This window comes from Nicotiana sylvestris, chromosome 12 (genome assembly GCF_000393655.2).
Source record: "Nicotiana sylvestris chromosome 12, ASM39365v2, whole genome shotgun sequence".
In the NCBI taxonomy this organism is placed as follows: Eukaryota; Viridiplantae; Streptophyta; class Magnoliopsida; order Solanales; family Solanaceae; genus Nicotiana; species Nicotiana sylvestris.
In genome coordinates this window covers 127776798-127848886 of record NC_091068.1, presented here as the reverse complement: position 1 = coordinate 127848886, position 72089 = coordinate 127776798, and the positions used below count along the sequence as shown (strand labels likewise).

Sequence of the window (72089 nt, the reverse complement as noted above, 5' to 3'; positions counted from 1 at the left end):
GAGGTTGTAGTTAACGAGAACTCTTCTACCAAGGAATTGTAGCATTAGAACTCTAGTTATTTCTTAATCTACTAACTCTATATATTGCAGGATGTTCTCATTTTACAGGTACGCACAAAAGCTGAAGTTAAACGTGAGCTGAGAGCAAAATAGCAAGGCATTTTGCAAGCAATTCTTGTGTGATTCAAGTGTGCGAACCTAAAGCTACATGAACCAGATAGAAGAACCAGTTCCAAGTGTCTGTCTTTTATCCTAGTTCAATTGTAGTAGGTGTTTTCATATTGTACCTTTCAGCTTTATCTAGAGGCAATGTAATATGTACTCAGAGTATTCAAGTTGGAGTTAACTTAAAGTTGTCGCAACAGTTAGAGGCTGTTTGCCACAACGAAATTAGAGTTAATCCTAGGTTTATAAAAGTGTTTTGTAAATGCAGTTTCTGGCTCAGTGATTTAGTGGAGAGTTTGGGAAAATCCTACAGAGAAGTAGGTTGTGGTTTTTTCACCTTTTGAGACAGGTGTTTCCACGTAAAATACTTGTGTTTTTTACTTTCCACATTTACTATTTCAGCAATAGTAGGTTAAGGAACACTTAGAAGAACCAGGTCCTTCCATAATCAGTATAAGCGAAAAATTGGATACCACACTAATAACCTCCCTCTTGTGTGGTATTGAAATATAAAATATCAATTGGTATCAGAGCGGGTTATCCTTGAAGAGGCTAACACCTATGGAGAAGATCAAGATGAGTGCACCACCTGAAAATTGGGAAGGACAATCCACTGCTAGGCCACCACTCTTCAATGGCCAGTACTAACCTTGGTGGAAAAATAGAATGAGAGACCATATCATAGGAGAGGACTATGAGCTATGGGACATTGTCACTGATGGTCTCCTGGCTACCATGAAGAAAAATGCTGAAGGAGTAGATGTGCTAAAAACAAGAACTGACTGCACTGCTGAGGACTTGATGAAATGGGAGAAAATTGCTATGGCCAAGAAATGGCTTGTGTGTGGACTTGGTCCAGACGAGTACAACAGAATTCAAAGTTGTACCACTAGTAAGAAAATTTGGGACACTTTGCAAGTGGCTCATAAGGGAACACCTCAAGTGAAGAGGTCCAGAGGAACACTACTATATTCTCAATATGAGAATTTCACCATGAAGGAAGGGGAAACCATCCAAGAGATGTATACAAGGTTCACCACGCTACAAATGAACTTAAGTCTCTTGGGAGGATTATTCCTAAAGAAGATATACTTTCCTTTTTAGTCTATCACATACTTTCTTATATAGAAATAATTTAACTTTAAACTTCTTATATTACCTTTAATGAGATGATTTAAAGTAACACAAATATCATGAAGATTGACAAAAGAAGCTCTAGCATGAACCAGGTCCATCCCTTGTGGGCATAGATATAGGCAGATTCGAGCAAGTGAGATGCACGTGAAGGAAATAAGCTTAACTTGGTATATTTGATATTTTCTGATTGAAAAGGTTGCGTAATTAATAAGGAGAAGGACTCCTTACTCAAAGAGAACACTATCCAAGATAAGGAAGGAGCTAGAGGTTGAAGTTAACTAGAACTCTTCTACCAAGGAAGAGTAGCATTAGAACTCTAGTTATTTCTTAATCTACTAACTCTATATATTGCAGGATGTTCTCATTTTACAGGTACGCACAAAAGCTGAAGTTAAACGTGAGCTGAGAGCAAAATAGCAAGGCATTTTGCAAGCAATTCTTGTGTGATTCAAGTGTGCGAACCTGAAGCTACATGAACCAGATAGAAGAACCAGTTCCAAGTGCCTGTCTTTTATCCTAGTTCAATTGTAGTAGGTGTTTTCATATTGTACCTTTCAGCTTTATCTAGAGGCAATGTAATAGGTACTCAGAGTATTCAAGTTGGAGTTAACTTGAAGTTGTCACAACAGTTAGAGGCTGTTTGCCACAACGAAATTAGAGTTAATCCTAGGTTTATAAAAGTGTTTTGTAAATACAGTTTCTGGCTCAGTGATTTAGTGGAGAGTTTGGGAAAATCCTACTGAGAAGTAGATTGTGGTTTTTTCACCTTTTGAGCCAGGTGTTTTCCACGTAAAATACTTGTGTTCTTTACTTTCCGCATTTAGTATTTCAGCAATAGTAGGTTAAAGAACACTTAGAAGAACCAGGTCCTTCCATAATCAGTTTAAACGAAAAATTGGACACCACACTAATAACCCCCCTCTTGTGTGATATTGAAATATAAAATATCAATTGGTATCAGAGCGGGTTATCCTTGAAGAGGCTAACACCTTAGGAGAAGATCAAGATGAGTGCACCACCTAAAAATTGGGAAGGACAATCCACTGCTAGGCCACCACTCTTCAATGGCCAGTACTAACCCTGGTGGAAAAACAGAATGAGAGATCATATCATAGGAGAGGACTATGAGCTATGGGACATTGTCACTGATGGTCTCCTGGCTACCATGAAGAAAAATGCTGAAGGAGTAGATGTGCTAAAAACAAAAACTGACTGCGCTGCTGAGGACTTAAGGAAATGGGAGAAGAATGCTATGGCCAAGAAATGGCTTATGTGTGGACTTGGTCCAGACGAGTACAATAGAATTCAAAGCTGTACCACTAGTAAGAAAATTTGGGACACTTTGCAAGTGGATCATAAGGGAACACCTCAAGTGAAGAGGTCCAGAGGAACACTACTATATTCTCAATATGAGAATTTCACCATGAAGAAAGGGGAAACCATCCAAGAGATGTATACAAGGTTCACCACGCTACAAATGAACTTAAGTCTCTTGGGAGGATTATTCCTAAAAAAGACAAAATTGAAAAGATTTTGACAAGGGTTCTGCTAGTCACTTAGGAGAGCAAAATCACTGTCATTTAGGAATCAAAGAACATTGTCACTCTTAAGTTGGATGAGCTAATTGGAAATCTAACTGCTTATGAACTTAGAAGGCAAACCATGAAGATGGATGTATCTAAGAAGGAAATGAGCCTCGCACTTAGAATCACTAAAGGTTCTGAACTTGAAGATGATGAAATGGCTATGATCACAAAGGACTTCAAGAAGTACATAATGAGAGTAAATGGTCTTTCAAGAAGTGGAAACTACATCAAACTAAGAGTTCCTGAAAAGCAAACCAATGAGGGTTTCTACAAGTGTGGGAAGACTGATCACCACATCAAAAACTGCCCTCAATGAGAAATTGAATGGAAGAAAGAAAGAGCTGAATAAAGAAACAAGAAGAAAGAACAGGTTCAATGCAAGAAGAACAAAGGATCAACAAAGGCTATGGTTGCTGCTTGGGGAGAAAGCTCAGATGATGAAGATGGTGATGAACAAACACTTATGACCATTGGAGAATCTGATGAGTAATCTGAGGTAAGTGTAATTCATCTCAAAGACAAGATTAAATTTTTGTCTAAAGAAAGTCTATATGAGTTACTTCTAGATTTCATTGATGAATATGAGGATGTAAACAATAAAAAGGAACATCTGTCTAAGGAATGTGTGATTTTGAAAGCAAAGTGTAAGAACCTGGAACTTAGGGTTAGTGAGACTGTAAATGAAAATATTGCTTTAGAGAACTAGGTTCATGCATCAAATGTCCTAGAACTTAGATCTGAAAACCTAAAACTGAAATTAGGAACAATTAAGAGGACAACTAATTGCACACAACTCACTCTAGAATAAAATGTAGGTAAACTAAAAGATAAGTTGTATAAGAAGGATGAGCAGGTAAGAATTTTGAAGGAGAATCTAAGCAAGGTCAAGCATGAACTAGATAGAACTTGTAAATGGAACAGGTCCTCCGATGCACCTTCATGGCTACAAGAACATCATAGTAGAAATAGAAGAGGACTTGGCTTTGGGAATCTGCCACTTAAATGGGATCCCAAAAGCAAGTACCTTACACTTCCTGTGAACAAGATTTGTAGTCATTGTGGTAATACAGATCACTATAAAAGCGAATGTAATGCAAAAGAAAAGGCAAGCCAAAAGAACAAAGAATTTGTTCAAGGGAAGAATAAGCTACCAAGTTGGGCTAAAAAGAATTTGATTCATCCTTTTACCTATAGAAAGGGACCCAAACTAGTTTGGGTTCCTAAGTCTAACCCCTGATTTGCAGGTTCAAGTGAAGGGGAGCAACCACATATGGTACATGGATAGTGGCTGCTCATAGCATATGATAGAAAGCAAGAACAATTCCTTTCACGTGAGGACCTTAAAGGAGATAATGTCTCCTTTGGAAATGAGAAGAAATGTGAGATCATTGGGGTTAGAAAGGTAGGTAAGACTGATTCTCACTCTATTAAGAATGTCTACTTGATAGATGACCTAAAATACAGTCTAATCAGTGTATCACAACTATGTGATAGAGGTAACCTGGTAGCATTCACCTCTACCAAATGTTTTGTGATAAATCTTACCACTAGCAAGATTGTTTTGCAGAGAAAAAGAGTGAACAATATTTATATTGTAGATCTGTCCAAACTTTCAGAAAATGAACTCACTTGCTTAAGTGTGTTGGACATTGATCCCCTCCTTTGGCACAAGAGACTTGGACATGCAAGTCTGAGTCAACTCAACAAATTAGGACCTGGGGATAGGGTTGCCTAACATCAAGTTCAAGGAAGACAAAGTTTGTGAGGCTTGTTCAAGGGGGAAGCAGGTAAGATCCTCTTTTAAATGCAAGAAAGTGGTAAGCACCACTAGGACGATGGAACTAGTCTATATGGATCTTTGTGGTCCAATTTTTAACATTAAGTAGAGGTGGTAAAAGATATGTAATGATGCTTGTTCATGATTACTCTAGGTTTACTTGGACATTGTTTTTAACATCTAAAGATGAAGCATTTGACATATTCACCTCTTTTGTTAGAAAAACTCAGAAACAACTAGAAAATCCACTTGCATAAATTAGATCTGATCATGACACTGAATTTGAAAATGCTAAGTTTGCTGAATTTGTGAAGAGCATGGCATAGATCATAATTTTTCTGCTCCTAGGACTCCACAAGAAAATAGAGTAGTTGAAAGAAAGAATAGGATACTTGAAGATATGGCTAGGACTATGCTTCTTTCAAGTAAACTGTCCCATAACTTCTGGGCAGCAGTTGTAAATACTGCATGCTATATCATAAATAGGTGCATAACTAGACCTCTTACAGAGAAGACTCTCTATGAGTTACTTAAAGGGAGAAAACCAAACATATCCCATCTTAGGGCATTTGGATGCAAGTGCTTTATGCACAATAATAGTAAAGATTCCCTAGGTAAGTTTGATCCCATAAGTGATGAGGGAGTATTCTTGGGCATAATAAAGCTTATAAGGTCTATAACAAAAGAACTATGTGTGTAGAAGAAAGTGTTCATATGATTTTTGATGAAACTAACATTCTTTATGAGAGATAGGAACATGATGATGAAGGAATTGGACCGGTAAGAGACTTAAATGAAACCACTGTCACACCTCCTTTTTTACTACACCCCCGAGAAGGGGCATAAGGGAATTTTTTTCAATTTAAGTGAAAATCAAAACATGATTAATTATTAGAATCCGAGTCTCCACTTGGGATAATTTATGCTATCCCAAGTCACCGGTTAAAATCCCGAATCGAGGAAAAGATTAACTCTGTATTACAGTCCGCGAACACAGAAATTCGGGTAAGGAATTCTGTTAACCCGGGAGAAGGTGTTAGGCATTCCCGAGTTCCGTAATTCTAGCACGGTCGCTCAACTGTTATATTTGGCCTATTGTCTGATTTTAATACATGTTTTAGCCTATGATACAATTTTAACTAATTAACCACTTTTAATCATTTTTAAGTAAGATTGAAATGTCATTTAAAATACGTCTTGAACCACGTCACATAAATGCACCCGCGGTCCATGACACATTTTATTTAACGTTGTTGGGATTTGGATTTTGGGTCACATAAATGCACACCCGAGTTGGGGATTACGTATCACAACTACGTCACGGGAACCGTACCCAATAGCTAAGATAAAATAATAAGGAATTTAATAAGGAGTTTATATACTTAAGGAATTTAATAAACAAACTAAAATAATAATAGCTAAGATAAGATTAATTGATGAGTCAAGAAATTAAAACAACAGATCCAAACAACAAAACATCAGCAAAAGAAAATCTTCCAAACAACAATATATTTTATCCCAAACTTTAATGCTTAATCAAATAAATTTCAATAAGTCATAAAGACGAAATATAAAAATAGAATACCTCTAGCGAATCAACTTTATTCCCAGGACCGTGGTGACCTCGACGACTTACACGGTAATAGAAACTCGGACTAGGAACGAAAATGAATTGGTGAACAGCGTCGGCGCTCAAATCCTACACCCCATCTTCTGCCATCCTTTTAGGAAAACTACTAAAAATGTAAACTTTTCACCAACATAAGAAAACCAAGAACTTGGGAATACAGTTATGGTAGGGCTGTTACAAGATTTTGACACCATTATATAACAACAAACGGAGTGAATATTGGGATCAAGTTCAGCGAGTAAAGAGAGCAGACGAGCGAAGTTGGAATGGAAAAGCTCTTCCGATTATTCGAGGAAATTGAGAAACTGAGTTACGTCTGATGCATCGCTCGATAGCCCTTGGAGGAATTGCGGCTGTTTTTGGTCCTTTTCGTGAGAGGAAGTCAGGAAAATGAGAGGGCTGCCTTTTCGTTCTATCTCTGTCTCTTTGATTTTTTGAGAACCAAAGAAGACAGAAAAATGGTGGTCCAAGACTTTTCCAACAATTCCTCCGCCATTTTCAGTTTTTTTTAGTCTAGGTCTCCTCCTTTTCAATTTAGGGATTATGTACTATTATATAGGGTAGGGATTAGGTTAGGGGTATGGGCCTAGGAATTATGGGCTTGAGAATTATGGGCTAGGTCCAAAATTAGGCCTAAAAATGGGTTGTTCGAGCCCAAGTTTTATTCTTTCCCCGCAAACGATACTCAAAATGCTACCCTATTTATTATTTAATTTTACTTAAATAAAATAACTATTGAAATAAGGCTGACCGTTAAAACAAACTATTTTTCGTATTTTTCAAGATTAAAAATGACTACAAAATATTAATGAAACTATTTTTTGTAATTTTCGTTTTCTTGTAATAAAAATAAAGTAAAAGCGTAAAAATTAATTGAAATAGCTATAATAAGCCTAAATTAAATATTTACGTACTAAAATATGAAAAATCTTGGGAAGGGTCAAAAATCACATGTCTACAGCTGCCCCTCTTTGACTGGAAAGACGAAGTATTTTCAGACAAAGAACGACTAGACATGATTTTTGACCCGACCCTTATTTAAGGAGACCAAAACTAAGAGAAAAGGGAAATGTGACCGAGCCCTAGTATCTGAGTTGCCTACATATCCTTGGCTATAAAGAAATCAGGCCACGTGTAGTTCAGAGGTGAGTGAGGTGATGGAGTATACCGAGGTGGAGAACCGATTGAGGTGCCATCGAGGTTCCGGTCCACGATCCCATTAATACATCAAAATCAAAAATGAAAAAGACTAACTAAGCCTATCAGCTACAAGTTACAAGATTCCTATCTACGAGTCTTCTGAAGCTTGATCTTGAGTCTTGGTTGGTTCTTCATGCAGACTCTGATCTGAATCTTGATGCTTGTTAGCTGCAGGTGTTGGTTCAATCTTCTTCAGCTTTTTCAAATCAAGACGGGACATGTAGAACTTGTGACCTCAGCCATGTCTTGAGCAACTCACATCTTTCATTAACTTCTGCATTTGGATTCACTTCTTGTCTTTCTTTTTGTTTTTTTTTTCTTTTTATTCTGGATTGTGACTAACTTATGTTGATCATCTTGGACTGCTGACTCGCATTCTTGATGCGAGCTTCTTTTGTTGCTGACCTGAATTGCATTCTGGATTGAATTCCCATTTTTTTCCAGGTGGGCGCCTGATTGCTGAACTTGAACCATCTTCTCTTGTTACTTGACACTATTTTCCCTTGCACCTTGAACCATTTTCCCTTGAAACTTGAACTGTCTTCCTTCGAAACTGTTTTCCCTTGAAACTTGAGTTGTCTTCCCTTGTTCTCTAGGTGGGCGCCTGATTACAACAAAACAGACAAAATAAAAGAAATTTTTTCTGCCCCAGTTTGCACTAGGAAGATTTGTGAGTTGTTAGCAAAATTGTAAACCACATGTACTATTGATGCAATGATGAGAGTAAACTAAAGAATAGACTAGGAAAACTATAAACTAAGCTTGACTAAAGTAAAGACTGACCCTATTCCCCGGCCGGGCCCCCCTGATTTCAGGAAAATTAAACATTGATAATCTTAAGAAAACTAAAAATTGACCCCTTTTTTTCAAATCCAGACTTCCTTTTTTTCAAATTATCCTAGGAGAAAATTTGTCAGACTAGGTTTTTTATCTTAGGAGAAAGATTCATCAAACTGAGACGTTTATCCTCGGAGAAAATTCATCATACTAGGTCCTTTTTTTTTGTTTTTTGTTTTGGTATCTTAGGAGAAAGATTCATTAGACTAAGAATTTGATCCTAGGAGAAAATTCATCAGACTAGGTATTTTTATCTTAGGAGAAAAATCACCAGACTAAGATTTTGATCCTAGGAGAAGATTCATCAGACTAGGTCTATTTTTGTTATCTTAGGAGAAAGATTCATCAAATTAAGATTTCTATCCTAGGAGAAAATTCATCAGACTAGGTTTTCTATCTTAGGAGAAAAATTCATCAGACTAAGATTTTGATCCTAGGGGAAAGTTCATCAGACTAGGTATTTTTATCTTAGGAGAAAAATTCATCAGACTAAGATTTTGATCCTAGGAGAACATTCATCAGACTAGGTCTATTTTTGTTATCTTAGGAGAAAGATTCATCAGACTAAGATATTGGGAGAAAAATCCATCAGACTATGACTTTTATCCTAGGAGAAAAAATGCGAAGATCAATGGCAAGATTTTATGCATAATTAGCAAGACAAATAAAGACAAAGAGTTGAGAAACTTCCCTTTGTCGGCTCTTCTCGTCTTTTCTTTTTCTTCTCTCTCTTTTTTTTGTTGTTTTTTTTTTATTTTTTTTCTCTTTTTGAATCACTTTCCTTGTACCGCTTTGTTCCTGTTTCATACAAAGAAAAATTTGTCAGATTTGAAAATGGTGGTCGGTTTGTGGCCTTGAGTCTTGGGCAGCTTGGCTTCTGCTCAATCAGCTTAAGTCGGTCTCAAAAGACCTTTGTTCTGCACCAACTCTGATTGTTTAACACCAGTACCATTTGTATTTGCAGCTCAAATAGCCTTATCCCAATTGGAGATCTTTGCTTAGGTGACCTTTTCCGATATCTTGAATGACTTCCTGCTTTTGAGCAATTTGTCTTTCGGAGAGAATCACCAGTTATCTTTAAGGGGAGCCTTTGCATGAATCCTCAAGGCATGTTGACAATAATAACTGAGTGCTGGCCAAATTTGCTTTATACAATTGAAAAGCTGGTAGCAGATTTTGAAATCTTTTCTTGCTTGTTTTGATAAGGACTGACTCAGAGGGAAGGCACAAATGATGCAAAGAAATAATATTAATAAGAAATGTCCATGTCGGGAAGGATAGAAGGAAGGGTTTTTTTTCTTTCTTTTTTTCAATAACTAGCCTTAATGATCATGACATGCATTTTGGACTCAATGGCCTAATCTATCAAACTAATCCAATCTTCCCTTTTGCCATTCTTATGAGCTTTGAAGTAGGGTTTGTTCGTGCCAATTCTTTGCATCAGCTTCGCGACTCACTTTCGACTAGTAGTGCCCCGAGGGGTTTTCACCAACAAGTCTCTCTCATTTATTCATCTCTGCTTACCGTCGTCTTACTGTGCCCGTGAGGGTTTTCACTAATAAGACTCTCTCATTTTTCTTTTCTTTTTCTTTCCCTTTTTGTGAGAAACTCGACGATGTTCTACGTCATGTGACAACCATTGCTCATTGCATGCTTCTCTTGGCATTCTTGAAGGCATATCGGGAGGTCTTTATTTGGAAGGATTTTGGATAGGGTTGGAAAGAAAGGATGTCATGAAGGCTCAAAATAAACTCAAAGTAAAGAGGGTTGTGGACTTACAACTCTTGGAATCGACTCTTTCAAAAGTGAAATAAAATCTCTGCCCCAGTTTCAGCTATTGGGGATTTTTTGAGATTTTTCTCTTTTTTTTTCTCTTTTATTTCTGAATTCTTATTTGGTTGGACCGAACCGTGAGGCTACCTACGTATCCTTATTTTTTAAGGAATCAAATCGAACATAGTTCAAACATCTGACCTAACTATTTTTCATCTTTTTTTCTATTTCTCTTTTTTTTCTTTTTTTTTTCCCTTTTTTTTTCCTTTTTTGGTTTTCCCCAGCTTCTATTTTTTGAGGGCATGGACCTTTGACAATTCTTTTCTTCTTCATTTGTTTTCATTTGAACTCTCTAAGAATTGCCCCAGTTTGTACTCTTGGGACATGGACCTTTTTTTTCCTTTTTTGTATTTTTTTTCGACTCTAAACTTGATTCCAAAAGAGGGTGGTCAAAGAAAATAACACAGGCTCAAAGGGGTGACAAAGGGTATAAAGTTTTTGGGTAGCAGGAAAAGGGCCTCCCAGCCTCGAGAATGCCAATCAGGTTATCTTTTCGCGATCACAATATTGACGAACATATCTGTCTTCTTGGTGTGTCGTGGTCACAAGACACTTTCCATCCCCTAATGTCAAACTTTCCAACAGACTTCAATTGATTAAACATCCTCAAGCTCGATCTTTACAATGATTTGAAGGTGAATTTTACTCGACCTTAATTCCAAAGTACTTCAACTCTTTATTCATCCTCGAAAGTATTTTGTTTTTTCTTTTTTCTTTTTCCAGTTATCCTATTCCAGATTAAATCAGTTTCTAAGATTTGGCCAAAATTTTCGCATGCATGTCATGTCATTAGAACTAGCGAGAAAAGAACTAGAAATAGAATGACACAAAATGACAAACTGTATTTTATTGAACAAGGATGGAAGGGTTTGACAACTAAACAAACAACCTAAAATCCGAGTTACAGCCCTAAAATAACTCGGATAATGAAAATAACAACAAAAATAGACAAACATGACTCATACAAACAAAATAGAATGGGTTTGACTCAATAAAACAAGTAAAATCTGGATCACAACCCTGAAATAGCCTAGATAATGGAAAAAACATCAAAACAAGCTACCAAGATTCCTTCCTAGTGAGGAGGGAATGATTTTCCAATTGCTAGGCTTGGCATTTAGCCACAAATTTGCTCATCAGAATCAGCAGAGCCTTCTCCAATTTCAACATCATTAACTTCAGTTAGCAAGTTCCCGAGAGGATTCTCATACTCCATGTCACCAGGCATCATCCCCACAAAGTGTGCATCATGATGTGCATGTAAAGGATTCTGCGAGATATTCTGGATGTCACTGCCTTGGATCACAATCAGGTTTTCCTGGATCATCCTTTCTATTTCTCTTTTCAAATCCCGACAGCTTTCAACATTGTGCCCCTAGGCATTGGAATGGTATTCACACCTTTTAGAAAGGTCAAAGCTTCTTGCACGGGGATCCACATGATTTGGAGGAATAGGTGCAGTCATGTCATACTGCTTTAATTTCTCAAACAAGCTTGCATAGGACTCTCCTATTGGTGTAAAATTATCTTTCAGCCTTTGTTCCCTTCTATACCCCTGGCTTGGATGTGGGTTATAGGGCATTTGAAAATTTTATGGAGGCTGGTGGAGATTTTGCGGTGCTGGTGCTCGCCTTCTGCGGTGTCTTGGTGACCGGGCAACATACTGAGGTGCAACAACAGAGTATTGAGGGTTCTGAAGTAGATAATAGTATTCAGGGGAATCATGGGAAACCTGATGAGGTTGCTCATACCTTCGCGATGCTCTCCTAGGACCTCTTCTCAACCCTGATGTCATCATGATTTCTTTGTACTTCTCATTCGTGTCACTAAAATTATCAGATTCAATCGGGACAACCTGAGTTGCGACTTTGAGAATTGCTTGACTTATAATTTTGTCTGTCTTAAAACCATTCTCTAGCATTTCTCCCATTTTGATTGCTTCCGGGAAGGATTTGCCAACTGCGGACATCATGTTTTGAAAGTAATCTGGCTCTTGCGCTTGAAGGAAGACAGTGATTAGCTCGTGGTCATCCATGGGTGGCTTAACTCGAGCTGCTTGCTCTCTCCATTTAATGGCATATTCCCTTGAAACTTTCACTTGGTTCCTTCTTCAGGTTTGAAAGGGAATTGCGGTCTGGGGCAATGTCAATGTTGTATTGGAACTGTTTGACAAAGGCTTGTGCTATGTCATCCCAGACATACCGGCGAGATGTGTGTTGATCCAAAAACCATTCGGATGCTACTCCCGTAAGGCCTTCCCCAAAATAAGCCATCAGCAATTCTTCGTTTCTTCCCGCACCTCTCAGTTGATTGCAATATCTTTTCAGGTGGGCTATGGGATCTCCATGTCCATCATACTTTTCAAATTTGGGAGTCTTGAAACCAGGCGGCAAGTGGACATCGGGGAACATACATAGATCTTTGAAGGCAACACTCTTTTGACCTGCCAACCCTTGCATGTTTTTCAACTGTTGTTCTAAGCTTTTCACTCTTTGGGTCATTTCTTCCTGTACCATCTTTCGGGAAGGCTTCTCAATGTTTGCAGGAAGATCAAACGAGTACGAGTGGTACTCAGGAGAGTGGTATTGCTCTTGTTGTGTAGCAAATTGTGACTCATGACGAGGCTGTCCTTGACCACTGGCCCATGCTTGACACATTTTGGTCATTTGCTGTTTCAGTATTCTATTTTTCTCAAACACCGTAGACTCTTGTTGAACCCTCTGACCCTGAGTCTCTTGAGCACTTGTAACAGCTTCGATGTCAGTTATCATTTTTCCTTGGATCTTGTGTTTCCAGCTTACCACAAACCGATCACCTCAACTTTCTTCACAATTCAAAACAAAACATGTTAGAATGGACTCAGTCGGTCCTTATTATTATCAATATTTTTTTATTTTTTCATTTCTTCATTTCTTTTTAATGGTGATCGAACCTTATGTGGGTTGACTACATATCATGTGGGAACATGAATCAGATCTTGCGTAGTTCGGAAAGATCATGAATAAAGTAAATAAACTAACTTTTTTTTAGAATTTTTTATTTTATCGAAAGAAAGACTTATAAAGAAGAAAGGGAATATTTTTGAATTTTAATTTTTCTTCGGTATTTTTGCAAAGAAAGACTTCTAAAGAAAAAAAGATTTTTTTTTTGAATTTGTTTTTTCTGGAATTTCGAAAGAAAAAATTTCTAAAGAAGAAAGAAAATATTTTTGGAATTTTATTTTGAATTTATGAAAGAAATGCTTCTAAAAAAAAGAAAATATTTTTGAATCTTGAATTTTCGAAATAAGAATGAATATGTTTTTGGATTTTGAGAAAATTAAAAGAAAATATTTTTGTATTATTTTTTTAAAAAAAACAATTAGGGTCTAAAAGAAAGGCTTTCTAAAGAAGCAAGTAATGGAAAATATTTTTGGACTTTTGAAAATTGGGGTCTCAAAAAAAAACTTTTCTAGAGAGGAAATAAAGAAAAATATTTTTGGATTTTTTGAAAATTATGGGCCGGAACCGATAAGGTTTGCCTACGTATCTCACATCCGGTGAGAATTAGACTCGCGTAGTTCGCCCGTTTTGACGGAACAAGGGAAACATGACACTTGAAAATTTTGGCTCATTTTGAACTGACTTTTCTTTTTCTTTTTTCTTTTCTTTTTTTTAATTCCGGCAAAGTTTCAGAATATTCTAAATATCTACCTCACTTTTTTTTGATTTTTTTTCAAGAAGCCAGTCAACATGCAAGCCGAATCAAATAATTGTACAAGTAGCACGTAAGATACATCAGGATGGTCTTTTAAATTTGGGTATACCTGTCCTAGACGGACCCAACCCCTGTGTTGAGTCCCCAAAGTCAAATGCACATGATGTAAACAAACGTTCCTACTAGGGATCTGGCATGAGGCCGAGTTATTCTAGGTTTAAAACTTGGGTATATTGTTCAAGACTTGTGCATCCGAGCGGACAACTCGAGCCGAGGGGGGCTACGTACCGAGAACCAAAAGGCCATCCGGATTTGTAACTTGTCCGAGCCTCTTTCTTATTTCAAGGTATGCACTAACAGAAATAGGAGTCACGCCAGCGTGCACATCCCCGAAGATGAGAAGAGAAGGGTTTCATAACAGTTTATATACAATTCAAATAATATCAAAGCGGTAAAAAGCGGCATTTATCACATCAGGCTTAAATATGTAAAAATCAGATAATGAATAAAGCCAAAATATAACAGTTATTCTAAGCTCGAATTCTTAAACCCTGAAAAAAAGTTCTGGGTTATGATCCCCAGCAGAGTCGCCAGAGCTGTCACACCTCCGTTTTTACTACACCTCCGAGAAGGGGCATAAGGGAGTTTTTTCCAATTTAAGTGACAATTGAAACAGAATTAATTATTAGAATCAGAGTCGCCACTTGGGATAATTTATGGTGTCCCAAGTCACCGGTTAAAATCCCGAATCGAGGAAAAGATTGACTCTGTATTACAGTCCGCGAACACAGAAATCCGGGTAAGGAATTCTGTTAACCCGGGAGAAGGTGTTAGGCATTCCCGAGTTCTGTGGTTCTAGCACGGTCTCTCAACTGTTATATTTGGCCTATTGTCCGATTTTAATACATGTTTTAGCCTATGATACAATTTTAACAAATTAACCGCTTTTAATCATTTTTAAGGAAGATTGCAACGTCATTTAAAATACGTCTTGAACCACGTCACATAAATGCACCCGCGGTCCACGACACATTTTATTTAACGTTGTTGGGATTTGGATTTGGGTTACATAAATGCACACCTAAGTTGGGGATTATGTATCACAATTACGTCACAGGAACCATACTCGTAGCTATGGTAATTTTAATTAATGCGCCTAAAGCAAACTACGAAAGTTCAAGATATTTTCTACACTAGTTAAGATATCGATGTGAGGGCCATAGTCTAGGTGACTGGATGACACACCTCGATTTTATTAAAGGAAAAACATTTAACTACGGATGTTCATATTTAAAACTAATTTGAAATTAAGTGTCACAACCACGCCATGGGAGCCATACCCGCAGTTGTGATGATTATTATTATCGCGCCTGAAGCAACTAGCGCAGTTATGAACCATGGCCACGATGAACTACTGTTTATATACTTAAGGAATTTAATAAACAAACTAAAATAATTATAGCTAAGAAAAGATTAATTCATGAGTCAAGAAATTAAAACAACAGATCCAAACAACAAAACATCAGCTAAAGAAAATCTTCCAAACAACAATATATATTATCCCAAACTTTAATGCTTAATCAAATAAATTTCAATAAGTCATAAAGACGAAATATAAAAATAGAATACCTCTAGCGAATCAACTTTATTCCCAGGACCGTGGTGACCTCGACGACTTACACGGTAACAGAAACTCGAAATAGGAACGGAAATGAATTGGTGAACAGCGTCGGCACTCAAATCCTACACCCCATCTTCTGCCATCCTTTTAGGAAAACTACTAAAAATGTAAACTTTTCACCAACATAAGAAGACCAAGAACTTGGGAATACAGTTATGGTAGGGCTGTTAAGATTTTGACACCATTATATAACAACAAATGGAGTGAGTATTGGGATCAAGTTCAGCGAGTAAAGAGAGCAGACGAGCGAAGTTGGAATGGAAAAGCTCTTCCGATTATTTGAGGAAATTGAGAAACCGAGTTACCTCTGATGCATCGCTCGATAGACCTTGGAGGAATTGCGGCTGCTTTTGGTCCTTTTCGTGAGAGGAAGTCAGGAAAATGAGAGGGCTGCCTTTTCGTTCTATCTCTGTGTCTTTGATTTTTTGAGAACCAAAGAAGACAGAAAAATGGTGGTTCAAGACTTTTCCAACAATTCCTCCGCCGTTTTCAGTTTTTTTAGTCTAGGTCTCCTCCTTTTTAATTTAAGGATTAGGTACTATTATATAGGGTAGGGGTTAGGTTAGGAGTATGAGCCTAGGAATTACGGGCTAGATCCAAAATTAGGCCTAAAAATGGGTTGCTCGAGCCCAAGTTTTATTCTTTCCCCGCAAACGAGACTCAAAATGCTACCCTATTTATTAATTAATTTTACTTAAATAAAATAACTATTGAAATAAGGCTGACCGTTAAAACAAACTATTTTTCGTATTTTTCAAGATTAAAAATGACTACAAAATATTAGTGAAACTATTTTTTGTAATTTTCGTTTTCTTGTAATAAAAATAAAGTAAAAGCGTAAAAATTAGTTGAAATAGCTATATTAAGCCTAAATTAAATATTTACGTGCTAAAATATGAAAAATCTTGGGGAGGGTCAAAAATCACATGTCTACAACCACAGCCCAAACTGAAGTTGCATAAGAGGAAGGAACAGGTGATGAAAAAGGTTCTTCTACCCAGGGCAACTTGACAGGGGGAACTGAACAAAGAGGAACTGATTCTCAAACCTCAAGAGAACTTGTCCATGATCCTATTCCACAGCAACAAAATATTGAAGGAACATCAAGAGGAAACCAGTTAGTTGTGAAATCTTACAAGTATCAAAGTTCTTATCCCATTGAGAACATAATCACTGATCCAACCTCTGGAATCAAAACAGACCTTCATTAAATTTTTTTTGCTTTTGATGCTTTTTTATCTCTTATTGAACCTAAAAATGTTGCTGAGGCTTTGCAGGATGTAGACTGGGTAAATGCAATGCAAGATGAACTCAACCAATTTGAAAGGAGTCAAGTTTGGCATCTGGTACCAAGACCTAAGGACAAATTAGTAATTGGTACAAAATGGATCTTGAAATAAATTTGATGAATATGGAACAATTACATGGAACCAGGCAAGATTGGTGGTTCAAGGATATAGTCAAGAGGATGGCATAGACTATGATGAGACTTTTTCTCCAGTTGCAAAGTTGGAAGCAATAAGACTCCTCATAACCTTTGCTACTTACATGGAATTCACTCTCCATCAGATGGATGTCAAGAGTACCTTCCTCAATGACTATCTCAAGGAAAAAGTATTTGTCAAGCAAACCCCAGGGTTTGAAAGCAAGGAATATCCTGGGGGTTGAAATAGCTATATTAAGCCTAAATTAAATATTTACGTGCTAAAATATGAAAAATCTTGGGGAGGGTCAAAAATCACATGTCTACAACCACAGCCCAGACTGAAGTTGCATAAGAGGAAGGAACAGGTGATGAAAAAGGTTCTTCTACCCAGGGCAACTTGACAGGGGGAACTGAATAAAGAGGAACTGATTCTCAAACCTCAAGAGAACCTGTCCATGAACCTATTCCACAGCAACAAAACACTGAAGGAACATCAAGAGGAAACCAGTTAGTTGTGAAATCTTACAAGTATCAAAGTTCTTATCCCATTGAGAACATAATCCCTAATCCAACCTCTGGAATCAAAACCAGACCTTTATTAAAAAAATTGTGCTTTTGATGCTTTTTATCTCTTATTGAACCTAAAAATGTTGCTGAGGCTTTGCAGGATGTAGACTGGGTAAATGCAATGCAAGATGAACTCAACCAATTTGAAAGGAGTCAAGTTTGACATTTGGTACCAAGACTCAAGGATAGATCAGTAATTGAGACTTTTTCTCCAGTTGCAAAGTTGGAAACAATAAGACTCCTCATAACCTTTGCTACTTACATGGAATTCATTCTCCATCAGATGGATGTCAAGAGTACCTTCCTCAATGGCTATCTCAAGGAAAAAGTGTTTGTCAAGCAACCCCCAGGGTTTGAAAGCAAGGAATATCCTGATCATGTGTACAAACTTGACAAGGCACTTTATGGGCTCAAGCAAGCTCCAAGAGCATGGTATGAAATATTATCAAAATTATTGCTTTAACATGACTACAAGAGAGGTAAAATTGACAATACTTTGTTCTTGAAATAAAAAGATAAAGATCTCTTAGTAGTTCAGATATATATTGATGATATAATCTTTAAAGCAACCACTGATAAGTTAAGTAAAGTATTTGCTAAATTAATGGGGAGTGAATTTGAAATGAGCATGATGATGAGCTTAATTTCTTTTAAGGCATACAGATTAAACAAAATTCAAATGGGACTATGATCCATCAGTAAAAGTATGTAAAAGAGTTGCTTAAAAGGTCTAAAATGGAAGATTCCAAAGAAATTGACACTCATATTGCAACATCTACAAAGTTGTATATAGATGAACCTGATTCATCTGTTGATCAAAAGTTGTATAGGGGATTGATTGTCTCATTGTTGTATCTCACTGCTAGTGGATCTGACATTGTTTTCAATGTAGACCTTTGTGCAAGATTTCAGGCTAATCCAAAGGAGTCTCACTTGACTACTGTCAAGAGGATTTTGAGATACCTAAACGGCACCACTGACCTTTGTCTTTGGTATCCAAAAGGTAGTAATTTTAATCTAGTAGGTTATGCTGATGCTGATTATGCATGTTTCCATGTGGATAGAAAGAGCACTTCAGGTATGGCACACTTTCTTAGCTCATGTCTTGTGTCTTGTGCTACCAAAAAGCAAAATTATGTGGCCTCATCTACTGCTGAAGCTGAGTATGTTGCTACTGCTTCATGTTGTGCTCAATTGTTGTGGATCAAACAACAATTAATGGACTTTGGAATTGATGTTGGTTGTATCCCCATATTTTGTGATAGCACTAATGCTATTAGTATGACCAAGAACCCGGTTCATCATAAGAGAACTAAGCACATAGATGTTAGACATCATTTTTTGAGGGACAACTTTGAAAAGGGTTTGATCACTGTGAAATTTTGTGCTACTAACATCTTCACAAAAGCTTTAAGTAGAGATCACTTTTAACGGAATAGGTTGGAATTAGGGATGATTAAGATCACTTAAAAGGACAAGTTCAAAATTTCACAATTGAAAAAAGGGGATGAAAAAAAATATGAATAAAAACAAGTTTGGTTAGAAAATCTCTAAATTTTGTACATAAGTAGATTAGATCTTGCTCAATCTCTTACTTTCAATAGTATACTCTTGTGCCATGTGTTAAAATGACTCATTAATCTCTAATAATATTTTTCATTCTTGGAAAATTTAGACTTACACAAGAGAAACTTCAGTGCAGAACCTAGTTCATCAAGATCAATAGGTATATTTCTACACTCTGCATAATTTGAAATAATTATATTTGGATCATGAACAGAGTCCTACCTAATTCCAAATCCCTTTTGGACTTATCCGCTACAAGTGAACTAGTTCTGTTCAAACAAGTCCCAACCGAATTGAAGTATCTAGATTTTAGGGATACACTCCAACATCTATTCAAAACTAAATTTCAGTTTGATTAGACTTCTAAAAGTCTAAAAAGCTGTCGTTACCTCATTAATTGCTCCTCTTTAAATTGATCAGCTTTAGTGAATTCCTTACTCCATCTCCCTCAAGCCGTCAAAAACTCTTAAATCTTCTTTCATCTTCCAAACACAATCTAATTCTCTTCTCTTCCGTATCCAAGCACAAAAATGGCTAACACTCATGAAAACCCTTCATCACCACCACAAGAAATCATTTCCACACCCACTATCTCTCTTCCAATACCCCAACCTCTAAGAAAAGAGTAAAAATGATGGCTCACAAGATTGTTGCTGGTGGAGAGCATATTCAGAAAATTAATGAACAACTGAAAGCGAGTAGGGAGGAAGAATCTCAGAAATCTGATGAATCCTTCAAATCTACTACTGAGGGGGAAGAAATTATTTCTTCCAACACTGAATAGGTATCTTTTGGTCCTAAAGTTACTCCTGAGACAATTCTGAAGTTGCTGCAAATTTGGAGAATAGATTTGTACTGGTAGGGTCTATAGCAGGTGTTGAAACTATAAACTCTGGAGAAGTGGTGGTAAAAATGAAAAAGGAAAAAAAGAGCAAGGGTGTTAGAAGCGATGGGAGGAGAAAAGGTAAAAGAGTGGTTGATTTTTCATCCATTCCTATGAGATTACACAGGTGAAATGGTTATTGTCGCGCCCCCTTTTCCCCCTCTTATGCATCGGGAGATCGGGTTTATGACATTTTATGACAACTCATTCCTTTTGGGAACTAGGTTTTGCATTTGGAGAGTCGCCACCTAATAATTTAAGGTGCATTAGGACACCTATAAGGGTTCACTTCTAAGTTCGTTTGATAACCAGAGATAGAGTAAGGTCTTGAAATTATCCTAAGGAGAAGGTGTTATGCACCCCTCAAGATCCACTAGTGTGGTTCCCGGCTAGACAGTTTCTTGTGAATTTTTGCAATTTAGAAACTAGACAAGTATAGGCTCAAATAACAGGGGATTTAAATTTAAATACACAAGAGTTTGAAAGAACAATTAAAAGATGAATTTTGAAAAGGAGTTACAGTTCTACATATACTTGAGGATATATAAAAGAAGGGGGTTCTAGGTTTAAATATAATATGAATCACATCAATGTGATACCCGGTATGGCACTCCTCAAAAGAGGGGATACACGTGGTATTAACGCACCGGTCATCATATCCATAACTACCCTCCCCACCCCATTAAGGTATTAAAGCGCGAATTCTTCTCGACCACTATTGCATGCTATTACCCGTCCCGTTCCTATCAGTCCCGGAGGAACTTAGGACTACTATTCCTAAAAGGGAGGGATATTAGGCTGACATTTTGGGTTTCAAAAGGTGAAAAAGCTAAGACGACATACAAAAGCACATAGGACTACATATTAGGGAAAATATGTAAACAACCAAAAAGTATGCCTCCTCAAACAAAGCACATAAATAACATGACTTAAACACAGTTAAAGTCTAAATTTAAAATACTAAGGCAAGGTGAATTTTAATCGATGAGGCAGACCAGTTTATTGCATAACTCAGATAAGAAGTCCGAATCAGGCCTGTCTGCTGGTTGTAGCAGTAACTGTCTAACAAAACCGGGTTCTGATTTTATTTGTTATCACCTAAGGCTTGCCTAAGTGTTTGGGTGAGATCCTATAAACATGGTATCTACTACTGATCCAGAACGTGGCAAAGCAATAACAGTTTTAAACGAACGATTTGGATCCTTAGGCATGCTTTCTAACCGCGTTAAAGTAAAGAGTAAGGTTGTTTAAAACTTATTCAAGGTCAAACTGATTTTAAAATTGGTTTCAGGTCCTATAGGTAGGATATCTAATATTGCTCATTTTAATTCCTATAGACATGATATCTAGCTTGATCGAAAGAATGAAACAGGTAGGATTTACTTCCTATAGGCATAATTTCTACAAAAGGGGACTGATTCTTAACCTTATGGACATAATATCTGATTTTAGCCGTTTATATCCTAAGAACATGGTGTCTAAGCGTGGCCATGACATGCAGAATTTTGAAACAAGTCCTATGGGCATATTATCTAAATGCTGAATTAGACGTGCAGAATTTAATAAATCCTATAGAGAGGTTCTCTAAATGCAGAGTTAAACATGCAGAAGACAAGTCTTATAGGCATGGCATATAAGAGGAGTAATAAACATGCAAAAATTTAAACAAGTTCTATAGGCATGTCATCTACCCTGCTACAGCTAAACATGCATAATTACCTATCCCTTTTCACTAGCCAAACCCAATGTTTATTACAACTTATTACAGACCAAATAATGGATTACGTCAGAAAAAGTGTAAAGAAGAAGTTACAACCAGAGGAAGCCTGATTCTTGACTTCATCTCTAAGTTATGGAATAAACCACCTCAAATGCCATTGTTTCAAAGCCTTTCTCAGACTTAAGTGTGTCAAAGCTCTCAAAGGGTCTCAAGGGGACACCAAGAAGTGCTCACACCCAAGTTTGCATAACGAGATAGAGATGAGTGCAGTGTGGAAGGGCCAGCCCTTATATGTCCAAGTTCAGAGGGAGCTCATGGGTCCCGAGGCAAGGCTCACATAAGAGGGGCAGAACCTAAGTCTAAGAGTATAGTGGAAGTGCAGAAGTAGAGATTTGTTTAAAACTGGGTTGAGAATAGCAAGTGGTAAGGGTAGTTTGAAAAACAGTAGTAGTATAGCTAAAATTGTACATCATCAGTAATTGCTCAAAAGGGGCAGGGGTTTGGGAATACAATGCAGGTACCATATGACCCTAGGAGGGGTCAAATCTGGACATGCACAGCAATAAGTGATGCTGGCATGCCTATAAACCAGCTAGAGGACACAACACATAGAGAGGATACAAAGCATATGATCCAGGGAGGGTCAGGTTTAGGTCATGCATAGCAATGTCTAATGCTGACATGCCCTCAGACCAACCAAGGAATACAAACACATAGGGGATATGGGGGTTTGGGATTCACAAGTCATCATAGATAACTGATAGAGTTCAAACATTAGAAAAACATTAATTCAGAAGAGGAAGGGGTATATCACATCATGCTTAATAATAGAACTCGATTAAACACAAGCAGGAAACATGCAAGAGTGCAAGAAATAGTAAAGAAACTTGTTGTTGTTGATGCTGAAGATTAATTAGAACATACCAGTAAAGAAGCAAATGTAGAAAGAAAGTAAGCAAATTTGCCACAGCCTAGCCTTGGCTTTCAGTCGGCTAGGTAAGGCAGCAACGCAAGTGGTAACAGAGAAAAAAGTGAGAGTTTTGAGTGAAGTGTGTGTTCTGAACTCAAGTGTTCGTTTTTTTTCTTGAAAGAAGATGGGTGCAAGGTATTTATAGTTTTCGAAAACGAGTGAAGGAAAAGTAATAAGATACAAACATGGAAATAATCATTGGTCAGAACCAATTACACAAGTGATTCCCTTTAATTAAGGAACCACTGTTTAACGGTAGTGACAGATTCAAAATAAGGAAAGAAAATCAATTTGTAAGCAGACTGATTGTTGCCATAAAAGGAGTAGTAAAACCATTAAGTAAGCAATCAAGTCTCAGTACAGAGATATGCTTATTTTGGGAAAGAAATCATCAAGGTAAATATTATAGTAAAGGAAAAGAATCAATCAGCTTCGAACAGGCGAGTGAAATTAGGGTTCATAAAAGAAAAGTTTTAGAAATCAATCATAAGATGAAGATCAATCAAGGAAGAAACTCCAGCATATAAATAGAGTGAACAAGACATCAGACATGCGAGGCCAAACCTATTGGCAAAAGAAACAGCATACAATAGCAGCAGGAATAAGCATACGGTTCAGTATATAGTCAGGGCTCACACATATAGCCAAAGCAAATAAGAGAGTCAAAAGCGAGTAAAGGTCTCACAGTAACAAGTGAGGAAATCTCTTGAAAAAGTTAGGGTTTCAACAACAATTGAGTTTAAAGGATAGTAAAACTCAGAATCAAATAACCTCATAAAGAAAAGAGCCAAAAACAATGAACTTTAATCGCATCACGTGCATGCTCAAACAACCAGTTCCAGGCCAAGAAGACCTAGGGCTTTCAGCAATAATCAAGTTAAAAAGATGGTAAACAGACAAGTCAAGCAAGAGTTTAAACAAACAAGCACACATCTAACAAACATCTTCAGGACTCGATTGAGACCCAAAAGAAATTAGGGTTTTCAACATGCTAACTCAGATAGAAGAACAACACGAGCAAAACATAGCAGAATCACAAATATGTTAAATTAGAGAAGAAATTTTGAAAAACTTAAAAGAAAAACCCTAACTAGAAAAGATGAAGAGTCGTTTTGAAAGCAAAGTTAAAGAAACTTCGAGAAAATGTTTAAAAGTTCAAGGTAATCACAGATCTAAAGCAGATCGAAAAGAAAGTTAAAAGATTTTAAAGATTAGGGTTTTGAAAAACCCAGAAAAGGTGAGAAAGGCCCTGAAAGTTATCGATCTAACCAGGAGAGTCAAGGTTCTGACTCGAACGACCATGGTTAGCCGGAGAAAAGGTCAAGGATGACCGGAGAAGAGCCATAAACTGAAATCGAACAAGGACTGGACTAGGCTCCATCAAGGTCTGGCCTTGAAACCACAAGAACAAACACATAGAAGCCCTGGAAGGCTGGTACAGGTCTCAAATGACCATGGAAGGCCATGGATTAGGCAGATATCAGGGTGGGGTGAGAGAGTGGCGGCTAGGGTTCATGAGAGTTTCAGAGAGAGTTGAGAGAGAAAGGGATTCAAGGGCGGCGGTAGGTGAGAAATGAATTAGGTTTAGGGGTTGGTTTGGGTTTAAAATGGTAATGGGGTAATGGGAGCCGTTGATTTAAACGATCAACAACTGGGTTTAGATCAACGGCTGGGATTAAAGTGGTTAGGTGGGAAACCCGGGTTGGATCATTTAAACGGGTAAAGGGTCGGTTTAATTTGAAATTGGGTCACGGTAAATTGAGGTTCAAATTAGGCTGAAATTGAAATGAAATCTGGCTAGATTTTAAATAACCATTTTCCCCATTTATTTTAACAAAAATAGCAAATTAAATTCTGGAATTAAATTGAAAGTACTAGAATTTTTTGTAACATATAATTATCAATTTAAAAATACCAGACTTAATTTTTATAAATGTAAACGCAATTAAATCTTAAAAGAGGCTAATATTGTAATTATATGCAATTTGGCTTTAAAAATACTAAATAAATTTATAAATATATGAAAAAATTAACTTAGCTATATTTTGGTATAAATATAAGAATTCAATAAATGAATCATCAAAATGCTAATTTTGGGAATTATTATTGGATTTTTTATGAATAAATATAGGGAAATAAATTGGTAAAAAAATCTTTAAAAATTAAAGAAAAATAATAAAGCATTTGGACATACTTATATAAGCACACATATGATATTTTAAAAGTTTTTCACATATCTAAAAATATATAAGAAATAATTGGGTATCAACAGTTGCCCTTCTTTACGTGGGAAGAATGAAAGAGTTGTCGGGTAAAGATATGATGGCCAATTTTGATCGAGCGAAACGGTTTGAAAAGGCTTAGGCCGTGCCCTAGATTTTGAGCTGCCTATATATCCCTGGTCTTACAGGAATCAGGCCATATGTAGTTCCAGATCCGTCGGTGGCGTATGCCGATAGAGACTCTTCAGGAACGGACGCAATATCCCGGACGGGGTGAGTGGACGACTTGTGGGAACGGTTAAGGTTTGGTATGGCTGTGGGAACTGGCGATCTTTTAGCCCATGAGATGCAGTATGTGGCAATCTTTCAGCCATGCAATGCAGTAGGAGGCGATCTTTCAGCCCATGAGATGTGGTATGTGGTGATTTTTCAGCCATGCAGATCCAGTATGTAGCGATCTTTCAGCCATGCAATATAGTAGGAGGCGATCTTTCAGCCCATAAGATGTAGATGAGGCGATCTTTCAACCTATGAGATGCAGTATGTGACAATCTTTTAGCCATGCAGATGTAGTTGGAGGTAGAGCTTAACCTCGGAAGGCAGAATGGTAGCTTTATGCAATGCATAAATACAAATGGAGACAACGTTTAGTCTCGGAAGGCAGAATGGTAGCCTTATGCAGTGCAGAAATGCAGATGGAGACATCGTTTAGTCTCAGAAGGCAGAATGGTAGCCTTATGCAGTGCAGAAATGCAGATGGAGACATCGTTTAGTCTCGGAAGGTAGAATGGTAGCCTTATGCAAGAAATAAAATGGCAAATGGTAATAGAGCTCTCTTAGCTAATAGCAGATTGCGATATTGTGACTGATGGGGACCTTGTGACATACAGAATGTCATTGGTGTGTGTGGATAGCAGATGTGGGTAAGTTCAACGGTTCTGAGAGTTGTATTCCTGAACAATGTTTGTCTCGTGAGTGTATAGTATGTTTGATGATTTCGCAATTCAAATGCCTGCATCCAAAGAAAAATCGTGAGTTTTGTAAAGGGGGAAGGTTAGTTTGTATCCTCGCTGGCCCTATTTGACTTGCTCGGCTTTGATATGGTGATACTGTATGTATCATTGGGGTAGCGTTGCTAAACAAAGCAATTTCAGTAATATGCATGATTTTGTAAAAATATGACATAATAATAACAATTTTTTTAGATGAATCGATGACTGTAACGCGGTTCGGGACATTGCAACCTCTCTTGCTACAGAATTTTGAGGGTCCTCCTCAAAATTCTGCCCCAGTTTCCAATTGCGGGGGGAAATGAGAATTTTATTGAATTGTGACCGGACCTATAAGGCTGCCTACGTATCCTCTCTTAAACGGGAATCAGGTCAGGCGTAGTTCAAATTACATCATATAAGGGAAGCATAAGGATTACACATAGCAACGCTTGACTGCATCTGAGTTGATTGGTTTTGGCCAGACTTCTCCGTCCATTTCTGCAAGTATGAGGGCTCCTCCTGTCAAAACTCGGTGAACCATGTATGGACCCTGCCAGTTGGGAGAGAACTTCCCCTTGGCTTCATCTTGATGCGGAAAATTTTTCTGTAACACCATCTATCCCAGTGTAAACTGTCTCGGCTTGACTCTTTTGTTGAAGGCTCTGGACATTCTGTTCTGATAGAGTTGACCATGGCAAACTGCGTTCATTCTCTTTCCGTCTATAAAGGCTAGTTGCTCACAACGACTTTTTACCCATTCTACGTCGTCGAACTCAGCTTCTTGTATGATCCTTAGGGAAGGAATTTCTACCTCACCGGGAATGAATGCCTCTGTACCATAAACCAGCATATAGGGGGTTGCCCCGGTTGATGTACGAACTGTGGTACGATACCCCAATAGAGCAAACGACAACTTCTCGTGCCACTGTTTATGCTTCTCTACCATTTTCCTCAATATCTTCTTGACATTCTTGTTGGCGGCCTCTACAACTCCATTCATTTGCGGCCTATAGGCTGTGGAATTCTTGTGTTTGATCCTGAAGGTTTCACACATAGCTTTCATCAAGTCACTGTTGAGTTTGGAGCCATTATCAATAATGATCGACTCTGGATCTCTGAATCGACGAACAATGTGGTCGCGAACAAAGTCTGCCAGGACTTTCTTAGTTACTGCTCTATAAGAGGACGCTTTGACCCATTTGGTGAAATAGTCGATTGCTAATAGGATAAACCTGTGCCCATTGGATGCAACTGGCTCAATTGGTCCAATAACATCCATTCCCCAAGCGGCGAACGACCATGGTGAGCTCGTTGCATTAAGCTCATTTGGAGGCACCTTTATCATGTCTGCATGTATTTGACAACGGTGGTATTTCCGGACATACTGGATGCAGTCTGATTCCATAGTCATCCAAAAGTAGCCATCCCGGAGTATCTTTTTAGCTAAGACAAAATCGTTCATATATGGACCGCAGGTCCTAGCGTGAACTCCATCTAGTAGCCTGGATGCTTCCTTTGTGTCGACACACCTTAATAATCCTAGATCAGGAGTCCTCCTATATAGGATTCCTCCACTGTGAAAGAAATTATTGGACAACCTCCGAAGTGTGCGTTTCTGAGTGGGGTTTGCAAACTCTGGGTGCTCTCCTTTTTCCAAATATTCCTTAATGTCATGAAATCAAGGCTTTCCGTTTGCTTCTTCTTCAACGTGGGTAAAATAAGCTGGCAGATCATGGATTTTTACTGGAATTGGATCAATGAAATTCTTGTCTGGATGTTGTATCATAGACGACAGGGTAGCCAATGTGTCGGCAAACTCATTCTGGATTCTGGGAACATGCTAGAATTCTGTCTTTGTGAACCTCTTTCTCAATTCCTGTACATGATGCAGATACGAGAGTATCTTGGAGTTCTTGGTTGCCCATTCTTCTCGTACCTGATATATAAGTAAGTCCGAATATCCAATCACTAGAAACTCTTGAATGTTCATGTCAATGGTCATTTTAAGCCCTAAGATGCAAGCTTCATATTCAGCCATGTTGTTGGTGCACGGGAACCTGAGTTTGGCAGACACCGGATAATGCTGACCAATTTCTGATACTAGGACTGCTCCTATTCCAACTCCTTTGAAGTGTGCTGCTCCATCGAAAAACATTCTCCAACCGTCATAGGATTCTGCAATGTCTTCTCCTATGAAGGATACCTTTTCGTCAGGAAAATACATTTTCAGGGGTTCGTATTCTCCATCCACGGGATTCTAGGCAAGGTGGTCTGCTAGTGCCTGTCCCTTGATTGCATTCTGAGTCACGTAGACAATGTCAAATTCACTCAACAGGATTTGCCACTTGGCTAGCTTACCAGTAGGCATGGGCTTCTAGAAGATGTACTTCAAAGGATCCATCCTTGATGTGAGATATGTGGTATAGGAGCAGAAGTTAATGTCTCAGCTTCTAGGCTACCCAAGTCAAAGCATGACAGGTGTGCTCTAACAGAGAATACCGGGCCTCGTACGGGGTAAACTTCTTTCTGAGGTAATAAATGGCCTGTTCCTTCTTCCCTGTTTCATCATGCTGCCCCAGAACGCAACCGAAAGCTCCATCAAATACTGCTAGGTAGAGTAATAAGGGTCTCTGGCTCGGGCGGACCAAGACTGGTGGTGTTGACAGGTACTCCTTGATTTTGTCGAAGGTCTTTTGGCAGTCATTGGTCCATTTGGTAGCAGCATCCTTCTTCAATATTTTAAAGATTGGCTCACAGATAACTGTAGACTATGCTATAAACCGGCTGATGTAGTTCAGTCTTCCCAAGAAACTCATCATATCCTTCTTGTTCTTTGGCGGTGGTAATTCTTGAATAGCTTTGACTTTTGATGGATCCAGTTCTATTCCTCGGCGACTCACAATAAACCCAAGTAATTTTCCAGCGGGAACCCCAAATGCGCACTTCGCGGGAATCAGTTTCAGGTTGTACCTTCGCAATCTAATGAAGAACTTCCTCATATCTTCCATGTGATCAGTGGCCTTCTTGGACTTAATGATGACATCATCTACATATACCTCAATCTCCTTTTGTATCATATCATGGAAAATGGTGGTCATGGACCTCATGTAGGCGGCCCCTACATTCTTCAGGCCGAACAACATCATCTTGTAACAGTACATTCTCCACGGCGTAATGAAAGCAGTTTTCTCAGCATCTTCTTCATCCATCCAGATCTGATGATAACCAGCGAAACAGTCTACAAATGACTGTAGCTCATGCTTTGCGCAATTATCAATCAGGATATGTATGTTCGGCAAATGGAAGTCATCTTTTGGACTGGCCCGGTTGAGATCTCGGTAGTTGACACAGACTCGGACCTTCCCGTCTTTCTTTGGTACCGATACGATGTTGGCTAACCATGCCGGGTATTCTACTACCCTGAGAACCTTAGCTTTGACCTACTTAGTGACTTCTTCCTTGATTTTCAAACTCATATCAGGCTTGAACTTTCTGAGCTTTTGCTTTACCGGCGTACATGTCGGATCGGTTGGCAGTTTGTGATCCACAATAGACATACTTAGACTAGTCATGTCATCATACGACCAGGCGAATATGTCCTCATACTACTTCAGAAATTCTCTGTATACTTTCTTTTCTGATGGTGACAGGTGAACGCTGATTTGTGTTTCCTTGACGTTCTCTGCATCTCCCAGGTTGACAATTTCGGTCTCGTCCAGGTTGGACTTAGCTCTGTTCTCAAAGTTCTCAACTTCTTTGACAATCTCCTCTGGTATGTCATCTTCTTCTGAATCAATGTCTATTTGTTGCGTTGTCTCATTACATGTCACAGTCATTGGTTCATCAAGATAAGTAATAGTAATGCTGTATAAGTAAAGTAATGAGAGAAAAATAATAATGAGTGTTGATTCATAAGAAAAGTCAAAATGCTTTGATAAATTGCATAATCATTTTGATCATTGAGATCTTATTGCGGGAATTAAAATGCGAAAGGAAAATCATTTAGTAAATAAAAACAGTGCATGATTCTTGTTTTAGCCTTGCTACCCCAAGGCTCGTCGGGCTATGGTTGTCTTGATGGTCCAGTTATTGAGGTGCGTCCCTCTACTTACGGCCTGTATGGAAGGGCCTTCCTCCCCCTCCTCCTCGAGAACAACACAGCAGTCCATATCATTATCTTCTAAGAACAAGTTCTTCATAGATTCCAGTGCTTCTTCTTCGTCTGACCCATAAATAATATCGGCCAGTTGGAAGGCCTGCTCCAGATGTGGTATTGGCTACTCCAGTGGATAGTAAGGACCGCGCCATGGTGGTGACCTGTTGTTGAATTCTTCCCAGGTGTACACATATCCCAGACCGAAAGTAGTGCCATATTTCTTGAGCTTTATGGCCTTAGCGATTCCTTAGAGGTTCTTTCCGAGCCTCTTGCCAGGTTTGTACCCATCCAATTCAGTATAATCTCGATCTTGTTATCCCACCATTTGTCTTTGTCAACAACATTTACCCGTTCAATGTGATGGTAAGTCTCTCCACCTAGCTTCCTTCTTCCTTCGATTGCCGGAATGGTCTGGGGACTATATATAGGGTTGCTATCGTCGCCATGAATGAACACTTCCTAGTGATTCCATTCGAACTTTACTGCCTGATGCAGCGTTAATGCTATGGCCCCAACAACATGAATCCATGGCCGTCCCAGCATCAAGTTGTAAGATGCTGGCACATCTATCACCTGGAAATCAACATCGAACCAGGTTGGCCCCATTTATAAGCATAGACTAATCTCCCCAATGGTGGACCTTTGGGAACCATCGAAAGCTTTCACATTGATAGCTTCATCTTTTATCTCGTGCAGTCCTTTACCCAACTTCTTGAGTGTTACCAGTGGACAAATGTTGAGGCTAGGACCCCCGTCGATCAGGATCCTGGTGATGAAATAGTCCTCATATTGCACAGTGATGTGTAGTGCCTTGTTGTGCCCTAGCCCCTCGGGCGACAACTCATCCTCATGAAAAATGATCTTATGGCTCTCCAACACATGTCCTACTATGTTAGCCATTTCTTTGCCAGTGATGTTGCTTGGTACATATACTTTACTTAGCACCCTTAATAGAGCGTTCTTGTGTGCCTCAGAATTTTGTAGCAAAGCAAGAATGGAGATTTGCGCCGGTGATTTGTTCAATTGGTCGATGACCGAGTATTCCTTGGCCTGTATCTTTCTCCAAAGATCGTCTGGACCTATCTCAATGATGGGTGACCGATTGGAGGCCTGCTTGCTTGACTCAACTAGATGTTACGAGGTATAGACTCTACCAGTTCTTGTCATACCCTATGCTACAATAGTCTTTTTGAACCTAACCTTGCCTTTCCTTCTTGCCTCGGCTGTATAGTCCCAGGGTATAGTCTTTGTATAGAATGGTGCCATGGTCGACATCTCCACTGGGATCGCAGCACGTGCCTTGGGTGGTAAAACTGCAACTTCAAACAGTGCGAGTGCATTTGTCGGAGACATGAATTCGACCTCAATTTTCGCTGGTGTCTTTGCAGATGACGTTGCTTCAAACTCAAGTGGCACAGACATATTTACCTCGGCATCCCTAGATGGCTGGATCTGAAATATGATTGGATTAAGAGTAACTATTGGCTTCTTTGGGTCATCGCCTTCAGCGATCAACCCGATTGATCCCTCGGGATCCCAGTCATCTTCTATTTCAATCATGTGGATGACTCCACCCTTATGATCAGGTAGAGGATTATTGCGGACATTTGGAGCGGGTTCCTTTGCCACAATAATCTTGTTATCAATTAAAGTCTGGATCTTGTCTTTCAAGGAACGACATTCATCGATGGTGTGCCCTTTCATGCCGGAGTGGTATGCATAGGATTTGTTTGGGTTAACCCACTGAGAAGGGTTCTCAGGAGTTGCAGCAGGGATGGGTGTCACATAACCAGCAGCTTTGAGTCTCTCATACAACTGGTCAATAGGCTCAGTGATGACTGTATATTGTTTTGGAGGTCTGCGATCAAAGTTTGGTCGAGGTCTAGGGAAGTTTTGATGGGCGGGAGGTGACTGATAGTGGGATGGTTGAGCATTGTAAGTTTGGTAGACATGTGCGGGTTGGGAATATCTGGGCGAAGTAGGCTGATATGTGAGAGGTGGAGGTGATTGACAAGTGGGTGGTGGAGCTTGATAGGAGGGTGATGGCTCTTGGTAGTTCGGAGTTGGTTGATATGTGAGTGGAGGTGTTGGGTAAGTTTGGTATTTGATGGGAGATTCGGTTCTCTGTGCAACCATTACGGCCCTCACGCCCCTTTTCTTGGACATACCACCAGATTGTAAGGCCTTATTTGTAGCTTGCAAGGCCTCGAAGTTTGTAACCATATCGCTTTTGATGCCCTCTTCAATCCTTTCACCCAGCTTGATAATGTCGGAAAATTTGTGGCTCTCAATCATCATCAGTCGTTCATAATACTGCGGGTCCTGAGCTTGGACAAAGAATTTGTTCATATGTTCCTCTTCTAAGGCAGGTCTGACCTTAGCAGCTTCGGACCTCCAGCGAGTAGCATACTCGTGAATATTTCTGTGGGCTTCTTCTTTAGATTCTGAATATAGAACACGTCCGACGCATTCTTTGTGTTAAACCTGAACCTGTCCATAAAGTCAGACGCCATGCTTACCTAGTTTGACCACTTCTTTGGATCTTGGCTAATGTACCAAGATAAAGCATCTCCCTTCAAACTCCTCATGAACAGCTTCATGCGGATTCTCTCGTCTTTACCTACTCCAACCAGCTTGTTACAATACATTCTCAAATGGACCCTTGGATCCCCTATACCATCAAACATCTCGAACTTAGGAGGTTTGTACCCCTCGGGCAGTTCGACATCGGGCTATATGCAAAGATATTCATAGTTCAGCCCTTCAATTCCCTTGCTTCCTTCAATGCCTTGAATCCAGTTAGTCAATTTCTTAAGTTCCTCAACCATGTTCCTAATTAGTAAGTCTTTATCATTAGACTCGGGTGTGCTTGAGATAGGTTGGGTGGAGTGTGCCATGGTCTCCACGTAGATGGGGGTGTTATGGTGGGTGTGAAAGTGGTCATTTGTGAAGTTTTGGGGTTCTGGGATGAGTAGTGGAGTGTTGTTTGGGAGATGGCAGGTGTTGCAGTGATGGTGAGGAGCGGCATGGTTCTGCGATTTTGGGATATTCTATGGAGGTGTGGGGTTCTGAGCGCTTGGAAAATTGATATCTGGAGTGGTGAGGGAAAATGACAGATTTGCCAAGTTCCAAACCTGATCAAGCTCTTCTTGGAATTTTAGCAGTTTTTGTTCAAGTTGAGATGCATTTTCCTTAGGAACCTGAGTACCATGACCATTCGTGACGTCTACCCGTTCAGTTGAATTCTCCTTTCTGACGTTGTTCAAATATTCCATCTTCCCTTTGTTCAGGACTAAGATGAGGAGTGCGTGGAGGCCCCCTGAATCTCGTGGAATAGGATGATGTTGCCAGAGTGCACGAACTAACCTTTGGGGAGGGGAATAATAAAACAAAAAGTAAAAACAAAAAGGTAACAAATTGGTAAGGATTATAATAAGTGTTGCAATATTTAAACACATAACGCGGAATGTAAAATGTGTCCTAATGTGGGAACCTCTTTGTGCCCGAGGTAGGCCTAGCGACAAATTAATTTGGAGAACTTAGAATGCTAAATGCCTAATTTTATTGATAGAAAATAAGACGAATCCAAGTCGACACTAAATAAATAGGAAATGAAAAAAAATCACTAACGGCCATTGGCCTTATTACATTTAAAACAAAAAGACAAACTCCTATCTAGTTGGTCCCAGAAGGACCTTCCCCAGATTCGACATCTTTGGCTCCGTCAAACAGCTTCCCCAAATTGCGAAGTCCCAGCAATAGGTAAGCTTTTGCTAGATGTCCGCCTTCATTTCCTTCAGCATTTTGGTAGTCTTCGACCCTCTTGAGAAACTTTCTTTCCAATTCCACTATGCCTCGCTCCAAATATCCCAATCGCTTGTTGGCACTGACAACCATGTCCTTCCATTCCTCAATTAGCTTCTAGTTGGACTCTTATATCTCGCGGTGCTGGCTTTCGTACTCCCGGATTCTTTTGCGCAGTTGGTTGTATTTGACTTTGTGCCTCGGCCCTTTCATCTATAATCCTGTGACCTCAAGCAAACCCTGGCTAGCCCAGACCATCATGATTGTCTTCCAACTAACTTGAGTAGAAAGGAGCGCAACCAGCATGATACCTGTTTGGTTCGATGGTATCTCTCCCCATTATGATCTTGCAGTGCCACATATGCTGAGCTTGGCACTTGTAAGGACTATCATCATTCTGAAAATCAGTCCGGAAATGACTCATCTTATCGACCCTGGGTATAACCTGCTTCCTACCAGCTTGTCTCATAACTCAGAGAGGGATGTAAGGGTATGTTCCTCTCAGCCCAATCAATATCAAGAAAGGTGCATCTCGGGATCGGGCGATGAACTCCTCGGTTGGGAACCACTCGAACATCCATTGGACCTATTCTTCAGCCAGATTATCAAACAGCTCAACCTATCCTTTGGCATCCTCCGGTTGAGCGAACATATCGGGGACGTAATTCATTTGCTTCGGATGATGGAAAGCGATGTGATCATCCCTGTCCCTTCGCTGAATCTCTTGTCGGTATTCGCCTCTATGGAGATGTTCCATGAACGAGAGTTGAAGTAATAAATTGCAGCCTTCGAAGTGTTTTGCTCATCGTTGACACTTCTCCAAGACTCGATATATGTCGGCAATGATCATGGGCACGATGTTGAATGACTGCCCACTAATCCCTTCCATTAAGGTCATAGTTACCATAGCCATCCTGGTGTGGATTGTTGCTTTCTTTATCGGAAACACGATCAGCCCCATAAAACAAAACATGAATACGAAGACCCTTTGGTGGATGTGCCCTAATGATGTGATGGAAAACTCGTCAGGGCAGGTACGGTAAGATTTTCTGTGACTGTACCTTTCATATAAATAGTCAAAAAGGATGTAGGACTCCTTCATATATGTCAATTCCGGATTCTTCTTTAAACCCATCATTTTGAGAAAGCCCCTGCCCTTGCGGTCCTTAGGCATCAGCAGACCCAGAGTTTCCCATATTAGATCGGCTAATCCTCCTATCTCCTCTAGCAAGGGTGTCATTTCAATGTCCCCAAAGCGGAACACAACCCTTTCACAATCCCAAAATAGTGTGGCAGCTTCTATGATCTTGTTATTGGGTTGGATTTCCAGGAGGGAAGGCAGATTTCTCAAATATTTTCGGACAAGAGTTTGATCATTAGAGTGAAGATCTTTCCACCAGCTTAGTAGTCTTGGGTGGATGTTGGTGACCATGTCGAATCTAGGGACTTCGTGCCTCATATTTCTGCAAGACAAATAAGGTTAGGCCCTTACCCCCAGCAACAATTAGCATGAAGCATTTCGTTCTGCAAATAAATGCACAGAATGTGGTGATGACAGTTTGGGTTCAGGGAAACCCAGCGGACTTTGGACAAGGCTATCTTAAAGGATCATTATGCCACAACATAACTGACCCAGCTAGGTTTGACCATGATGCATGCACAATTTGAACAGAGTAAGGTTTCAATGGGGTTTTAGACTGGTACCCTTAAGCGGACAACTCGGGGGGAAGACACGGAACCGTCGACTGCACCGCTGATCGACTGGTTTTACCATAAATATGTCTTTCCGAATTTAGGGGGTGATAATATAGGAAGAGCGCAACCACTCATTATAAGCATTGCTATGGTATTTGTTTGGCACAAGTAGAGTATGATATTGAGCATGGTTATGCAATAATTAAAAGCATGTTGGCATGTATTTGCACGTTAAGAAAGTAGTTCCATAATTTAAAGCAGTAATAAAAGAAAGGAACAAAGGAGACAAGTCAGTTTTGCAGTTGAGAAAGAAATCGAATGCTTAAAGGAATTAAACAAGTAATTGCACATAAGGAGGTACAAATTCACAATAACAGTCTGAAATGGTAAAAGCCTAAATATCCCCAGCAGAGTCGCCATGCTGTTGCGCCCCCTTTTCCCCCTCTTATGCATCTGTAGATCGGGTTTATGACATTTTAGGACAACTCATTCCTTTTGGGAACTGGATTTTGCATTTGGAGAGTTGCCACCTAATGATTTAAGGTGCATTAGGACACCTATAAGGGTTCACTTCTATGTTCGTTTGATAACCAGAGATAGGGCAAGGACTTGAAATTATCCTAAGGGGAAGGTGTTAGGCACCCCTCGGGATCCACTAGTGTGGTTCCCGGTCAGACAGTTTCTTGTGAATTTGTGCAATTTAGCAAATAGACAAGTATAGGCTCAAATAATAAGGGATTTAAATTTAAATACACAAGAGTTTGAAATAACAATTAAAAGATGAATTTTGAAAAGGAGTTACAATTCTACATATACTTGAGGATATATAAAAGAAGGGGGTCCTAGGTTTAAATATAATATCACATTAATGCGATACCCGATATGACACTCCTCAAAAGAGGGGATACACATGGTTTTAGCGCACCGGTCATCATATCCATATATACTCTCCCCACCCTATTAAGGTATTAAAGCACGGATTGGTCTCGACCACTATTGCATGCTATTTCCCGTCCCATTCCTATCAGTCCCGGAGGAACTTAGGACTACTATTCTTAAAGGGGAAGGATATTAGGCTGACATTTTGGGTTTCAAAAGGTGAAAAAGCTAAGGCGGCATACAAAAACACATAGGACTACATATTAGGGAAAATATGTAAACAACCAAAAGGCTCATGTATGCCTCCTCAAACAAAGCACATAAATAACATGACTTAAACACAGTTAAGGTCTAAATTTAAAATACTAAGGCAAGGAGAATTTTAATCGATGAGGCAGACTAGTTTATTGCATAACTCAGATAAAAAGTCCGAATCAGGTCTGCCTGCTGGTTGTAGCAGTAACTGTCTAACAAAAGCGGGTTCTGATTTTATTTGTTATCACTTAAGGCTTGCCTAAGTGTTTGGGTGATATCCTATGAACATGGTATCTACTACTGATCCAGAACGTGACAAAGCAATAACAGTTTTAAACGAACGATTTGGATCCTTAGGCATGCTTTCTAACCGCGTTAAAGTAAAGAGTAAGGTTGTTTAAAACTGATTCAAAGTCAAACTGATTTTAAAATTGGTTTCAGGTCCTATAGGTAGGATATCTAATATTGCTCATTTTAATTCCTATAGACATGATATCTAGCTTGATCGAAAGAATGAAACAGGCAGGATTTACTTCCTATAGGCATGATTTCTACAAAAGGGGACTAATTTTTAACCTTACGGACATAATATCTGATTTTAGCTGTTTAGATCCTAAGAACATCGTGTCTAAGCGTGGCCATAACATGCAGAATTTTGAAATAAGTCCTATGGGCATATTATCTAAATGCTGAATTAGATGTGCAGAATTTAACAAATCCTATAGACAGGTTCTCTAAATGCATAGTTAAACATGCAGAAGACAAGTCCTATAGGCATGGCATATAAGAGTAGTAATAAACATGCAAAAATTTAAACAAGTCCTATAGGCATGTCTTCTACCCTTCTACAACTAAACATGCATAATTACCCATCCATTTTCACTAGCCAAACCCAATGTTTATTATAACTTATTACAGACCAAATAATGGATTGCGTCAGAAAAAATGTAAAGAAGAAGTTACAACCAGAGGAAGCCTAATTCTTGACTTCCTCTCTGAGTTATGGAATAAACCACCTCAAATGCCATTGTTTCAAAGACTTTCTCAAACTTGAGTGTGTCAAAGCTCCCTAAGGGTCTCAAGGGGACACCAGGAAGTGCTCACACCCAAGTTTGCATAACGAGATAGAGATGAGTGCAGTGTGGAAGGGCCAACCCTTATATGTCCAAGTTCAGAGGGAGCTCATGGGTCCCGAGGCAAGGCTTACATAAGAGGGGCAGAACCTAAGTCTAAGAGTATAATGGAAGTGCAGAAGTAGAGATTTGTTTAAAACTGGGTTGAGAATAGCAAGGGGGTAAGGGTAGTTTGGAAAACAGTAGTAATATAGCTAAAATTATACATCATCAGTAATTGCTCAAAGGGGGCAAGGGTTTGGGAATACATTGTAGGTAGCATATCACCCTAGGAGAGGTCAAATCTAGACATGCACAACAATAAGTGATGCTGGCATGCCCATAAACCAGCCAGAGGACACAACATATAGAGAGGATACGAAGCATATGATCCAGGGAGGGTCAGGTTTGGGTCATGCACAATAATTTATAATGCTGACATGCCCTCAAACCAACCAAGGAATACAAACACATAGGGGATATGAGGGTTTGGGATTCATAAGTCATCATGGGTGACTGATAGAGTTCAAACATTAGAAAAACATTAATTCAGAAGAGGAAGAGGTAGATCACATCATGCTTAATAATGGAACTCGATTAAACACAAGCACGAAACATGCAAGAGTGCAAGAAATAGTAAAGAAACATGTTGTTGTTGATGCTGAAGATTAATTAGAACATACCAGTTAAGAAGCAAATGCAAAAAGAAAGTAAGAAAATTTCCCACAACCTAGCCTTGACTTTCAGCCGGCTAGGTAAGGCAGCAACACAAGTAGTAACAGAGAAAAGAGAGAGAGAGAGAGAGAGAGAGAGAGAGAGAGAGAGAGAGAGTTTTGAGTGAAGTGTGTGTTCTGAACTCAAGTGTTCCTTTTTTTTTCTTGAAAGAAGAGGGGTGCAGAGTATTTATAGTTTTCGAAAACGAGTGAAGGAAAAGTAATAAGATACAAACATGAAGACAATCATTGGTCAGAATCAATTACATAAGTGTTTCCCTTTAATTAAGGAACCACTGTTTAATGGTAGTGACAGATTCAAAATAAGGAAAGAAAATCAATTTGTAAGCAGACTGATTGTTGTCATAAAAGGAGTAGTAAAACCATTAAGTAAGCAATCAAGTCTCAGTATAGAGATATGCTAATTTTGGGAAAGAAATCAGCAAGGTAAATATTACAGTAAAGGAAAAGAATTAATCAGCTTTGAACAGGCGAGTGAAATTAGGGTTCATAAAGGAAAAGCTTTAGAAATCAATCATAAGATGAAGATCAATCAATGAAGAAACTCCAGCATATAAATAGAGTGAACAAGACATCAGGCATGCGAGGACAAACCTATTGGCAAAAGAAACAGCATACAATAGCATCATGAATAAGCATACAGTTCAGTAGATAGTCAGGGCTCACACATATAGCCAAAGCAAAGAAGAGAGTCAAAAACGAGTAAAGGTCTCACAGTAACAAGTGAGGAAACCTCTTGAAAATGTTAGAGTTTCAACAACAATTAAGTTTAAAGGATAGTAAAACTCAGAATCAAATAACCACATAAAGAAAAGAGCCAGAAACAAAGAACTTTAATCGCATCACGTGCATGCTCAAACAAACAGTTCCAGGGCAAGAAGACCTAGGGTTTTCAGCAATAATCGAGTTTAAAAGATAGTAAACAGACAAGTCAAGCAAGAGTTTAAACAAACAAGCACACATCTAACAAACATCTTCAGGACTCGATTGAGACCCAAAAGAAATTAGGGTTTTCAACATGCTAACTCAGATAGAAGAACAACACGAGCAAAACATAGCAGAATCACAAATATGTTAAAATCAGAGAAGAAATTTTGAAATAACTTAAAAGAAAAACACTAATCGAAAAATTTGAGAGTCGTTTTGAAAGCAAAGATAAAGAAACTTCGAGAAAATGTTTAAAAGTTCAAGGTAATCACAGATCTAAAGTAGATTGGAAAGAAAGTTAAAAGATCTTAAAGATTAGGGTTTCGAAAAATACAGAAAAAGTGGGAAAGGCCCTGAAAGTTATCGATATATCCAGGAGAGTCAAGGTTCTGACTCGAACGGCCATGGTTGGCCGGAGAAAAGGTCAAGGATGACCGGAGAAGAGCCATGAACTGAAATCGAACAAGGACTGGACCAGGATCCTTCAAGGTCTGGCCGTGAAACCACAAGAACAAATACATAGAAGCCATAGAAGGCTGGTACAGGTCTCAAATGACCATGGAAGGCCATGGATTAGGCAGATATCAGGGTGGGGTGAGAGGGCTGCGGCTAGGGTTCATGAGAGTTTTAGAGATAGTTGAGAGAGAAGGGGATTCAAGGGCGGCGGTAGGTGAGAAATGAATTAGGTTTAGGGGTTGGTTTAGGTTAAAAATGGTAAAGGGTAATGAGAACCGTTGATCTAAACGATCAATGGCTGGGTTTAGATCATCAGCTGGGATTAAAATGGTTAGGTAGGAAACCTAGGTTGGGTCATTTAAACGGGTAAAGGGTCGATTTAATTTGAAATTGGGTCGGGGTAAATTGGGTTCAAATTAGGCTGAAATTGAAATAAAATTTGGCTAGATTTTAAATAATCATTTTCCCCATTTATTTTATAAAAATAGCGAATTAAATTCTGGAATTAAATTGAAAGTACTTGAATATTTTATAACATATAATTATCAATTTAAAAATACTGGACTTAATTTTTATAAATGTAAACACAATTAAATCTTAAAAGAGGCTAATATTATAATTATATGCAATTTGACTTTAAAAATACTAAATAAATTTGTAAAAATATGCAAACATTATATTAGCTATATTTTGGCATAAATATGATAATCCAATAAATGAATCATCAAAATGCTAATTTTGAGAAATATTATTGGATTTTTTATGAATAAAAATAGGGAAATAAATTGGTTTAAAAATCTTTAAAAATTAAGAAAAAATAATAAAGCATTTGGACATACTTATATATGCACACATATGATATTTTGAAAGTATTTTGCATATTTAAAAATATATAGGGAAAAATTGGGTATCCACAGCTGTTTTGGGAGAGAAATCTGGTGGAGTAGAGGAGAGTGTAAAGAAAACAAGGGGAAGTGGGTCTGGCGAAGCCGCTGAAGGGCTTGTTCAACTTGGGAAAAATGTAGATGAACCTGTTTCATCTGTAGAGTAAACCCTCGCAGACTTACTGAAGAGAGTGACTGAAAGTTATAATCCAAAGAAGAAAGGGAGTTCAAAGGCTAAAACCTCTGGCATTGCTAGAGCAAACAAGAAAAGGAAGGTTGCTCCTTCTGTTACTGTTGAAATTCCTTCCACAAGAGAAAGAGCCACAAGAAGTCAGCTAAAGCAGAATGAGGTAGAACGGCAGAAAGCCTTAGAAGAAAGTAGAAGAAAAACATTTGCTAAGGGAAATAAGACGATGGATGAGCCTATTGAGGTTGTTGACAGAGATGAGATGGACCTGGTCCTTTGAGATGAAGATGAGACTAAAGAAGTCGAGGTTCTGACTCCCAAACCCTAGAAAGCCAATACTTCCACTAAAAAGTCTGTTTCAGAGTCAAAGTCTGCTGAACCATCCACCTTGGCAAAAAGAACAAGGTCCGCTGTGAAGTCAAAACAAGTGAAAATGGTTGAGGAAGAAGAATGGAGTGGAGAGGAAGAAGATGATTCTGAGAAAACAAGATGGCCAAGTTTGGCAAGAGGACTATTTTGAAAGGAAGACTCCTTAAAGACTTGGAGGAGCAAGGAATGGTGTTGCTATTGGAGAAGTTGGAGTTGCAAGGCTGGAAGGACATGGTCCACTAGATGGATGGCAGGTTGGCCAGGAATGAAATTGTTGAGTTTATAGCAAATGATGAGGTGAAAAATGGAAGGGTTACCAGTATGGTAAAAGTAGTGCAAATCTCTTTCGATGTGAAGAAGTTGGGAGAAATTTTGGGTTTACCTGCTGAGGGGTACAATGACTATAAAAAGCTCAAGTGGCCAAGCCTAGAAAATCTTCCTACTGCCCTGGCCATTACCAGAAAATTCAGTGACAATGAGGAGGAAATTGAGCCCAAGGCTGTGTAAAAGAGTGAGATGAAGCCACCCCACAAGGTACTGTTCGAATTTGTCAACAAATGTGTTCTGCCAAGGCAGGAAAGGAGGCACATTGCAAACTTCATGGACTTGGTTCTGATGGAGTGTTTGGATAGTGGGAGGCAGATTAATTAGCCTGGATTTATTATCCAGCTTCTTGATAGGGTTATAAATGGCACCAAGACTCATGCCATTTCCTATGGCTTCATTCTCACAGCTGTGCTTGCACATTTTAAGGTACCTATGAAGAAATGAGAGGTTAGTACAAGCAAGGAACATTTTGGGACAAATACTCTGCTTGCTTGTGACTATGAAGTCCATGCCACTCATAAATAACCTGGTTCATCCAAGAAGGTATCAGTGAATAGCAAGGTTCGAGCCTTGGTGCAAGAAAGTGGGGCTAAAGATGCTGAGATTGAGAGGCTGAAAAAGAGGTTGGCTGAGGTGGAGACTAAGAGAGATGCTCTCAGAACTGAGTTGGCAAGAGAAAAGGAGACGAATGATAGCATTCTTCAGGTGCTGAAACTCCTCCAAGCCAAAAACCAAGCACCCGGTCCTTCCCATCCCTAAGCCTCCTAGCCTAGTGTAGATCAACCAGTGACCCAATTCGGGATTTTTTTGTTTCTTTTGCTCATGCTTCTAGTGTGTTTATTTCTTTTTATGCTTTGTGGTAGGATCTTATCAATCATCAATGAAATTCATTGTCTTTTGCTCTAACTGTTTGTTTATATTTCTTTGATGGTTAATATCCTTAGCATGATATATGATGATTAATCCATGTTTGCATTTGAAGTACCCCAGTGGCCATGAGTAAGTCTTAAAATCTGATTATCTTACATATTTATGCAATTTATCGATGATGCCAAAAGGAGAAAAAAGGTTATGCTTTTGAACAGTGATGTTTATAACCTAATGAACCTGGTCCTTGATGATAAGTGAAAAAAGGTAAAATGTTCTTACATTGTGTTGATGTTGAACTGAGTTGAAACATGGCCTAAGCTTATGTGTTGATGTTGAGCTGAGTTGAAACAGAGCCTAAGCTTATGAAAGCACAGAGTTTGTCATCATCAAAAGGGGGGAATTTGTTGGCCCAAGTGAAGGTTATTTTGAAGATCGACAAAAGAAGCTCTAGCATGAACCGGGTCCATCCCTTATGGGCATAAAGATGGGCAGATTCAAGCAAGTGGGATGCACTTGAAGGAGATAAGCTTAACTTGGTATATTTGATATATTCTGATCGAAAAGGTTGCATAATTGATAAGGAGAATGACTCCCTACTCAAAGAGAACACTATCCAAGATAAGGAAGGAGTTAGAGGTTGAAGTTAACTAGAACTCTTCCATCAAGGAAGAGTAGCATTAGAACTCTAGTTATTTCTTAATCTACTAACTCTATATATTGCAGGATGTTCTCATTTTACAGGTTCGCACAAAAGCTGAAATTAAACATGAGTTGAGAGCAAAATAGCGAGGCATTTTGCAAGCAATTCTTGTGTGATTCAAGTGTGTGAACCTGAAGCTACATGAACCAGATAGAAGAACCAGTTCCAAGTGTCTGTCTTTTATCCTAGCTCAATTGTAGTAAGTGTTTTCATATTGTACCTTTCAGCTTAATCTAGAGGCAATTGTAATAAGTACTCAGAGTATTCAAGTTAGAGTTAACTTGAAGTTGTCGCAACAGTTAGAGGCTATTTGCCATAACGAAATTAGAGTTAATCCTAGGTTTACAAAAGTGTTTTTTAAATGTAGTTTTTGGCTCAGTGATTTAGTGAAGAGTTTGGGAAAATCCTACTGAGAAGTAGGCCGTGATTTTTTCACTTTTTGAGCCAGGTGTTTTCTACATAAAATACTTGTATTCTTTATTTTCCGCATTTACTATTTCAGCAATAGTAGGTTAAGGAACACTTAGAAAAACCAGGTCCTTCCATAATCAGTTTAAACGAAAAATTGAACACCACACAAATCATTCCTCTTGTATGTATTGAACTATAAAACATGAATCATGATTGCATGTACTTGCGCAAATGTTTTGACTTCTATGTGGAACTATGAAGGAAGAGCTGCTGAGCTGGAAAGAAACTGTAGTTATTAACAGTAAAATAGCTACCTTGGCCCAAAGAATTGATTGCATTTCTGAAGAAACACTCTTAAGATAGTCAAATTGTTCAACTGAGCTAAAGCTCATATTAGACCACGTAGTGAATGGAAGAGAATAAATGGGAACATTCCAAAAATGGAGTGGAATTGAGGAACAGAAGAGGCTGTGGGATAAGGGGACAGCTATGAATACAGCAAATATGTTCCTATCATAGCAACTTAGCAATGAATATAATATCTCTCCCAATTCTCAAGTGCATTGTACCAAGCTAATTTTTTATATATCTGCACTTGTAAATGCCCCGTTTCTAGTGTGCTTACCATTCAAATTCTTTACTAGCCAATAAGGGAACATCTTTGGTGAACAGTACTTCAACAGTCATTTTCTCCTTCATAACTTTCTGTGGTTGTTACCTTAGCCACGGTTTGCATACACATTGTATGGTAGTATACAATAAAATTCAAGAAATACAGCTCCCAACACAAGTATCTAATTAAGCAGAGAGATATCTGTATTTCCATTTGTTTTATGTGGGGAGAGGGGAAATGGATAAGGTAGGTAAAAAATTAGCGGCATTCGGTGCTTACACCAGATCAATAAATTCAAGACATATATTGTCATACACATGTTGAAATTCACCATGGTTTATGAGATATATAATCTCACTTTAACTTTTAAGTGCTAAAATTAAATTGTTTGATTTGAAACATCGAGAACAAGTAAGTATTCATCAAGTAAGGATTAGTAAATGAGGGTATTGGTTCAATAGTAAAAGCAGAATGCACCAATGTGTGGAGTTGGGTGCACATCACGAGTTCGAATCGTGCATTAGACAAGGCTTAGCATTTAAGTAGAGAAGTGTAAACGAGCAACCCCATTATCCTTTGAAATTCGACATCACGCGCCAACTTGCTTTTGAGAATCAGTTATAAAGAAAAAACAAACCAAAAAGAGAAAGAAAAAGACAAAGGAATTTATGAGACAATTCAATTTTCAATCGATAATCACTGCACAAAAATGGTGTCAAAATGAAAATATAAAGTGGACAAAGTAGGAATGTTTACTGGCAAGTGGCAATCCATGTTACCTAAAACCCTTTCAACAGTGACATCTCTGGTGTGTCCCTTTGTGGGGAGGACAAAGTGGATAACCCTAAAATGGCTTGTCAAATGAGAAAATAAAAAAGGCTGCCACAGCAGTCAGACACTATATATATGAGATTCCAATTCAGCTGAAAATGTCACCTAAAGCTTTCTCAATAGAGAAACAAGGACTTGAACTTTTCAGCACATTAGAAGAATAAGAATGAGCAAGAAAAGCCAAAAAACAAAAGCGATATGTTGGGGCTATTATTTTGCCAGGGTTAAGCAGATCATAAAGCTTGTTGACAATATGTTTCTCCACAACATCAGCAACTGGAAGAAAAGGAAAGCTCAAGTTACAACTACCATAAAGAAAGGGCACTTCTCGGTGCTCGCTCTGGGGGTGAACACAGAGCCAAGGAAATTTTCGCTCGCTCTAGATTTTCTTTCTCATCCTGCTTTTATCAAGTTACTAGAAGAAGCAGAAAGAGAATTTGGATATTACCAGCAAGGTGTGATAGTCATACCGTGTGAAGCTAGTGAGATCCAAAGACTTCTTTTACGCTGAGATCAACATATAATGCTGCAGTACATAAAGAGTTAAAAACAAAGTGTGCAACTAAATGAAAAATAGTTTTTAAAAAAAGTTACACAATAGTTGTTGGTTTCAGGCACCCAAAATGTAAAAATGTAAATATGATGACTACAGTGCACGTTGCATGTCTGTGAATTTATGCTGCATAATTGTTTCAAATAAACGAAATGCAAACACTGGCAAATACTTAGATGAAGCCAAATCATCAAGTCATGATTTGCAAATTTAATCCTCGGCCATATTAGCTATAAATCGAAATAAGGCTGCCACACCCTGTTTTTTCAGTAAGATGTGGTGGAAGCAAAATATTCATAGGAAAACGATATAGCTAACAGTAGATTACAGGAAATGAACACAGCTCTCTACCCTTCTGGCTTTACAAGAAAGAAACTTGGTATTTCATGTGTTGTGACCGCACAGCTGAATTTAGCCAATCCAACGGCGATGGCAGATTAGTTGCCTTGAGTTTTACAAATCAGCCAAGCAGCCAACTAAAGACAATCACTATAATTCTATATAATTAGCACAGTGAAATTAAGCAGTGTATTCTGAATGGAGATAAGACTACAAAGTGTCTCAGCAACGAAATCAACAAAAGTAATCAGTCAGCCAAGAATGACGGTGCATCATGCTTTGTGAACAACATAAGAAAAGACCCTCATACGAAGCATTTACGAGGAAGCAAGTGGTGGCAGACAAGGCTGGAACAAGATTTTACACAGGAAGAAAGTCTCTCATCTATAAAGAAAATAGTATATAATACAAGTGTAGAACTACAATTTTAGGGCCTGAAAACAGCAGCGAAAAATTAACATGATTGACATTGTCTATTTCTGCCGTAGCATATATCAGATGGAGTTCATAGCTTCATCTATTCTTATTCCTTTAATTATTACACTCCCAGTTTTGCTTCAAATTTGCATGGAGAAAAAGAATCCAGACGTCCACCTTCAAGAATACAAGATCCCATTGGAAATCCTTAATAGTTTCCATTTAAAATCATACTTCCTCCTGTTTCATTTGTTTGTTAGGGTAAGGGAACAAATCGGTCAATGGAGGTTAAACAACTAATGTCCAAAAATGCTTTGCCTACATCAGACTTCTTCATAGACGTGGGCCATTCACAGGAAAACTACATTTCGACCGACTTTTTACCTAGCCTAATCAATTGCTGACCTTTTCTAACAGAATATATGGAACAAACAATCAAGCTAGCCATTCTATGAACTAATTTACAACTGGGTCAACTCCTGCTGGTTTTCAATAGATTGTCTAAGTATCAACTCTGCTCTCCTCTTCTTGTCATTTTTCTCTTCGTCCCACCTGAACCCAGATGCTGTTCTCCCAGAACCATCTGGTCAGGAGGATTTTCTTCCACACCATTTCCTGTTTCAGAAGGATCATCCTTCAATGGCCTTTGCAGGAGAATAAATATCCGGCAAAGAAACATGGTTTTTGTCCGTTTCATTGGAAAGTTTAGCTGCGAGGGAAACTGCAGCCATGTCTTTTTCTCCAGCTTCTGAAGACACTGCAACAAATGCGTTTCCACTTGCATTAACACTTGATTCAATCCTAACATCATCTGGTTCATTGGAAGCTGATACCTCTGTTGAACCGTTGCACACCAATCGTTGCTGCAAATTCAACAAAGACCTTTCCGCCTTCCTTCGCTGCCTTGCTAACTTAACTTTATCAGTTCGGGGATCACAAGCTCTCTCGTTCCATGTAGAGGTGCCTACATAAGTATGCCGATCAGGAAATGCAGGCAGCAATAAAGGTATGTGCTTAAACGATGTAGTTTCATTCATTTGTATAAAACTGGGTATATTCCTTTTATCTTCAATCACTGGAAAACATGGAAGAGGTTGCGAAAATGGAATCTCTTGAGCTGATTTCACAAACTCAACAATCCCCTTAATAGTTCGAGAATCCAATCCACAATGTTTCACCTTTGATGCACCTGTGGACACACCCAAATCCCCTAATCCTTCTATTACATCAAAGACATTGACCTCTGTCCTCCCAACTAAAATAGTAAAGTTGCAGTCTTGCCTAAATCACAAAGGTACTTAACCGTAATATCAGCAAATGATTCAAGAGCTGATTCATTAAAGCCCTCAAATCCAATATTTTCGCATATCTGTGCAGCTGCAGTTCTCGATATTGCTCGACCAAAATCATCAGTACTAGCTCTTTCTTTCCTATCATCATAAACTGTATTCTCTTTTTCTTTTTCACTTTCCGCTTTACCTCCATTGTTCATATTCAAATTCTAAAATCATTTAGAACTTTTTTCCTCAAAAACCTTACCCTTCACCTCATCTCTGGCTTACTTATAAAACCACATCATAAAAAAAGGGGCAGCCCGGTGCACTAAGCTCCCCTATGTGCGGGGTCCGTGGAAGGGCCGGACCATAAGGGTCTATTGTACGCAGGCTTACGCTGCATTTCTGCAAGAGGCTGTTTTCACGGCTTCAACCCGTGATCTCTCACATGACAGACCACTGACAAAATCCCTAAAACTCAAAATGGACAAATCACAAACGCGCAATTCATGAACCCCTAAACACCAAGCTGCATAAGCGAGCAAAGGCAAAACTCTAGTGCATGTAAAAAAGTACACATATACACAGAGGTTACTCGAGGTTAGGTTTCTATGTGAATTTGTAATTGTGTACTTACAGCTAATTTTTAGCGACTTGGATTTGAGAATTCGCGCGCTTGACTAGTAAATTGAATTCCAAAAATGCAACAATTTTCGAAGAAAGAGATATAATTGCTGCAAATGGAAAGAGGGTTTATGCAGTAATTGTGATAAACCCTAACGAGGAAGAAGATGAAAAGGAACTTTTGAATGGAAATTGCAGTTTTGGTCATTTTAGTTATTGATGCATTTTGATTTTGGTCCTTGTGAAATTTTACTAACCAAATTTAATCATGCATTAACTAAAAAATTTGTTTCTATTCTTATACATAAAAAGTATGATAATTTAAATTATTTTTAGAATATATTACTCTCAATTTGAAGTAATCTATCATATTATATTATATTATATTATAAGTATGAAGATCAATAAATTGAATGTAAAAGACTAATGACCCTGTAATATTATTAGACTTTTATGCCCTTAAAAGTTATATTTATAATACCTTCAATATTAATAAACAAATGTGTAAGCTATAAAAATTAGTTTTGTAAAATTAAATTTGACTTAGGATTATCAAAGAATTTATTAAGGTGCGTGTATTGAAATTCGGCACTTTACAAAGTTAAGCTCTTTAACTTCCTATGCGCATAATAATTTTTTTGAGCTAACATATATAGTTTTTACCATATTTTATCTTCTCCTTCTATTTTTCTTAACTTAAAATTTTAGATTGTTATGATTTCTAAGTGCATATTAAAAATATGTACTAACCAAATATCACAAATCAGAAACAAAATTTTTCACATGACATTTCCCTTAAATAGTCTTTCTTTACCTTTTTAAATTCATAGCAAGTATTTTATTTTATTTTAATTGTTTACATATAAAGAGAGAGTAAATCAGATGAAGTTGTTTATACCACTTCACCTTCTTTTTCCACCAATAGTATCACTTTACTCATACGAGGAAAAATTAAAAAGGGGATGTGAAATTTTAACGCTTATCTGACAATCGAAATTTAAAATTTTTATGGATTCCACAAAAAAAGTAAAAATTTCCTTAAAATTTCCTAAAAAAAAAAGAAAGAAAGAGAGGGGTTATACTAGTAGTAGTAAAATATTTCTATTCGTCATCAAACAATAAGCCAAGTTTTTCGTCACAAGAAAAAAGAAAAGTTAAAAAGAATAGGAATAAATTAGTACTAATATTCTAGACAGAGGATACGTGCCCCTTTCAATAGACACAAGAACACTAAAAATGACCTCTCTTTTCCATCTTCCTTCATCTCTCACGTTTCGCAACATTTGTTACTCTCCTTCTATCCATCCCATCAAAGCATCACATTCCCATTTCCGAATTTCAGTCCGAAATGAAAACTCAGCGCCTCAACTATCCAAAATTTCAGAATTTTCATCCAAGACTTTGAATTTCTTGCTCTCTGGTTCTTTAGCTCTTGCTCTCTCCTTCACAGGTTATTTACCTTTCCCTTAAATTTTATTGTTTGATAATTGCTTTAGACATTGTCTTTTGGTGTTTCTATAATTTGTTGCAAATGGGTTCTTACTAGTAATCTTAAAAATTCGACTTAATTTTGTAGTTTAGCATCCTAATGATAGAACTGTAAATTTACTGCTCTGAGTTTCTTTTGTAATGTTGCTGTTTTTTGCTGTGCCATTTGTATTAAAACCTTAGATGGGTTGGAAGGATTTGCAAAAGCAAGTTCTGAGGAATTCAGAGTAAGCAGATAGCTCAATATGGCTACTGAATTATCTGATAGCTATAGTTACCTAGTAGATACTTTGACATATTGTAAAACAAAATTCTAATTGTGATTGTCCCCGTTTTGTATGAAGTATAGTTCTTCACCGAATTAATCGTGACTAACCAAATTATTATTTTGAGACTAGTATGAAGACTGTTGTTTTTTTAATGATTTGATGGTGTCCGAACCAGCTTGCATGCACCTAAGTTATCCCATCCAGTACCTGCTACTTTACACGAGTATAAGTATTGGGTAACGTTGAACTCATGGTTCTCCTCCTACTTGATTGATCACTAGGCCATATCTTTGGGTGCTCCATTTCGTAAATATTCGTATGTGAGTTTCCTAAAGTATAGCCGATGCAAAGTTTGAGGATAAAGGAGGTGGTTGCCTTAGGTTCGTGGTCAGCATAGAATTAATGTACCTATGATGAATACTCATAGGATTCATATAGTCAACTCCTTCTAGGCATAGTTGATTGATCAATAAATCCTCGGTCATGAAAGTTTTGTTTTATTTCTTCCTTTCTTGCAGGGGTTGGGTTGGTATGAGCTTGTTTTGGCTTTTCCAAGTTTTATTGTCCTAGCATCCATCTGCGTCTAACATTTGATGTGATTTCTGATCTTTCATAGCTTGCTTTTCTTCTGCTAGTTGCAATATCCTATCAATTTTCAATTGTAGCAAAGGGAACACAGAATACTGGCTTCAACAGCCTATATCCAAAACTCTTAAGTAGAGACCTGAAATTATCCTATTAAGCTCATCTTTCCACACTTAGTTACCCCTATAAATAAGCCATATTTCAGGCAATGCCAGATTTTCGTGGGATGGGCCGATGGGGTAGAGGATACTTGGACAAACACATGCCTCTGATGGAATTTCCTAAGTAGTCCTCTAGGTTAGTAACAAAACAGAACCTCTTGTAGGCTTTCTGGAATGACACTGAATTATGTTAGTGAACTTGATTTACAGTGTTGAAATGGCACAAGCGCTTGAACTTATTCTGGAAATCATCTTACTTCATAACTTTCAAAAGATTAAGTGCTACCTTACATCCTTAAGCTTCTACAAACTAACCATTAACAATTGGAATGTTGATATCTTCTATCTCGTCAAAAGATGTTAACCTAGTTAAATTATTCATATTTTTCTATTGTTTTTTTTTTTAATTATCTGCATCACATCGATTTGCCTCTCATTCTTATGTTCCGTAGTTCCCCACCTATATATCAATTTTTTTTTATCTAGAGAAAATGTTACTCTCTTGAGCTTCTCAGATACTCTTTTCATTTATGAAGGGGAAATGAATAATTTTCTGATTCAGTAGGGAATGTACTTCAGGATATGGCTGGACGTATTTTCCTGGATATGTTCTAACTTTTAGGAAATGTGTGCCTTGATACCTCTACAATTATTTTTCTTGGATTAGAATGTTGAGTGAAAAATAAACCTATGTTTGTAGGAGTTGGTATTGCTGAAGCAAAGGTCGGAGTTAACAAGCCGGAATTGCTTCCTAAGGAGTTTACTCCAGTTATTGATGTTGCTGGCTTCCTCTCAGATGGTCAGGTGCGATATGTGGTCCCTTTATTTAAGAGGAATTTCATGTAGCTTTCCACATTATACTTCCTTGCCTTGCCTTTTCTCTAGTTTGTTTTCTCTGCTAAAAGACATTGGATATCCGAAATTTGCGCTTCTAATGTCTGAATTTTAGATCCACAAGCAAGTAGAAGTTTGCTTTCTTGTTACATTCTCTTTGATTCTGGATCTCACTTATGGAAAATACAGTTTAGTTGTTCTTTTACGTTTTATTTTTATTTTGTGTTTCGGGGTATGCTAGTTTCATGATGAAATAGATAAGGCTGACTGCCAAGTAGTTTCTTCACATTGGTCCATTACTCTGTTTACGAGCTTTTAATTCATATAGGGAGCGCACTATCTTATTCTATCGTACTAATTTTTGCTTGAACTACAAGAGCTTCTTTTTCATACGAAAGAAAAAGAATTTCTCATGATTTATTACTAGTGTACAGGAGAAAAGACTTGCACAAGAGATCACGGATATAGAAAAGGATACTGGTTTTAAGCTGAGAGTTTTAGCTCAGAACTATCCTGATACGCCTGGTACATATTCTACTATTAGTGTCCAATTTATCTCCACAACTTAATTAATTTTTTCTAGATGTGTAACATAATGTTTAAATGCTATATTCACAGGATTAGCTATCAAAGATTTTTGGCAAGTGGACGACAGGACCATAGTTTTTGTTGCTGATCCTACCTTTGGTAATACGCCAGAAATTCTTCTTTTTTCAGACTACATTTGTTCTGTTGGCTTATCTTTTGGTACTTTCTGTATTTGTCCAGGAAACATACTAAATTTCAATGTTGGAGCTACTGTGGATCTTGACATTCCACGTAGCTTCTGGAGCCGTTTGGCAGGGCAATACGGAAACATGTTTTATTGGAAAGAAAAGGTAAAACTGTAAAATTTCCTTCTTCCCTTGATTTATATTGAGATTTTGAAGTTGTCTTGTATGAATCTGATGTATGAAACAGGGTGAAGACGCGTCTATTGAAGCTGCTGTTATGGCAATATCAACCTGCTTGAGAGAACCAGTTGGTCCGAATAATTGCTCGGAGGTAAAGTAATATCGGCGTGACACTGCACCGCTTGTTCCATATTTGCTTTCAATCTCTGTACATTGTATTTCTCCATAAGATGTATATCAAAAGATGAATGAACAATGCATTGGAGTGAAACAGTAACATTTTCTTAAATTGAGAAGGAAATAAAAGTATAGCTATTTCAGCTTAAAATGCAAACAGTAGTTTGACCTTTGAATCACCATAAACGCCATGCTTCTTCAACTTTGTGAATGTTTGAAACATTCTGATACATGAGATGAGCAGAATTCTATTCCTTATATAGCCTCTACTTTTCTGTGGGAATTTTGAAATATTCATTGTGTGTTGGAATGAGAAATTTTGTTGCTGTTGACTTAAAGCCTGTTTGGCCAAGCTTTTTTTGAGGCAAAAACACTTTTTTTTGGGTTAAAAATACTTTTTTTCTAAAGTTAAAGTGTTTGGCCAAGCTTTTGAAAAGAAAAAAAAATGCTTTTTAGGAGAAGCAGAAGCAATTTTGAAGAAGCAGAAAAAAGTAGCTTCTCTTCAAAAGCACTTTTCTGAAAAGCACTTTTGAGAAAAATACACTTAGAAGTAGTTTTTTAAAGCTTGGCCAAACACTAATTGCTGTTCAGAAGTGCTTTTCAAATTAATTAGTCAAACACAAATTGCTTCTCACCAAAAATACTTTTGAGAAAAAACACTTCTCAAAATAAGCTGATTTTTGCAGCTTGGCCGAACGTGCTATTATAGGCTATAGCAATGTTTTGATACCTTGGGAATTGGTTAAAGCACGAGACCAAGTATAATTGAAACATATGAAGGAAACAATGGAAAGGATTAAAAGCTGAACCCATTAAATTAAATCCCGAATCTGCCTCTGGACGAAACTATATAAATGCATAATTGGTTTCGAGTGTTAGTAATTGTATTATATGTATTTTTATCAGTTTATGCAGTTACTCAAATAAAATACAAAAATATATAACAAGATCATTAATAGGATGAAGACCTCAATCAGGAGTTTCCCGTATTAATCAAACACAACATAACAGCAAATATTTGACCTCTCCTAAGTCTTATTATTCGATGGATTATTTATCAGAAGAAGATTTTTCTGGAAATTTCTCATTCGTCGTATTCGAATTGCTTTGCCACTTGCTGGCATATTCGTCCATAAACGTCCATGCAAAATAGTTAACACAAAAAGGGAAAATCTCTCTTTTGGTATTTGATTATTTTCCAAGGTATAATTGACATAGAATAATGCCATATCATAAATGAGTTATAACACTACATGATGGAATTGAACTAATTATAAAACTTAAAACGTTTAACATGTGGCACGAAAGTGTTGATAATTAAGAAACTATTGTGTGAAAGAGGAGTTGGGAGCTCTCACCAAAAATGCCTATTCAAGGAAATATGTTGAGGAATTGACCTAAACAAGTTTATAATACGTAAGGTTAGGTTTGTAAAGAATAACTAGATAATATTCTCAATAGAATTTAAGTTACTAACAGTGTAAAATTTACACAACTAGATAACTGTCACGACCCAATTTAGAATCGTCACCGGCGCTTAGGAGCAAGTGCCCCCAAGTAAGCCTCATCGGTATTTAACAGAAAATCGGCCAGACTTTCCCCGGTTTTTGGACCATCCCAAAAAAAAATCTGTCTCAAATTCAGAAACCAAACATCCTAATAGCAATTCAAATGACAATAACTTTATCAATTAACCAAAATAAGTATCTACCTTTAATAGTCCACCCACTAACAACTGGAAATACCACTTTATCTCCAAATTTGATAAGAATGAGCGTTAATCAATATAAGTCTATAATAACAAAGACTACTCAAGACACAAAAAGAATGACCATGGAACAACTCTAAGAGTTCAAAGAAAAGACCATAACAATTGATAAAATTTCCGCCCACGTGAACAAGTGCGAGGCTCACCAAGAACTATCAACTTGTGCGCTTTAATTAACGAAATCCTCGCCCGCGTAAACTGCTGTCTCTGGAAAAAAATTAGCGGGAAATGAGTCGCTAGCTCAGTGAGTAATAACACATAACCACAACCATTTTTATTGGGGACAAGTCAGAAAACATGCTAGTATATTAAACAGAAATTATCATAAAAATGCCCCTTTCAGAAACAATAAACAATTTTCCATCTCATCATGTTTTTCTTGTAGTATAATACGATTGACAATTCCGTAATAAGCTCGGTAACCACTGTATAATATCAATATTCATATTTTGGGAGGTTTCAATGAACAGATCATGTAATCGGTATAACTGTGGACTTCTTCGCAAGAAGTCAAATGTAACGGTAGTCCCTACTCGAGGGAAATCGGTAACGGTATGCTAGTTCTACCTTCCCACTAGCGAGGGCTATAATTGTACTCTGTAATCGGTAAATACAAGGTGCACCAGGTCTAACGAACCCGACGTTAGCTACGGGATCCTTCAAAGTCTACTCTCATTTATACTTGTCTCTATATTCGTATATACTCATAGGAAAATATTTTAAAACAATATAAGGCATTTTGGTTATTATCAAATCATGTAATTTTATTTCGATATTAATTTCAAGTAACTGTAGAATATATCTAGTGACAACAAGAATATTTAAAACAACGGTAATCATCTCAAATAACTATTTCGGTATCATATCGAGTAAAAGACTTATCCTACATGCAACTCAAAATAATCGGTAACATATTCATATTAAAAATTATGTGTAAATCATGCAAGTTATGAAAACACAAATTGCGGTAAGATTACTACTCACAGTACTCGTGTGAAATACCAAACTCGTCACCTCGAGCGATCCGTACAACTTTCTTCAATCAATCTATAACCACATCAACATCGATAAAAAGAATTACTAGAAGAAAAGAACCCAGCTGAGAAATTCGAGTATTACCCGTAAAAGCCAATGCATATATAAGATTTCTCAAGGTTTGGTCCCAGCCTTTTTCTTCTTCTTCTTCTCCTTTTGAAATCTCTTTTGTGCATTTTCTGAAGCAGACCCATTTTCTTTATTTCTTTCTTTCTTTCTTTCATTTTTTAGCTTCTGTTGTGTTTGCCTTTCTTTACCTTTTCTTTCTTTGTTTTCCCATCACTATACAATGGGCTTTTGCCCATTTAATTAGCTAGGGTTTTTCTCTTTTTTTTATATAGTTTAAGTAGCATAAAATGACAAAAATATCCTAACTTGAATATGAAGTATTACATTCTCCCCACCTTATGAAATTCGGTCCCCGAATTTTAACTCAAGTACGTACCTGTGTACTGAAACAAATGGGGATACTTGACTCGTATAGTATCTTCTATTTCCCAAGTAGCTTCTTCAACTGTATGATTTCGCCATAGAACTTTTACGAACTCAATTTCTTTTGACCGTAGCTTTCTTACTTTCCTATCAACAACAGCCGTCGGTTCCTCCTCGTAAGACAACTTCTCATCAAGCGGTATAGCAGGTGCTTCAAGCACCTGAGATGAGTCTGATATACATTTCCTTAGCATTGAGACATGAAACACTAGGTGAATAAAAGATAACTCAGGAGGAAGTGCCAAACGATAAGCCACCGCTCCCACTCGATCTAGTATCTCATATGGTCCTATAAACCTGGGGCTCAACTTGCCTCTTTTCCCAAACCGCATCACACCTTTCATAGGGGAGACTCGTAGGAACACTTTGTCCCCAATTGTGAACACTAAATCTCTTCTTCTCTTATCAGCATAAGACTTTTGTCTACTTTGAGCTACAAGCAATCTCTGTTTGATCAACTGGACCTTGTCCATAGCTTCTTGTACTAGGTTGGGTCCCAAAAAGTTAGTCTCACCAGCTTCAAACCATCCGATAGGAGAACGACATCTTCTACCATACAATGCTTCGTACGATGCCATTTGAATACTGGACTGGAAGCTATTGTTGTAAAGCAAATTCAGCTAACGGTAGATATGTGTCCCAACTACTTCCAAACTCAAGAATGCAAGCTCTAAACATATCCTCCAAGATTTATATAGTACGTTCAGACTGCCCGTCTGTCTGTGGATGAAATGCAGTGCTAAGATCTACTCGTGTACCCAATGCTTCTTGAAAAGATTTCCAAAAGCGTGAAGTGAACTGTGATCCTCTATCAGAGATGATGGATACTGGAACTCCGTGAAGTCGGACAATTTCGTTCATAAATATTTGTCCATACCTCACTCCACCATATGTAGTCTTCACTGGCAAAAAGTGTGTTAATTTTGTTAGTCGATCTACAATCACCCATACAGAGTCATAACCTCTAAGGGTTCGTGGTAGCCCGGTGACAAAATCCATAGTAATTCTTTCCCATTTCCACTCTGGAATCTTAATTTGTTGTAGTAGTCCTGCGGGTCGCTGATGCTCAGCCTTGACCTGCTGACAAGTCAAAAAACTAGAAACAAAGTTAGCAACATCTTTCTTCATACCTTCCCACCAATAAAATTGCTTCAGGTCATGGTACATTTTTGTAGATCTAGAATGTATAGTGTATTTAGTGTTGTGAGCTTCTTTAGGAATAGCATGTCTCAACCCATCTACGTCTGCTACACATAACCTATCACCCATTCGAAGAACACCATCACTTTCAACAATTATATCCTTGCTTTTACCAGCTAAGGCCTCATCTCTGTATTTACATAATCGTTCATCCTCATATTGGGTGGCCTTAATGTGCTCAATTAATGAAGACTTAGCCTAAGCACAAGCCAACAATGCCTCTGAATTTCCGATACTAAATTTGATACCTGTATCTTCTAGTATCTGAATATCTCTAGCCAAAAATCTCTTTGTAGGAGCTATATGTGCCAAACTCCCTATAAATTTTCTACTCAATGCATTAGCCACCTCATTGGCTTTTCCAGGATGATACAAAATAGAACAATCATAGTCTTTGAGTAGTTCCATCTAACGACGCTGCCGAAGATTTAGATCTCTCTGCTGAAAGATATACTTCAGACTTTTATGGTCAGTATAAATCTCACAAGTTTTGCCGTATAGACAATGTCTCCAAATTTTTAGAGCAAATACCACTGCAGCCATCTCCAAATCATGTGTAAGATAGTTTTGCTCGTGCTTTTTCATTTGTCTCGTATCATAAGCAATAACACGACCATTTTGCATGAGAACACATCCTAATCCCACCCTCGAGGCATCACAGAATACTGAAAATCCTCCAGAACTTAATGGTAAGGCTAATATTGGTGTAGTTGTTAGACACGTTTTGAGTTTCTGAAAGCTTTGCTCACATTCCTCCGTCCACTGAAACTTTGCATTTTTCTGTATTAGCTTGGTCAGTGGCGCTGCTATTTTGGAGAAATCCTGCACAAAATGCCTGTAATAGCCTGCTAAGCCTAAAAAGCTGCGAATCTCTGTAAGAGAAGTAGGTCTGGGCCATTTCTGCACAGCTTCTATCTTCTTAGGATCTACCATAATTCCATCTCTGGAAACAACATGCCCCAGAAATGATACCGAGTCTAGCCAAAATTCACACTTCGAGAACTTAACATAAAGTCGATGTTCTTGCAATGCCTGCAATACAGTCCTGAGATGATTCTCGTGTTTTCCTTGTCTACGAGAATATATCAGGATATCATCAATAAATACTATTACAAATCTATCCAGAAACAGCTTGAACACCCTATTCATTAAATCCATGAATGTCGGTGGAGCATTAGTCAATCCAAAAGGAATCACAAGAAACTCATATTGCCCGTATCGAGTTCTGAAAGCAGTCTTAGAAATATCTTCATCTTTGATTCTAAGTTGATGATAATTAGAACGGAGGTCAATCTTTAAAAAGTGGGCAACTCCTTGAAACTGATCAAACATGTCATCTATACGACGCAAAGGATATTTATTGTGTATTGTTATCTTGTTCAACTGCCTGTAGTCAATGCACATTCTCAAGGATACGTCTTTCTTCTTTACGAACAGTACTGGTGCAACCCATGGTGATACACTAGGTCTAATAAACCCTTTATCTAACAAATCCTGTAATTGTTGCTTTAGCTCCCTCAACTCTGCTGGTGCCATTCGATATGGGGGTATCGATATGGGCTGCGTTTCAGGTAGCAAATCAATACCAAAGTCTATTTCTCTTACTGGAGGCAATCCTGGTAAATCTTCAGGAAATACATTAGAAAATTCTCTCACTACTGGTACATTTTCTATACTAACTGTTTCCTTTCTTGTGTAATTTACAATAGCTAAGAGACCCAAGCAACCTTTCTTCAGAAGTCGTTGAGCTTTCATAAAAGATACAACTTTGCAAATCTCTGGAACTTGACTCCCTTTTAGAATAAAACTGGGTTCATTTGGTATCTCAAACTTAACTATCTTTGCATGACAATCGACTATAGCATAGAAAGAAGATAACCAATCTATTCCCATCAACATGCCTAAGTCAATCATATCAAGTACAATAAGGTCAGCTAGAGTATCTCTACCCTCAACCCAAATCTGACAAGCACAATACACGTATTCAGCTAATAGAGACTCTCCAACAAGAGTATCAACTAGAAAAGGATCATTCAATAGCTTAGGCTGTCTACTAAACCTCAAAGCAAAGTACGAGGACATATAGGAGTGAGTAGATCCTGTATCAATCAACGCAAGTGCATCAAATGAATAGACAGAAAGAATACTTGTAACCACAACATTCGAGGCCTGAGCATCCTGTCTAGTAAATGCAAACACTCTCGCCTGACCTCTACCAGCATTCCCTTGTCCTTGATTCATAGTAGCACGGTCTCCAGCACCTCAACCTCTATGTCCTGTACCTGTAGCACTTGAAGTATTACGAGTAGTCTGAGTCGGTGCAGCTGACTGAATAGAAGCCTGGTTGAAATTTCTCAGAGGCTGAAGGAAATCCCTCAAGTGATGTCCCAACTGGCCACACTAAAAGCTCTCTCTAGTTAGAACACAACATTGGCCCAAATGTGATCTACCACACGTCTGGCATAATGGAATAGTGGCATATATCTGCCCAGAATTACGATGTCCAGAAGATGATGGTGCCCTATTACCTTGTCTGTAATGTGGTCTATATATGGACTGTGAAGGCATGTGTGTCCCTGTCTGAGAACCCTGTTGTTGCCCCTGATTTCCTGCTCTTCTATTTTCACTAAAACCGCCACTGAAAGCCCCTCCTGTCTTGGCCTTCTTACATAAATCACTAGCTGTACACTCATCACGTCCCTTGTTTTCAATCTTTCTAGCAAGGTCGACTACATCAGAGTAGGATAAAGTCTTCATTTGTAGGGCTACTGCAGTGTATACACGACCAACCAGTCCATCAACAAACCTCTGAACTCGAGCTTCTTTGGTAGGCACTAAGTAAGGAGCATATATAGCCAGCTTACAAAACTTAGTGTTATATGTTGACACATCCATATCTAGAGTCTGAACCAATCTTTCAAAGTCTCTAGCATATTTTTGCATCAGGCTGTGTGGAAGAAAATGATTCTTGAACAACTTAGTGAACTCGTCCCATGTCAGTGGTGTTGCTCCTACTAGCCTTCCTAGCAATACAATTTCATACCATGTGTTGGCCATATCCTCTAGTTTGTATGCTACGAGCTCCACGTCTTTCTCACTAGAACATCCAAGAGCACGTAATGCCTTGAGTGTCCTATCCAAGAAACTTTGAGGATCTGCTGAATTATCAAAACCTGTGAATTTTGGTGATTTCAATTTCAGAAACTCTTGTAGGGGTACTTCCTTATTCCCGAAAGTCTGAGTCCGTGCAGGTGCTTGTATCTGTAAAGTATCCTGAGGAGCTAAACTTCCACCCTAAGCATGCACCAATGCCTCTAACACATTCAATAACCTTGCCACTGCGTCTGCAGGTAAGGCAACAGTAGGTACAACAGTTGTCACTAATGGTGAAGCGTCCTAAACTCCCTGCCCTTGCTCTTGATCTGGCATAACAGCTTGGGGTTGACCCATGTTTCCAACTTTAGGTTGAGGAGCAGTCTGTCTTCTAGTTTGATGAACCCCAACTTGACCGCCACCCCGGGTAGTACCACATCCGGCACCACGTCCAGCAGATGAGGGTGTGCGTGTCCTAGCTGATCGATTCCTACCCTGCACTATTATTGAGTAGCAAGATAGGTTCGAAGTAGCTTTTACCCGATTTAGGGTCGGGGTCGATTTACATAGAGAGCTAGATGTTGGAGTCGGGTATCTATCTAATTTAGAGTTGGGTATGTGTTCCAAATTACACTTCTAAACATTTTTGGATTTTTGTTTTACTTCTACTTTTATCAAACTACAATGGTAAATTAAACTAGAATAAGCTAAGAGTAAAATATTGCGGGTTGTTCAAATGGTTTAAAAGGCACTAGGGTAGTGACTTTCGCCTTGGTGGTCAATTGACGGATACTTGAGTCCAAGGCATGATTGACATATTTGGTGAGTATGATATAACCGTTGCACGATTTTATCCACTCTACACCTCTCGGTGGTTCAGGTGATTTCGCCCGAATTGACTTTTTTAAGACCAATTGGGTATGCAAATTTGCACAAGCAATCAAGATTCAAGTCGGGTATTACTCTCTCGAGGTTTAACCATTTAATTGGGGCTATCAATCTCTTGAGTACGCCCCAATTCCTTGTTGGACCAATTTCAGTGACTCAAGCTCTCTTTCTCAAGAAGAGCCCAAGTCAACTAAACACAAACTAGTGTTTGCAACCACTAATTCAACAATTAAACATGAAATTAGCCTAAATATCAAACACGCATAGTCAATCTAGCCTTAAAATACAAGACCCATCAATTACCCACACTAGGGTTGAGCCACAACCCTAGCTTATAGATTTAGCTACTCATAATTAAAGAAGAAAAACAAGAAATGGATGAAGAAAAATTCATATTAATTAATTACTAAATGAAATAGGAAGATTCAATGTTGAAATGTAGCTAAAATTACTCAAAACAGCTAAAACTATGAAGTCACGAGCCCAACTCTGAAGAGAAAACTATCTAATGACCTAAAAATGGGAAAACAAACTCTTTGTACTAAGCTGAAAAATTTGGACAAAAATACCGCTGCGGGGCTAGTGCGGCCGTACTAAGACTCTTGACATAAAAATCCATCTATCTGAACTCAGGCAATGTGGACCGCACATAATGAAGTGCAACCGCGGAGGCTTCTAGTGCGGTCCGCATGAAATGGAGCGCGGACCACATTGGCTTGAAGCTCGGAACTGGCAACTCTTTGATCCTTCTTACTGCGGACCACACTAAATCGAGTGCGGCCACATTGATCCCAGTGCGGACCGCACAAAACCTAGTGCGGCTGCATTGCCCTTTTTGCCTGAATATCATACTCTCTGAACCTCACTTGTGCGGACCGCACAGAATGGTGTGTGGCCGCACTGGCCTTGCTTTGTCTGAGCTTTGTCTTGTCTTGATACTTGTGCAAGTTTCACTCCTTTTGAGCTGATCTTTGACATCTTGTCACCTTGTTGATCAAACTTGCAATCAAGCACAACTTGTGAGCCTTTGGGACTATTTTGTACACATTTCTAATCAAAACTTAAGCAAGAAGGAGTATAAAATATAGCAAAATCCCTAGTCATCACTAGCAATCTACGAAAGAAATATTCCAAAGTCAATCTCAAGTTATCTCAACGTACGATCAAAGAATGAAAGAAGGGAAAACATTTCTAGATGTTCAGTAGCCTCAAGATCATAAGTATGGGCGCCTACATACCCATGAACAATACTCTACTAAACATTGCTCCATGACTCGGGACTTAAAGACTAAGCTCTAATACCAACTTTGTCACGATCAATTTAGGATCGTGACCGACATTTAGGAGCAAGTGCCCCCAAGTAAGCCTCATCAGTATTTTACAGAAAATCGGCCAGAGTTTCCCATATTTTTGGACCTTCTCAAAAAATTTCCTGTCTCAAATTCAGCAACCAAATATCCTAATAGTAATTCAAATGACAATGACTTTATCAATTAACCAAAATAAGTATCTACCTTTAACAGTCCACCCACTAACAACTAGAAATACCACTTTATCTCCAAATTTGATAAGAATGAGCGTTAATCAACATAAGTCTATAATAAAAAAGACTACTCAAGACACTAAAAGAATGACCATGGAGCGACTCTAAGAGTTCAAAGAAAAGACCATAACAATTGATAAAATTTCCACCAACGCGAACAAGTGCGAGGCTCACCAAGAACTATCAACATGTGCGCTTTAAATAACGAAATCCTCGCTCGCGCCAACTATTGTCTCTGGAAAAAAAATTAGCGGGGAATGAGTCGCTAGCTCAGTGAATAATAACACTTAACTACAACCATTTTTATTGGGCACAAGTCAGAAAACATACTAGTATATTAAACAAAATTATCATAAAAATTCCCCTTTCATAAACAATAAACAATTTTCAGTCTCATCATGTTTTTCTTGTAGTATAATACGATTGACAATTCCGTAATAAGCTCGGTAACCACTGTATAATATCAATATTCATATTTTGGGAGGTTTCAATGAATGGATCATGTAATTGGTATAACTGTGGACTTCTTCGCAAGAAGTCAAATATAACGGTAGTCCCTACTCAAGGGAAATCGGTAATGGTATGCTAGTTCTACCTTCCCACTAGCGAGGGATATAATTGTACTCTGTAATCGGTAAATACAAGGTGCACCAAGTCTAACAAACCCGCCGTTAGCTACAGGATCCTTCAAGTTTACTCCCATTTGTACTTGTCTCTGTATCCGTATATAATCATAGGAAAATATTTTAAAACAATATAGGGCATTTCGGTTCTTATCAAATCATGTAATTTTATTTCGATAACAGTAATTTCAAGTAACGGTAGAACATATCTAGTGACAACAAGAATATTTAAAACAATGGTAATCATCTCAAATAACTATTTCGGTATCATATCGAGTAAAAGACTTGTCCTACATGTAACTCAAAATAATCAGTAACATATTCATATTAAAAATCATGTGTAAATCATGCAAGTTATGAAAACACAACTTGCGGTAAGATTACTACTCACAGTACTCGTGTGAAATACCAAACTCGTCACCTCGAGCGATTCGTACAACTTTCTTCAATCAATCTATAACCACATCAACATCGATCTCGTGTTAATTTTCTTGTTTAGGCTAATTCATGGCTAATTTGGAATACCAAACCCCCGAGGTTTCATGTTTGACTCTTAATTTACCTAGAATAATTCTTATTGGTATTTAATTTCTTATACCTTGTGAAACCCAAATATATGAACTGAGATAAAAAGAATTACTAGAAGAAGAAAACCCAGCTGAGAAATTCGAGTATTACCCGTAAAAGCCAGTGCGTATTTAAGGTTTAAAGCAGACCCGTTTTCTTTCTTTCTTTCGTTTTTAGATTCTGTTGTGTTTGCCTTTCTTTACCTATTCTTTCTTTGTTTTCCCGTCACTATACAATGGGCTTTTGCCCATTTAATTAGCTAGGTTTTTTCTCTCTTTTTTTTTAATTTAAGTAACATTAAATGATAAAAATACCCCAACTTGAATATGAAGTATTACATTCTCCCCACCTTATGAAATTCAGTCCCCGAAGTTTAACTCAAGTACGTACCTGTGGGCTGAAACAAATGGGGGTACCTGACTCGTACAGTATCTTCTATTTCCCAAGTAGCTTCTTCAAATATAAGATTTCGCCATAAAACTTTTACGAACTCAATTTCTTTTGACCGTAGCTTTCTTACTTGCCTATCAACAATAGCCGTCGATTCCTCCTCGTAAGACAACTTCTCATCAAACGGTATAGTAGGTGCTTTAAGCACCTGAGATGAGTCTAATATACATTTCCTTAGCATTGAGACATGAAACACTAGGTGAATAAAAGATAACTCAGGAGGAAGTGCCAAACGATAAGCCGCCGCTCCCACTCGGTCTAGTATCTCATATAGTCCTATAAACCTGGGGCTCAAATTGCCTCTTTTCCCAAACCGCATCACACCTTTCATAGGGGAGACTCGTAGGAACACTTTGTCCCCAATTGTGAACACTAAATCTCTTTTTCTCTTATCAGCATAAGACTTTTGTCTACTTTGAGCTCCAAGCAATATCTGTTTGATAAACTGGACCTTGTCTATAGCTTCTTGTACTAGGTCGGGTCCCAATAAGTTAGTCTCACTAGCTTCAAACCATCCGATAGGAGAACGACATCTTCTACCATACAATGCTTCGCACGATGCCATTTGAATACTGGACTGGAAACTATTGTTGTAAGCAAATTCACCTAACGGTAGATAAACGTCCCAACTACCTCCAAACTCAAGAATGCAAGCTCTCAACATATCCTCCAAGATTTGTATAGTACGTTCAGACTGCCCGTCTGTCTGTGGATGAAATGCAGTGCTAAGATCTACTCATGTACCCAATGCTTCTTGAAAAGATTTCCAAAACCATGAAGTGAACTGTGATCCTCTATTAGGGATGATGGATACTGGAACACCGTGAAGTCGGACAATTTCGTTCATAAATATCTGTGCATACCTCACTCCACCATATGTAGTCTTCATTGGCAAAAAGTGTGCTGATTTTGTCAGTCGATCTACAATCACCCATACAGAGTCATAACCTCTAAAGGTTCGTTAACACAAAAAGGAAAAATCTCTCTTTTGGTATTTAATTATTTTCCAAGGTATAATTGACATAGAATAATGCCATATCATAAATGAGTTATAACACTATATGATGGAATTGAACTAATTATAAAACTTAAAACGTTTAACCTGTGGCACGAAAGTGTTGATAATTAAGAAACTATTGTGAGAAAGAGGAGTTGGGAGCTCTCACCAAAAATGCCTATTTAAGGAAATATGTTGAGGAATTGACCTAAACAAGTTTATAATACGTAAGGTTAGGTTTGTAAAGAATAACTAGATAATATTCTCAATAGAATTTAAGTTACTAACAATGTAAAATTTACACAATTAGATAACTTATAAAGTAATTACAAATAAATCTCTATAATAGTCATTACTTGTAACTAGTTATATTATCACAAGTTAAACTACACTGATAACGTAATAAAAAAAGGTACACTACCGTTGATTCATCGTGTACATTACATAAGCATGATATTAATTTCTTTCAATCTTCAGCTGCAGAATAATCTTCTCTAATTCCTCTGGTGGACAAGGGACTTCAATTACACCCTTCTGTCTGAATCCATATTCTTCTTCAGCCAGCTTTAATAATCTCAAGAATGCTGGATTTGTTGGCCAATTCAACTCTAAAATAAACCTTTTTCTTGGCTCCTCACTACCTATGTTGACTGCAAAAACAACAAAGTGTCCTTCCTTTACATCATCTGGCACTGCTTCTTCATTATTTACTCTTGGAATTTCTACAAATTCAACTGCATTTTCGCGACGAGGCAAAAATTGAAGATGGCTCTTGATGATATTCTTGATCAGCTTCTTGATTAAAAGCTTAAGTGTTATCAAGCCTTTGGGAAGGAATTAACTAACTACCTAACTGTGCACTAACGATCTAATCTGTCTTAACTATGTTAGTTAGTGAAGTGTAATTAGTTGTTAGTTAATTATGTTGGTAGTGGAGGTAGTGGAGGTTGGTTAGACAGCTGGCACCAGCTAGCATTGTATTATATATAGGTGTAATTAACTCATTTGTACTACTGTTCCATTGATAATGAACAGAAAATTCTCTCCAAGACTTTGCATGCGTTCTTCTTCTCTCATTTATGTTTGCTCTGCTTCAATATCGATCAGAGTCTCTGTGAGTTTCTTCATGGTATCAGAGCGAGGCCTCATCAGTAAGATCTAAGGATTGTTCTTCGCGGATTGAAGATGATAGAGATATTTATTGACAATTCTGTAAGAAAAACGATTTCTGGTCTGAGTTGTTGCAAACCCTAGATTCAATTGATAAATTTTGTTTCTGATTTCTGTTTTGATTAGAGATTTTTCTCTTCATCTGTAATTGACTGAATTTGTTACTGTATAATCATGGAGATTGAGGATGGATCTGACTCAGGAACCTTTGTTCCTGCTCCGGTAGTGATTGATCACAATCATCCCATGTATCTCCATCCTTCTTATGCCCCTAGGTCCTTATCAGTTGGTATTCAGCTTATTGGAATGGAAAACTACACTTTGTGGGATCGAGCAATGAGAGTTGCACTCCTAGGAAGAAATAAGCTAGGTTTTATTGATGGCACAATCACTAGGGGTACTTTTGGACCAGCTTTAGGACATTAGTGGGATAAATGTAATGCAATAGTAGTCTCATGGCTTACTGGAAACGTGAGTAAAGAATTGCTAAGTGGAATTCTGTTTCGTTCTAATGCACTCCTAGTTTGGAAGGAATTGCAGGAGAGATTCAATAAAGTGAATGGATCACGTCTGTATTCTCTTCACAAGGAGATCTTTACTTTAACACAAGGAACATCATCTGTGTCAATGTACTATTCGAGGTTGAAGAATTTATGGGATGGGTATGACTTAATGATGCCACCTCCTTCATGGGATTGTGAGAAATCAAAAGAATTTGCAATGGATTTACAGTATTAATGCCTACTACAGTTTCTAATGGGACTGAATGAAGGTTATAGTCAAGCAAGGAGTCAAATCTTAATGAAATCTAAGGTGATTAATGTGAATCAAGTGTATGCCTTGATTGTTCAAGATAAGAGCCAAAAACTGGTGGCAGGAAGTAAATATGTCACAACTGAAATAATGGAATCATCTGCATTATTCACAGCCAGAAATAATGTGCCTAAACAGAAGAGAAGTTGGGGTATAGAATGTGACTATTATCATGGAAAGGGTCACACAAGAGATGGATGTTTCAAGCTGATGCATTGTGGCTACTGCAACCAGAAGGGTCATCTTAAGGGAAACTACTACAAGCTGATTGGATATCCTGCAGGGTTTAAATCCAAGGCCAGAGCTAATGTGGTGGATAGACATTCTATGCAGTCTGAGACTAGTGCAACCAATCAAGGAAACATCAATTCTACTAACATTGCTGCTCCAATGATCACACAGGAACAATACAATATGCTGCTCAATATGCTTAGCAAGGCTTCCACTTCTAAAACAAGTGCAAACTTGGCAGGTAAGTGTTTTCTTGTTAAAGATAATGCAATATATTGGATAGTGGACACAAGAGCTACGAATCATATGACAGGAAATGAAAGTTTGTTGTTGAATGATGGTAAAGTAGGAAGTGATGGAAATGTGCAAATGACCACATGAGAGTCTGCTAAAGTGACCAAGATAGGAAATAGTCCTTTGGGAGGAGGTGATACCCTTAAGGATGTGCTTTGCGTACCAAGTTCTAAGTTCAATCTATTGTAAGTGTCTAAATTGACAAAGGAACTGAATTGCTATGCAATGTTGTTTCCTGGACACTTCATATTTCAGGATTTTTGCACTAGAAAAGTGAAGGCAACTGGTAGTAAGGAAGATGATTTGTACATTCTAAGGACACACCATAAGGAAGCTAGAATAAATGGAGCAAAGGCTATGACAGTGGAACAGATGGAAGAACCTGAGATTTGGCATAGGAGATTAGGCCATGTGCCCATTGCAGTTATTAGAAAGATTTCTAGTTTTTGAAATAAAGGTGCTTTTCATTTACAGCATTGTGATGTGTGTCCATTATCTAGACAAACAAGATTGTCATTCTCTGTTAGTATTAGTAGAGCAGATAAACCTTTTGATTTGATACACATGGATGTATGGGGCCCTTATAAGGTCCCAACCTATAATGGAATGAATTACTTTTTAGCATTGGTAGATGATCATACAAGGTGGACATGGCTTTTCTTAATGAGAGTAAAATCTGATGTATTTGAGTTGCTCAAAACTTTTATTACAATGATCCTCAACTAATTTGGAAAGATGATTAAAGTCTTCATGTCAGACAATGGATCTGAGTTTTTTTAACATGACTTGTAAGGAATTGTTTACATGTCATGGGATTTTACATCAGAGTTCCTGTCCTTATACTCCTCAGCAGAATGGAGTGGTAGAGAGGAAACATGGGCACATCCTAGAAACAGCAAGAGCAATCAGGTTCCAGTCCAATTTGCCAATTCGATTTTGGGGCACATGTGTTGAAGCAGTAACATATATAATAAACAGGGTACCATCTACTATTTTAAAAGGTAGATCATCTTTTGAAGCATTGTACAACAAGACACCTTCTTTGGCTCGCATGAGGGTGATAAGCTGCCTTTGTTATGCAACTGTTTTGCCTAAACAGGACAAGTTTGGTCCAAGAGCAGTGAAATCAGTGTTATTGGGATATGGAGTTCATCAGAAAGGATACAAACTATTTGATTTGTCTAACAAAGTGTGTTTTATTAGTAGAGATGTTGTATTTCATGAGAGCATATTTCCTTTCCAGGATACTCATAAAAGCAAAACTTTCAAAGTCCTGACATTACAAGCTTGAAAAGGTTTTGTGTGGTGGATGAGTTAGATATTGCAAGTAGAAACATTCTGCATGATCAAAATGCTACAAATTCTACTTCACTGCAAACTCCAGCTGAATCAGCAGATATTGATCAAGAGAACCATGAAGATGTGACAGATTCAATTGAACACACAGAAGCAGTAGAAGAACATCAAACAATAGCATTGATTGAAAGAAGTTCAGAGAGAACAACTAAGCCACCTATTTGGCTTAAAGACTATGTGAGGACTGATAAACAGTCAGGAGTACATGCTTGTTTATACCCAATCTTAGATGTTATTAGTTATGACTCTTTGTCCTTCAAGTATCAAAGCTTCATCACCAAATTCTCTGCAGAAGTTGAGCCCAAAAATTATGCAGAAGCAGTCAAGGATGACAGATGGATAGAAGCAATGCAGAATGAGATCAAAGCATTGCAAGACAACAATACATGGACAGTGATGTCTTTGCCACCAAGAAAGAGGGCTATTGGTTGTCGATGGGTATACAAGATTAAATACAAAGCTACAGGTGAAGTGGAAAGGTTTAAGGCAAAGTTAGTCGCAAAAGGGTATAGCCAAAGAGAGGGATTGGATTATCAAGAAACATTCTCACCTGTTGTCAAGATGGTAACAGTGAGGACTGTTATTTCGTTAGAAGCAATGAATAATTGAGAAATTCATCAAATGGATGTCTACAATGCTTTTTTGCAAGGTGATTTAACTGAAGAAGTTTATATGGAGTTGCCTCAAGGATTTGTTTGTGAAGGAAAGCATCAAATTTGTCGACTACTCAAATTGTTGTATGGGCTCAAGCAAGCTTCTTGACAGTGGAGCATCAAGTTAACATCTGCATTGATAGCTTCTGAGTTTCTGTCAGAGTCATTTAGATTATTCCTTGTTCACCAGAAAGGTTCAAGGGAAAATAGTGGTGGTCTTAGTTTATGTTAATGACCTGTTAATCACAGGAGATGATGCCATCTTAATACAGAAGACTAAAGAGTACTTACAGCAAGTCTTTAAAATCAAGGACTTGGGGGAGCTGAAGTTTTTCTTAAGAACTAAATTTGCTAGAAGCAAAGAGGGAATTCTAATGCATCAAAGAAAATATGCATTAGAACTCATATCAGACATGGACTCTCAGGTGAAAAGCCAGTCAAGGCACCTTTGGAGGTGAACAAGAAGCTTACAACATTGGAGTTTGACACTCAGTTTGGGATTGAAGATGACAAATTTCTTGATGATACTAGTGCTTATCAAAGGTTGGTTGGGAGACTTCTCTATCTCACCATGACTAGACTAGATATTGCATTTGCAATAGGTTTGAGTCAGTTCATGCATTGTCCTAAAACATCGCATATGGAGGCTGCCATCAAGGTGATCAAGTATGTCAAGCAGTCTCCAGGCTTGGGGATATTAATGTCTGCAGATGCTTCATCTCAGCTTACAGCCTATTGTGATGCAGATTGAGCATCTTGCCCAAACACTAAGAGATCCATTACTGGGTATTTGATTAAGTTTGGGAAATCTTTGATCTCATGGAAGTCGAAAAAACAAACTACTATATCCAGAAGCTCAGCTGAGGCAGAATATCGAAGCCTGACATCAACAGTTGCAGAAATAGTGTGGGTGACTGGCTTGTCTGAGGAGTTAGGGGTGCATATTCAACAACCAGTTTCTTTGTTATGTGACAGTAAGTCAGCAATTCAAATTGTTGCTAATCCAGTGTTTCATGAGCGCACAAAATATATTGATATCGACTGTCATTTCATTCGCGAGAAGGTGCAACTTGGGCTGGTTCATCTAATACATCTTCCTTCTTTAGAGCAACAGGCAGATATTCTTACTAAGGGCTTGGGTGTCACTCAACATCATTATTTGCTATCCAAGCTAGGCATGAAGAACATCTTCATAACTCCTAGCTTGAGGAGGGTGTGAAGGAATTAACTAACTATCTAACTGTGCACTAACAATCTAATTTGTCTTAACTATGTTAGTTAGTGAAGTGTAATTAGTTGTTAGTTAATTATGTTGGTAGTGGAGGTAGTGGAGGTTAGTTAGAGAGCTGACACCAACTAGCATTGTATTATATATAGGTGTAATTAGCTCATTTGTACTAGTGTTCCATTGATAATGAACAGAAAATTCTCTCCAAAACTTTGCATGCGTTCTTCTTCTCTTATTTGTGTTTGCTCTATTTCAATATCGATCAGAGTCTCTGTGAGTTTCTTCACTTTGCTTCTAATTTCTTCTCCAATTATCCTGAACATTTTTCAAAATGAACTCAGGAAATTCTTTTGATAACTAAATAAGTTAGAGAAGGTTTGGAGATAGGATTATCTTTTGCCTTTGGTAGAATTAAGTTGTAGGAAGATGGGATTTTATAATCAGTCAATGTAGGAGAAGAAAGGAGCAAATGAAGTTTCTAAGGCTGCTTCAATATGGGTCCATTTACATATAGTTGCCATATGCTCATGTATTTGAAACATTTTGATGGGTCTTTTTAAAAGCTTTTGCCAATTATTAATATATGTTATGACAATGTCTATACTAGTGGGGAAAAAGGTGCATGTACTTAATTTGTTGAATATCTTCTGGTTATGTAGTGTCAACATCAAGATCAATGCAATTTAAGTATAATGTTTGAAGATGTTTTAACAAACAAGTAGATTCAGGGGGTGGGGTGTATGTACACATTACTTTTGTAGAGAGACTGTTTCCAATAAAGTACCTTCGGCTGAAGAAAAACAATTTAAGAACATGTTCGATTGTTTGAGTACATGTTTTAAGGACAATTTTAATTTAAAATCAGACATTACAAGTTTGATTGCTTCTGAAATGAAGTGATTAGTGATATCACTAACTAACTTGTTATGTTTTATGTCTAGGAAATATGTGCATTACATGAGGTTTTCAATGAAGA

The 72089-nt window shown here is 38.0% G+C and overlaps 3 protein-coding genes and 1 pseudogene across 3 annotated transcripts; 1 reads left to right on the top strand and 3 right to left on the bottom strand.

Moving 5' to 3' along the window:
• Positions 1-46370: 46370 nt before the first annotated feature.
• On the bottom strand, positions 46371-48468 carry LOC104233372 (transcription initiation factor TFIID subunit 8-like; annotated as a pseudogene).
• Positions 48469-49497: 1029 nt separating this feature from the next.
• On the top strand, positions 49498-52869 carry LOC104233371 (thylakoid lumenal 15.0 kDa protein 2, chloroplastic). Its single transcript, XM_009786760.2, has 6 exons — positions 49498-49755; positions 51509-51612; positions 52077-52167; positions 52261-52329; positions 52411-52520; positions 52603-52869. The coding sequence occupies exons 1-6, from the start codon at positions 49542-49544 to the stop codon at positions 52693-52695; spliced, it is 681 nt and encodes a 226-aa protein (XP_009785062.1). The 5' UTR covers positions 49498-49541; the 3' UTR covers positions 52696-52869.
• A 2653-nt stretch (positions 52870-55522) lies between these two features.
• Positions 55523-56585, bottom strand: LOC138883701 (uncharacterized). Its single transcript, XM_070164405.1, has 2 exons — positions 55961-56585; positions 55523-55527 (listed from the first exon to the last, which is right to left on the bottom strand). The coding sequence occupies exons 1-2, from the start codon at positions 56583-56585 to the stop codon at positions 55523-55525; spliced, it is 630 nt and encodes a 209-aa protein (XP_070020506.1).
• Positions 56586-65824: 9239 nt separating this feature from the next.
• LOC104233374 (protein SMALL AUXIN UP-REGULATED RNA 51-like) lies at positions 65825-66445 on the bottom strand. Its single transcript, XM_070164404.1, has 2 exons — positions 66370-66445; positions 65825-66192 (listed from the first exon to the last, which is right to left on the bottom strand). The coding sequence occupies exons 1-2, from the start codon at positions 66443-66445 to the stop codon at positions 65825-65827; spliced, it is 444 nt and encodes a 147-aa protein (XP_070020505.1).
• Between the last annotated feature and the right edge of the window lie 5644 nt (positions 66446-72089).

Coding starts and splice junctions, on each gene's coding strand:
- LOC104233371 (XM_009786760.2), top strand. CDS start 49,542: ATGACCTCTCTTTTCCATCTTCCTTCATCTCTCACGTTTCGCAACATT. Junction 49,756..51,508: donor TCTTGCTCTCTCCTTCACAG/GTTATTTACCTT, acceptor CTATGTTTGTAG/GAGTTGGTATTGCTGAAGCA. Junction 51,613..52,076: donor GCTTCCTCTCAGATGGTCAG/GTGCGATATGTG, acceptor ACTAGTGTACAG/GAGAAAAGACTTGCACAAGA.
- LOC138883701 (XM_070164405.1), bottom strand. CDS start 56,585: ATGGCATCGTACGAAGCATTGTATGGTAGAAGATGTCGTTCTCCTATC.
- LOC104233374 (XM_070164404.1), bottom strand. CDS start 66,445: ATGAGAGAAGAAGAACGCATGCAAAGTCTTGGAGAGAATTTTCTGTTC. Junction 66,193..66,369: donor TGGAACAGTAGTACAAATGA/GTTAATTACACC, acceptor TCCTTCCCAAAG/GCTTGATAACACTTAAGCTT.